This window comes from Coregonus clupeaformis, chromosome 17 (genome assembly GCF_020615455.1).
Source record: "Coregonus clupeaformis isolate EN_2021a chromosome 17, ASM2061545v1, whole genome shotgun sequence".
NCBI lineage: Eukaryota > Metazoa > Chordata > Actinopteri > Salmoniformes > Salmonidae > Coregonus > Coregonus clupeaformis.
In genome coordinates this window covers 45,841,639-45,902,581 of record NC_059208.1, presented here as the reverse complement: position 1 = coordinate 45,902,581, position 60,943 = coordinate 45,841,639, and the positions used below count along the sequence as shown (strand labels likewise).

General features: G+C 45.8%; 5 protein-coding genes across 10 annotated transcripts; 1 reads left to right on the top strand and 4 right to left on the bottom strand.

Moving 5' to 3' along the window:
* Positions 1-1,479: 1,479 nt before the first annotated feature.
* Positions 1,480-26,523, bottom strand: pum1 (pumilio RNA-binding family member 1). 4 transcript variants are annotated; one of them, XM_041903446.2, is made up of 24 exons: positions 26,411-26,523; positions 23,398-23,570; positions 23,098-23,220; positions 22,210-22,278; positions 20,390-20,495; positions 20,078-20,268; positions 19,612-19,781; positions 19,211-19,484; positions 18,525-18,618; positions 18,260-18,358; positions 17,901-18,043; positions 17,489-17,627; positions 12,361-12,498; positions 11,720-11,905; positions 11,260-11,364; positions 10,794-11,036; positions 10,389-10,656; positions 9,827-9,956; positions 7,455-7,589; positions 6,726-6,863; positions 6,126-6,251; positions 5,758-5,879; positions 4,246-4,438; positions 1,480-4,021 (listed from the first exon to the last, which is right to left on the bottom strand). In XM_041903446.2, exons 2-24 carry the CDS (start codon positions 23,557-23,559, stop codon positions 3,890-3,892), a joined length of 3,486 nt encoding a protein of 1,161 aa, XP_041759380.1. In that variant the 5' UTR covers positions 23,560-23,570; positions 26,411-26,523; the 3' UTR covers positions 1,480-3,889. The 4 variants fall into 4 exon arrangements, with proteins under 4 accessions (XP_041759380.1, XP_045082323.1, XP_045082321.1 ...); XM_045226388.1 differs by having other exon boundaries at positions 20,390-20,492; XM_045226386.1 differs by having other exon boundaries at positions 11,702-11,905; positions 26,411-26,522.
* A 2,727-nt stretch (positions 26,524-29,250) lies between these two features.
* Positions 29,251-33,961, bottom strand: nkain1 (sodium/potassium transporting ATPase interacting 1). 2 transcript variants are annotated; one of them, XM_041903453.2, is made up of 8 exons: positions 33,534-33,961; positions 32,885-33,271; positions 31,995-32,132; positions 30,881-30,961; positions 30,570-30,767; positions 30,433-30,493; positions 30,178-30,263; positions 29,251-30,034 (listed from the first exon to the last, which is right to left on the bottom strand). In XM_041903453.2, exons 2-7 carry the CDS (start codon positions 32,936-32,938, stop codon positions 30,178-30,180), a joined length of 618 nt encoding a protein of 205 aa, XP_041759387.1. In that variant the 5' UTR covers positions 32,939-33,271; positions 33,534-33,961; the 3' UTR covers positions 29,251-30,034. The 2 variants fall into 2 exon arrangements, with proteins under 2 accessions (XP_041759387.1, XP_041759386.1); XM_041903452.2 differs by having other exon boundaries at positions 30,182-30,263; positions 33,534-33,955.
* Positions 33,962-36,370: 2,409 nt separating this feature from the next.
* snrnp40 (small nuclear ribonucleoprotein 40 (U5)) lies at positions 36,371-45,895 on the bottom strand. Its single transcript, XM_041903449.2, has 10 exons — positions 45,682-45,895; positions 43,831-43,960; positions 38,552-38,645; positions 38,256-38,421; positions 37,843-37,965; positions 37,489-37,609; positions 37,286-37,368; positions 37,029-37,090; positions 36,827-36,930; positions 36,371-36,682 (listed from the first exon to the last, which is right to left on the bottom strand). The coding sequence occupies exons 1-10, from the start codon at positions 45,793-45,795 to the stop codon at positions 36,633-36,635; spliced, it is 1,047 nt and encodes a 348-aa protein (XP_041759383.1). The 5' UTR covers positions 45,796-45,895; the 3' UTR covers positions 36,371-36,632.
* Positions 45,896-45,959: 64 nt separating this feature from the next.
* zcchc17 (zinc finger, CCHC domain containing 17) lies at positions 45,960-51,898 on the top strand. 2 transcript variants are annotated; one of them, XM_041903450.2, is made up of 7 exons: positions 45,960-46,041; positions 47,075-47,247; positions 47,930-48,030; positions 48,131-48,222; positions 48,319-48,419; positions 49,638-49,828; positions 51,148-51,898. In XM_041903450.2, the coding sequence occupies exons 2-7, from the start codon at positions 47,109-47,111 to the stop codon at positions 51,316-51,318; spliced, it is 795 nt and encodes a 264-aa protein (XP_041759384.1). In that variant the 5' UTR covers positions 45,960-46,041; positions 47,075-47,108; the 3' UTR covers positions 51,319-51,898. The 2 variants fall into 2 exon arrangements, with proteins under 2 accessions (XP_041759384.1, XP_041759385.1); XM_041903451.2 differs by lacking the exon at positions 45,960-46,041 and adding an exon at positions 46,106-46,301.
* A 2,648-nt stretch (positions 51,899-54,546) lies between these two features.
* LOC121586618 (fatty acid-binding protein, heart) lies at positions 54,547-58,962 on the bottom strand. The gene is made up of 4 exons (XM_041903454.2): positions 58,796-58,962; positions 56,526-56,698; positions 54,982-55,083; positions 54,547-54,796 (listed from the first exon to the last, which is right to left on the bottom strand). Exons 1-4 carry the CDS (start codon positions 58,866-58,868, stop codon positions 54,743-54,745), a joined length of 402 nt encoding a protein of 133 aa, XP_041759388.1. The 5' UTR covers positions 58,869-58,962; the 3' UTR covers positions 54,547-54,742.
* Positions 58,963-60,943: the final 1,981 nt, after the last annotated feature.

The window sequence follows — 60,943 nt, the reverse complement described above, 5'->3', positions numbered from 1 at the left end:
AGGGCACGTTCCACACTGCAGGGCGCATGGGTGCAACTCCAGGTTACCGGGGGTGTGTCTGTGTTCACTGCTCAGTGGGTCTCCGGTGTTCTCGAAACCACTCCATTTTTATTTTATTTTACCTTTATTTAACTAGGCAAGTCAGTTAAGAACAAATTCTTATTTACAATGACGGCCTACACCGGTCAAACCCGGACGACGCTGGGCCAATTGTGCGCCGCCCTATGGCGGTCTGGTGAACAGCCTAGGCTACTGGCCCCGTTTTCCAACCGAATAATAACTTGAGCCTTATGCCGCGTTCAAAACAACTGGGAACTCTGAAAAAAACGAGCTCCGACTAGGAACAATTATTTTGAACGGTCATCCAACTCGGAATTCCAAGTCGGGAACTCCTGCCTCTTTCTAAAGCGCCGACCTGAAGATCACTGACTTCATGATTTTACCTCGTTTTTCCCCCCAGAGTTCCCAGTTCTCTTGAAAGCACCATTAGGCCAACCGGAGTCAGAGGGCTTTCACACCAACATGACCGCTGATTCTACAGTAAAAGTAAACTGGGTCGCGTAAACAGGCACGGGAAAAATGTTTTGAAACGTTTAACTGAACTTGAAGGTCAGTCAACAGTCAATTTCGATGTTCAAAATGTTTTTCTATGTTGTTGCTTAGGCTACTCTACTACTGAATATGACCCTGGGTTCTTTTCCCATTCCATCATACTGAGGTGAGATCCTATTATTGGGCATGTGAGGGCACGTTCCCATGAGAAGTATCACTCTCCCGCCATTTTCTCACCTGTCCTTTGTTTACAGGACAGTTCAGCAGCTGAAGGAAAGGAGAATGACACTTTCTATTAACTACAGGAGTGTCTTTTGATGTAATGGTTTGGTTTTTAAATATTTAACAAATAAAATGGTACAAATGGCAACAAGCTGAACTACACATAATTTACAATGAAATAATATTTGAAGGAGGTATTACAAAACACCATAATTATATAAATATGTATTTCCTGATCCATTACCCTAATAAAAACTTGATAAAAATTATCAGATTGTTGGTTTATTTGGTGGTTGTATAAACTATACCAGTCTATGAAAAGCTGTTCCCTTCTTGGAGAACAATACAACTATACTTATTTTATAGGGTTCAAGGTTCGTACTGTTTTATAAGTACATTGGCTAATCTAATCACTCTGCAGTGAGAAGGCTATAGATGTGCTCATAAATGATCAAACCAATCAAACATCCTAAATGTAGCTAGCTAGGTGACAACCACATATCAGCCATTGTTTAAAACTTTCCTCAAAGCAGTTATCAGTTCTCTCAGCTCAAGTAAGAAAAGACAAGTGATATACTTTGCATCTCCCTCACTCCATTCTTAGGTGTGGTGAGGGGGGATTATCAAATCCCATCTAACACTGCTCTGTGTGTTACCCAACACAAATGAGACACACAGACAAACAAAAACCACTCTAAATGACACTTCAAATTTTGAGTGTTTTTTTGTTCAGTTTTGTTTCAAAATAAAGACTCACACATCATTGTTTAGAGAGACAATCTACAACAGGAGTTACAAAAAATAGTTGCCCAGGCAATAAACATACACAGGTTTCTGTTATAACTATACACATTATGGTTACAGGTGGTGCTCCTATTCATATACACAAGGCTCGGTGCCCCAAATGTACACCACGTCGCTGCCGTCTGCCACAATGGTAATCATGGTTACAGAGGGCAAGACAGGCGACACCCGGTCTTTACCGGGGGACATGGAGATATATGATATGATACATCACTTTTACAGGACTATTATAGGTCAAAAAACAAAAACACACCACTCCTCTTTTCTGTACAACCCATGGTTTCACTCTACCCCCCCTGAGAGAGGAGGGGGGGAATGGGCGGATAGAGGGGTTTGAGGTAGACTCAGAGATGACAGTACACAGTGGAGCTACTTCCTTCTTCGAGACATAACAACACAATTAATATATCATGCCTCAAGAGAAGAGCCAATAGTGATAGTCTTGGCAGATTTGAAATAGGTCATTGTTGATGTCTGCAAGCAGGAAGTCACTCCATTGTGTACGATGTCATATCACAGCGTCAACCTTTAAACTCATACCCCCTCACCCCCCTCCCCTCAGCATTCCTATAAAATATCTAAAAAACAAATACAGCTTCATGTTAAAGCAGACATGACTACTACTAACAGTGTGTCCCCTGTGGTGGTAACAACCCCCAAACTACACTGCAAACGTCTTGCGTGTTCCGTAAGCGTAATGTTTTTTGACTGCTACACAAGAGGTGGAAACCACTTTATCAGTTGTTTACACTTCAGTCAGACGCCACGTCTCTCTCTGCGTTTTAAATAGACTTGAAGTATAAAAAGACTCGCTTCACAACTGACGTGTTGGTGTAGCACGTCTCGTTGATTTCACTGGATTTGTTTCATCTGTGGCTTAAGGATGTTTAGTAAACGGACACGCCACGTTTGCAGTGTAATTCGGTGGTTGGGGAGGTGGTGGTATAGTTCAGGGGTTGGGGAGGTGTAGTTCAGGGGTTGGGGAGGAGGTGGTGAATTCTATTGAAGCAGTGCGTAGAAGGTCAAACCAGAGCGTTGGGGGGCTTTATACAAGTACTACGCAGTATAGAAAGGGCTTTTCAAAACAAAAAATTGATATTACAATTTACAATATACAACAACTCATATGTCACAACCAATGAGGTGAGAATATACACTGAAATGCACAAGAGTTTTTCTAAGATGTGTTTTATGCGTGAGTTTTTTTTTTTTTTTATATAGTCTGATACCAAAAAGGGTGGTAAATCACTTTTACATTACAAGGGTTTACAAATGTACAATTATACAGTCAGAAATTGTGTTCACTACTAGGATACATTATAGATACAGATTCAACATCAAAAACCAGAAAAACTACAAAGTATATATATATATATATATATATATGCAAAGGTCTACACCAAGTATACACGCTATATATAGAAGCAAGACCGGAAACTAATCTCCCATGCTAAATGATCTGTGTGCTGGTAAGCTCATGGCGTGCGTGTGTGTGTGGTGAGTAGCATGTGTGTGTGGTGTGCGTGTCTGTTATTGTAAGGTGTGTGTGACTGATTTGGTGACGACGTCAGACAAATTAAATACGTTCGTTCCATCCCATAGTAGCGATAGGACATAGAAGTGTGTGGCCCGCAGCAGTAGCAAAAAAGTTAAATGATTCTAATTTATTTAAAAGACGAATAAAGGAAAACAAAAAAAGGGAGAAGGAATGGAGGGGTGGGACGCATCTCACCTCCCCCTCACCCCTCTGCCTCCCCCTAAACAGCTCCACTATAGCAGAGTAGGACTTGGGTTGGGGGAGGGGCTAAAGTAACCAAGGCTTCCTGTTTAGACAGGCCACTCCCAATGGGCTACCATGGGGATAAGAGTGAGCAGGAGGGGTTGGAGTAGGTAAAGAGGGTTCTACATGTCATCATTGGGGGGTAGGATAGTAGTTTACATTATCTCATTAGGAGGGGAATAAAGGGGAGGAGGGGGTATAGGGTTTAGGGTGTAAGGGTGTCAGGAATAATGGGGTAAATATGGATAGTAGTTTACATGATGCCATTAGGCGGGCCACTCCGTTCTTCATGTAGGGTATAGGCCAGGGGTTATGGTACAGAAGACAAGACATTCCAATAAAACTTCAGCTGTGCACAGAGGGTGGCCGTCCTTTATGTTGAATGGCCACCATTCCTCGACACCCAGCAGGTGATCTACTGCACACGGCTGACGTTCCTGTTGGTCCGTCTTGTCCTTAAGGGTTAGGGTGTAAGGGTGTAAGAGTTAGGGTGTAAGGGTGTAAGGAATAAGGGGGTGTAGGGGTAGTAGTTTACATGATGCCATTGGGAGGGCCACAGAGAGGACCCAGGTCTACTCCATTCTTCATGTAGTATTTCTCCAGCTTAGCCAGGATGTGTTTGCCATACGTATACTTCCTCAGGGTGGAGATGTGGGGCCGGATCTGATGGGGCGAGAAGGGGAGAAATACGTACACACACAAACAATTGCATACCATTTATACATATATTTTTAGAGCTTTGAGATAACACTAATGAAAAAGCGCTATACAAAATAAATGTATTATTTATTATATTCCCTCTCTTTACGTCGCTCACACACACACACAAACAAACTGCTTCTCTCTTTCTCTCAAACACACACTGTTTCACACAAACAGGTCCCAACCTTGTGCATGACGATCTTCCTCTGTGTTGGTTCGGCCACATCAATCATCTTCTGAACCACGTAGTTGGCGTACTGGTCCTTCATCATGGTGTACAAGGCACTGTGGGGCCCCTCCGTCAGGCTACACACCTCGTCTATCAACACGGCCCGCTCTGCACGCGACGCATGGCTCACACACTTCTCCACCACGTTACTGCAGAGAGTAAGAGAGGCTGGGTTAGCCACTGATTCTGCATGGCCTTTTGCGGTCTAGGCCAGGTTAACTGTAACTTTGTGACAACCGCGGCTATAAATAGGGTTTATTAACAATGTTCCCTATATGCTGCGCGTGGGCATGCAGCTCTCCCGGGACTGTCGCGCAGAATAAATATCAGCCCGCGCAGAGAAGCACGAGACTAGACTTCACTCAACTTTCTAGTTTTCCCCTTTAGTTAACACTATCAACGTTTCCCCTCTACTGTGGGAATTGTGATCGAATCAACTCAATATTAGCCACTTTCAATGCAACATACCGAAACAAAACGAACCGTGCAAGATATTTTATTTTAGGCAGAGCGCATTGGATGTAGGATTCTATTGCATTGACAAGCATGACTCAGGCCCATACTCTACACAGACTGGTGTGCCAAACCAATAAGAGCTGCAGTAGGCCTATATGCAAATAGACCATTGCCATATATGGATCTGTGCCGTTCACTATGAGCTGGACTGTTACAGCATGAGTGGCCGTGAGTAGATTAGCTTGTTTTAAGATCAAAGTGAGAGCTGCATGTAGCCACGTGTGCACATTTGTTCATATTCTTTGCTATTAAGTGAGTTATTAGCCCAGTTATAGCTAATTTCTAGTCAGCAATGGGGGAGTGGTTGCTTCCTACAAGAGCACAAAACGTATGCATTTCTAGCCATCTTTGAAAAGCAAGTCAAGTAAATTGCCCCTTTTAAGACAGAAAAAAAGCTATGTTGTATTTTGAGACAGGCTTGAGTAGCCAATAGGCAGAGGGTAGCATCATTGTCTGATTCTCTGTGATAATGGTATGGGAATAATAATACATTTTATTTTGTAAAGTGGTTTCTTGCATCAAACATGTTCAGTCACCTCCTTGTCTGAAGGACTAGTGGATAAACAGGTTAATGTCAAGCCCTGCATGTTGTTTTCAAAAGTCTCATGGAATGTAGGCCTACATTGAACACCACACATTGGCTGCTACTGTAGGCTGAATGATAGAACATCTATGTCCATGTTAAAATGTTATGGGATGCATTTTCTCCATAGTTTTTTAATGGTAGGCCACTCTGGTAGGCCTACATTATGATCAAATAGCCACAGTAGCCTACATGGCCAATGTTATAACTGTAACTTAAAGTGGGTACAGCCTCAGTGTTCACAGTAAACGCGTGCCAGAAGTTGCACATAATTTTCTAACATTCAAGCTTGTGCTCAGCAGACTTGAAATTTGCTCAATGCCGAAAAAATGATAAACCAATGTGATTGATTGATGTGCGAGTGTGTACCTGGCGAACTTGTGTTGGCTGAGCCCCAGAACGTTTCCTCTGATCTCAGCTACTATCTTACTCTTATCCTCCGCTCTGCCGTGTTCTAACACATGCTGGATCACATAGTTACCATATTGGTCCTGGACAGACAGACAGACAGAGAGACAGACAGAGAGAGAGAGAGAAACAGTTACACACTGAGTTTTGCATTTACGTTAGCTACATGACAAGGCTGAACATTTGTTTCAAGCAGTTTCAAATTCTAGAAGTTTCAGCCTTAAACACAATACAGAATGTCAGTGTAATGACAACGTCCTGATCTGGACATCAGCAGATGCAACAAAATGTCTGGTCAAACCGGTGGTGTGCGCATCTCTGTGTTTTACCTGCACCAGTTGTTCAGTGTGTTGGTGCAGCTCCTCCAGAATGGGCAGGGTCTGGTCTGGAAGGCAGTGTTCTAGAATACGCTGGATCACTCTACAGCCGTAGGGGTGGGTGGAGAGGGCAAACACCTGCAGACACACACACGTTATACACCGGCACACACACACCTTAACACACCTTAAATCTCTGATGACTCATTCACACACCCACCACCCACACACTCCAGTGAAAGACTGATACAAGCCAATTCCCGATGACCTACTTAACCATTTAGACAAACAATCACTAACATTTACACAACTAGCTGTCTGATGTGTGGGAATGAAAAACACAGGAATGTGGAAATTGATACAATTGAAAAATCCAAGAGCCCAATCCAATACAGACAATCTTTGTGTGTGCTGAAAAATTACTCACTCTCCCACAGTCAGCTAAGCACAGGCACAATAATCTCTTTACAAACACACTCTTTATGATCATTTTGACATGTAGCCAGTGGATGGAAGATGGCTGCCACTGGGCTGCTGTTGCCATTACCATGGTGACCCACCTGTCCCCTGCAGGCGATGATGATGGTGTGTGTGTGTGTTCGCGTCACCTACCTGTCCCTTGAAGGCGTCTATGATGAAGTGTAGTGCGTGGGGCTGAACACACTCAATACACTTCTGCACCACGTGGTTCCCGTTCTGATCCTTCACACACTTCAACACATGGCCGTCCAGCTCCCGCACCATCTCACTCTGCAACACACACACACACACACACACACACACAGGGTTAGAGATAGATAAACACACCAACGCACACAGTCTACAGTTGCTCTTTGCTTGGAGGTTCCTCATACATAGACATGGACGATGTGCACACACTCGGCAGACTCTTATCTCCCTCACTAACTTTAAGCATCAGTTGTCAGAGCACCTTACCGATCACTGCACCTGTACACAGCCCATCTGAAATTAGCCCACCCAACTACCTCATCCCCATATTGTTATTTATTTTGCTAATTTGCACCCCAGTATCTCTATTTTCACATCATCTCTTGCACATCTATCATTCCAGTGTTAATACTAATTGTAATTATTTTGTACTATAGCCTATTTATTGCCTTACCTCCATAACTTGCTACATTTGCACACACTGTATATATTTTTTCTGTTGTATTTTCGACTTTCTGTTTTGTTTTACCCCATATGTAACTCTGTGTTGTTGTTTTTATCGCACTGCTTTGCTTGATCTTGGCCAGGTCGCAGTTGTAAATGAGAACTTGTTCTCAACTGGCTTACCTGGTTAAATAAAGGTGAAATCAAAAAATAAAGTACAATACGTACTATAACTTGTTGGTCTGAGGGGATGAACTCCAGGGCCTTCTGTATGACTCTACAGCCGTACATTTGCAGGGCCAGAGACAAGACATGACCCCTGATCCTCTCTGCTAGAGCCAGCTTTTGGTCCAGACTGCCAAACTACACAAACAGAGAGAGAGGGGGAGAAGAGAGAGAACAGTTAACACACACACTTTTTGATGATGTACAGTGCCTTCAGAAAGTATTCACACCCCTTGACTTTTTCCCATATTGTTGTGTTACAGCCTGAATTCAAAATTGATTAAATTGAGATGTGTCACTGACCTACACACAATACCCCATTATGTCAAAGTGGAATTATGTTTTTAGAAATGTTTAGAAATTAATTACAAATGAAAAGCTGAAATGTCTTGAGTCAATAAGTATTCAACCCCTTTGTTATGGCAAGCCTAAATAAGTTCAGGAATCAAAATGTGTTTAACAAGTCACATAATAAGTTGCATGGACTCACTCTGTGTGCTTAATATTATTTTTTCAATGACTACCTAACCTCTGTACCCCACACATGCAATTATCTGTAAGGTCCCTAAGTCAAGCAGTGAATTTCAAACACAGATTCAACCACAGACCAGGGAGGTTTTCCAATGCCTCGCAAAGAAGAGCACCTATTGGTAGATGGGTAAAAATACAAAAAGCAGACATTGAATATCGCTTTGAGCATGATGAAGTTATTAATTACACTTTGGATGGTGTATCAATAGACCCAAAGATGCAGGCGTCCTTCCTAACTCAGTTGCCGGAGAGGAAGGAAACCACCCAGGGATTTTACCATGAGGCAATGGTGATTTTAAAACAGTTACAGAGGCCTCCCGTGTGGCGCAGCGGTCTAAGGCACTGCATCGCAGTGCTAGAGGCGTCACTACAGATCCGGGTTTGATCTCGGGCTGTGTTGCAGCCAGCCGCAACCGGGAGACCCATGAGGCGGCGCACAATTGGCCCAGCGTTATCCGGGTCAGGGGAGGGTTTGGCCGGCCGGGATGTCCTTTTCCCATCGCGCTCTAGCGACTCCTGTGGCGGGCCGGGCGAATGCACGCTGACACGGTCGCCAGTTGGACGGTGTTTCCTCCGACACATTGGTGCGGCTGGCTTCCGGGTTAAGCGAGCAGTGTGTCAAGAAGCAGTGCGGCTTGGCAGGGTCGTGTTTCGGAGGACGCATGACTCTCGACCGTCGCCTCTCCCGAGTCCGTATGGGAGTTACAGCGATGGGACAAGACTGTAACTACCAATTGGATATCACGAAATTGGGGGGAAAAAGGGGGGAAAAATGTATAAATAAATAAAACTGTTAAGAGTTTAATGTCTGATAGGAGAAAACTGAGGATGGATCAACAACATTGTAGTTACTCCACAATACTAACCTAAATGACAGAGTGAAAAGAAGAAAGACTGTAAAGAACAAAAATATACCAAAATATGCATCCTGTTTGCAATAACGCACTAAAATAATACTGCAAAAAAATTTGCCAAAGAAATTAACTTCATGTCCTGAATACCACTCTTCATATTTTCAAGCATGGTGGCGGCTGCATATGGGTATGCTTGTCATCGGCAAGGACTAAGAAATTTGTTAGGACAAAAATAAACAATAGAGCTAAGCACGGGCAAAATCCTAGAGGAAAAGCAGGTTCAGTCTGCTTTCCAACAGACACGGAGACCTTTCAGCAGGACAATAACCTAAAACACAAGGCCAAATATACACTGGAGTTGCTTACCAAGAAGACATTGAATGTTCCTGAGTGGCATAGTTACAGTTTTGACTTAAATCTGCTAGAAAATCTATGGCAAGACTTGAAAATGGCTGTCTAGCAATGATCAACAACCAACTTGACAGAGCTTGAAGAATTTAAAAAATAATAAAATGGGCAAATATTGTACAATCCAGGTGTGCAAAGTGCTTACAGAGACTTACCCAGAAAGACTCACAGCTGTAATCGCTGCTAACAGCGATTCTTACATGTATTGACTCAGGGGTGTGAATACTTATGTGAACGAGATATTTCTATATTTCATTTTCAATACATTTGAAAATTATTTCTAAAAACATGTTTTCACTTTGCCATTATGGGGTAGTGTGTAGAAAAAAAATCTATTAATTTTGAATTCAGGCTTTAACAACAAAATGGGGAATAAGTCAATGAATACTTTCTGAAGGCACTGTAGCGGTCAAAACCCACAATTTACACACAGAGACAGGCCTGTTAGAAATCAACCCCCCCCATACACACACACACACACAACTCAAAGAACTTCTGGATTAGGTACCTGGCAAAAAAACACACAAATTGCTCACACACACACACAGACGGGTCTGATACAATCATAATGTGTTCACAAACCTCAAAGAACTTCTGGATGACGTAGTTTCCGAAGACATCGACCATGAGTTGATAGGCAGCCTGGAGGATCTCACTAAAGACCAGCTGACGCTCTGCTGAGCTGGCCCTCTCCAACTTCAACTGGATAAACCTGGAGAGGGGAGAGATATTTTCATTATCATCTTTGATTCAACATGTTCCTATATATCTGCATTGGCAATGTAAGCTCCAAAACGTTCCATGTCAATAAAGTGTATTGAATTGCATTGAGGGGGGTGAGAAGAAAGAATGGGGTGAGAAATAAGGAGAGGGGGAGGAAAGAGAGAGACAGGAGATAGGGATGAGGAGAGAGATGAAAGACATGAAAGAGAGGGATTGACACCACGGTTTATAAATATAACATTCCAGTTCTAAAAGTCTGCCTCCCCTCACGTAGGTAGGCCCAGCATCCAAGCAGACAACATCTGGAGTCAATCAATGAGGATAAGACAGTAGGTCTATGTTTCGGTACTAGTGTTTGGTACTGGACAGGGGTGATGAGATTAGGGCTGAGAGATTATTTGTGCTGTCTACGTCTCTCTACCTGCTGCCATGCTGGTCCTGGCTGAACTCCATGATGTGCCCAGCAATCTCTCTCAGCTGCAGGTTGGGGTAGCGGTTATTCCGGAAGTCTTCCAGGAGCCGGCTCCGCCCTGACGGCATCACGTCCGACATTCCGTAGCGTAGCCGTGACGACGGGAAGAGCTGGCTGCTGGGAGAGAAGAGTGATGAGCCAGAACTGGCGCTGCGATACTTCGCCTCCGCACCCGGAGCAGCAGAGATGAAACGACCGCTGCCATTGGTCAGACCTCCTGGGGGAGGGGTCAGAGAGGAGTGATGTTAGTACTGATTGGATAACATAATAATAACAATGATAGAATGTTATAATAACACTAACTCCAAAAATACAATGCAAGTTTTATGTCAGCATGTAGACTTCGTCACTCACCCAGGTTGAGGTTGGATGAGGAGCTGTGATTGGACAGAGAGGGGGGTGGGGTTAGGGAATGGGAGGGGCCTTGGTTGGGCAGGGGCATTCCAACAGGCCCGGGGGAGGAGCTAAAGCCCAGGGTTCCGTTGTAGAACCCCCCATGGCCAATGGGAGTGAGACTCGACTGTGTGCGTTTGTACAGGTCACTACTGCCGGTCAGAGAGTCACGACGAGAACCACTGCCACCGCTGGAGTTAGCCACTGGAGGGAGACAGAGAGACCATTAAAACACACACACACACACACTGCTGTCACTATAGTTGGCAAGTAGAGGGAGTTATACACACAGACACAGAGGACAGCAGGCTACAGATAGTTAAACAGAGTGAGAAGCCTCTCCATCCAGTCTACTGAGTACCAGCCTTGGGTTGCACATGGAGAGAGGGAGAGAGATTTGAGACAATAAAACATCACACACACACACCTGCTGTCCCAAAGCCTCCTAGCGTAGCTCCCAACGTTGCTCCCAGTGAAGAGTTGCTCTGACCAAAGCCCAGAGAGGCGGAGACAGGGCCTGGCTGGGCGGAGCCTGTAGAGAAAAGAACATATCACCTTCGTTATCTTGGAATCTAAATGGTAAATTAAATAATATTTGCACACACATTTTGGCCACGTTCCAGGCTGACTACATTGCAGACGCCTGTTAGATCTCACGTCTGAATAGGTATTTGACATATCAACTAAACACATTATGATATAGGAATATCAAATCAAATCAAATTTTATTGGTCACATGCGCCGAATACAACAGTGAAATGCTTAGAGAGAGAGAGGACAATGAAACAGCATGCAACCATTGCAATGGCTGCAATGTAGTTAGTCTGGAACACAACATCTGTCAAGTCACCCGTTTTGTTTTCACTCACAGTACGTTGTTTGGCTACCTTGAGAGAAGAGGGAGGAGCTTTGGGAGGAGTTGCTGAGAGAGGAGGATCCATAAAAGGAGTTTCCTGACATAGCCCCTCCCCCCTGCTGCTGAGGCTGCTGGGATTGCATGCCTCGGAACTGACCATTGGCCCCACCTCCCATACCGCCATTAGCCCCACCACCTGCAGCTGCTGCAGCCGCCACTGGAGAGGGAGAGAGAGAGAGGCAGAGCGAGAGAGAGAGAGAGGGAGTGGGGGGGGGGAGAGAGAGAGAGGTAGAAGAGAGAGACAGAGAGAGAGGTAGAAGAGAGAGACGGAGAGAGAGAGGACAGAGAGAGAGAGAGGACAGAGAGAGAGAGAGGACAGAGAGAGAGAGAGGACAGAGGACAGAGAGAGAGAGAGGACAGAGAGAGAGAGAGGACAGAGAGAGAGAGAGGACAGAGAGAGAGAGAGGACAGAGAGAGAGAGGACAGAGAGAGAGAGGAGAGAGAGGACAGAGAGAGAGAGAGGACAGAGAGGACAGAGAGAGAGGAATAAAGCGTCATAAGGGAGTGAGAGTTTGATGGGCTGAAGAAGTGATGGAGAGATACTGTATTAGGGTGATTGAGTGATAGTAATGCGTGAGATGGAGTGATAGTGTAAATGGAGGAGTGTGTTACCTGCTTGTGCAGCGGATGGAGAGATAATAACAGAGCCTGCGGGGGCCATGAGGCGTACGGGTCCGCCCCTAGATCCTGTGTTGACCACTAGCGCCCCCGTCTGGTCATAGTAGGCAGCTGGAGCCAGCATGGGATAGCCTGCAGAGAGAAACACATGGGTTAGACCAGCGTTTCCCAAACTCGGTCCTCGGGACCCGAAAGGGTGCACGTTTTGTTTTTGCCCTAACACTACACAGCTTGATGAACCCTTGGGGTCCTGAGGACCGTGTTTGGGAAACAGTGGGTTAGACATGTGTGTGTGTCAGGGATTCCGTAAACCGGTAATTGCCGGCTTTTGGCCAATACAAAAATGAAAAGCGGTAAGTAAAATTGTTGTTGGCCAAATTGACCGGGAGAAGAAAAAAAACAATCCCATTGCTAAATAATGCTTCTTAATTAATTGATGGAAATACCAGTCAATGGAAATACATTTGACAGTCATGCTTATCGGTCTAAAGGTTGATTTGCATAATTTTGTGGAATGAAATTAGAGCGTGTGCATTTTCCTTAGTAGTCTATTTTATCACACACGCACAGCCTAGAGAGTCACAGCCTAGAGAGTCACAGCCTACAGAGAGCCACAGCCTACAGAGAGCCACAGCCTGCAGAGAGTCAGCCTACAGAGAGTCACAGCCTAGAGTCACAGCCTAGAGAGCCACAGCCTACAGAGAGCCACAGCCTACAGAGAGCCACAGCCTACAGAGTCACAGCCTACAGAGAGCCACAGCCTACAGAGAGCCACAGCCTACAGAGAGCCACAGCCTACAGAGAGCCACAGCCTACAGAGAGCCACAGCGAGCCACAGCCTACAGAGAGCCACAGCGAGCCACAGCCTACAGAGAGCCACAGCCTACAGAGAGCCACAGCGAGCCACAGCCTACAGAGAGCCACAGCCTACAGAGAGCCACAGCCTACAGAGAGCCACAGCCTACAGAGAGCCACAGCCTACAGAGAGCCACAGCCTACAGAGAGCTACAGCCTACAGAGAGCCACAGCGAGCCACAGCCTACAGAGAGCCACAGCCTACAGAGAGCCACAGCCTACAGAGAGCTACAGCCTACAGAGAGCCACAGCCTACAGAGAGCCACAGCCTACAGAGAGCCACAGCCTACAGAGAGCCACAGCCTACAGAGAGCCACAGCCTACAGAGAGCGACAGCCTACAGAGAGCCACAGCCTACAGAGAGAGACTATTTTGGGCGCAATATCACCTCAGCAATAGAGCTGCTGGAGTGAAATGTGCTTTTATAAGCCCAGTCATTGTGCAACAATTCTAAATGCAATAACATATTAAAAACTGGTTTGATCGCCACGATTAAAACAAGCTACTTTTTATTTCTCAACTAGTAATTGAAGCGCGCCTTCCATTCGCCATTCAAGTGCAATAGGCAACGATGTGCATGTTATCAGCGCGTCACCCACCACTTTGCAATGTGAGCTGGAGGCAGTACGCATTTTGAAAACGGAACATTTCACTTCATATTATGAGGCATGTCTAACCTTGCTTGAAAGTAGTCTAGGGAATTATTTTATAAAGACTTCCTTTCATATGCTACAAACCAGCATTTATCTTGTTTGGATTGGTTTTCCTAATCACCTTTCTTTGGTTGTCCAGAGAAGCCAAAGGCACAATCCTAGCCATATTAGCAAACCATCCTAGTTGTTGCATCTTTAGATTCTCCCTCTTTCTAAGTCTCTAGCAGAGATTTTCATCAGGTGCACTGTTTAGAATGGTGTTTTCCCGCTAATTGCATTTTGGCAAATGTTAGAAAATTGGCTGGTTCATTACAGCAGTTAAATATTCTGTTAAGATTCTAAATGTGATTTGTCATTCTGAGCACAGTCGGTGGACACCCTAATGGGTTGCACACCTAATGCATATGGTTCAGGTAAATTTCTGAAATGGCCGGTAAATGAAAATATTCCCGGTCACGTTGCACAGTGCAAAATTGTTCTAACAGAAACCGGGGTGTGTGAGTTTGTGCATATGCGCATGCAGGCACAAGTGTGTGAGTGTCTGTATGCGCGTGTGTGTGAGTGTCTGTATGCGCGTGTCTGTATGCGCGCGTGTGTGTGAGTGTGTCTGTGTGTGAGTGTGTGAGTGTGTCTGTGTGCGTGTGAGTGTGTGTGAGTGTGTCTGTGTGAGTGTGTCTGTGTGTGTGTGAGTGTGTCTGTGTGCGCGTGAGTGTGTGTGAGTGTGTCTGTGTGCGCGTGAGTGTGTGTGAGTGTGTCTGTGTGCGCGTGAGTGTGTGTGAGTGTGTCTGTGTGCGCGCGAGTGTGTGTGTGTCTGTGTGCGCGTGTGTGTGTGAGTGTGTCTGTGTGCGCGTGAGTGTGTGTGAGTGTGTCTGTATGCGCGTGTGAGTGTCTGTATGCGCGTGTGAGTGTCTGTATGCGCGTGTGAGAGTCTGTATGCGCGTGTGAGAGTCTGTATGCGCGTGTGAGAGTCTGTATGCGCGTGTGAGAGTCTGTATGCGCGTGTGAGTGTCTGTATGCGCGTGTGAGTGTCTGTATGCGCGTGTGAGTGTCTGTCTGTATGCATGTGTGTGTGAGTGTCTGTATGCATGTGTGTGTGAGTGTCTGTATGCGTGTGTGTGTGAGTGTCTGTATGCGTGTGTGTGTGAGTGTCTGTATGCGTGTGTGTGAGTGTCTGTATGCGTGTGTGTGTGTGAGTGAGTGTCTGTATGCGTGTGAGTGCGTGTCTGAATGCGCGTGTGTGAGTGCGTGTCTGTATGCGCGTGTGTCTGTATGTGTGTGTGTGTCTGTGTGTGAGTGTCTGTATGCGCGTGTGTGAGTGCGTGTCTGTATGCGCGTGTGTGTCTGTGTGCGTGTCTGTATGCGCGTGTGTGTGTGTGTGTGTGTGTGTGTGTTCTGTATGCGTGCGTGTGTGTCTGTGTGCGTGTGTCTGTATGCGTGTGTGTGAGTGTCTGTATGCGTGCGTGTGTGTGTGAGTGTCTGTATGCGTGCGTGTGTGTGAGTGTCTGTATGCGTGCGTGTGTGTGAGTGTCTGTATGCGTGTGTGAGTGTGAGTGTCTGTATGCGTGCGTGAGTGTGAGTGTCTGTATGCGTGCGTGTGTGTGAGTGTCTGTATACGTGTGTGTGTGTGTGTATGCGTGTGCGTGTGTGTATGCGTGTGCGTGCGTATGCGTGTGCGTGCGTGTGTATGTGTGTGCGTGTGTCTGTATGCGTCTGTGTGCGTGTGTCTGTATGCGTCTGTGTGCGTGTGTCTGTGTGCGTGTGTGAGTGTCTGTATGCGTGCGTGTGTGTGTCTGTGTGCGTGCGTGTGTCTGTATGCGTGTGCGTGTGTCTGTATGCGTGTGTGTCTGTATGCGTGTGTGTGTGTCTGTGTGCGTGTGTGTGTGTCTGTGTGCGTGCGTGTGTGTCTGTGTGCGTGCGTGTGTGTCTGTATGCGTGTGTGTGTGTGTGTCTGTATGCAGTATGTGTGCGTGTGTGTGTGTGCGTGTGCGTGTGTGTGCCAGTGTCTGTATGCGTGTGTGTGTGTCTGTATGCGTGTGTGCAGTATGTGTGCGTGTGCGTGTCTGTGTGCGAGTGTCTGTATGCGTGTGTGTCTGTATGCGTGTGTGTGAGTGTCTGTATGCGTGTGTCTGTATGCGTGTGCGTGTGTCTGTATGCGTGTGCGTGTGTCTGTATGCGTGTGTGTGTGTCTGTGTGCGTGTGTGTGTGTCTGTGTGCGTGTGTGTGTGTCTGTATGCGTGTGTGCAGTCTGTGCGTGTCTGTATGCGTGTGTGTGTGTCTGTATGCGTGTGTGTGTCTGTATGCGTGTGTGTGAGTGTCTGTATGCGTGTGTGTGTGCGAGTGTCTGTATGCGTGTGTGTGTGTCTGTATGCGTGTGTGTGTGTGAGTGTCTGTATGCATGTGTGAGTGTCTGTATGTGTGTGTGAGTGTCTGTATGTGTGTGTGAGTGTCTGTATGTGTGTGTGAGTGTCTGTATGCGTGTGTGTGTGTCTGTATGCGTGTGTGTGAGTATGCGTGTGTGTGTGTGAGTGTCTGTATGCGTGTGAGTGTCTGTATGCATGTGTGTGTGTGAGTGTCTGTATGCGTGTGTGTGTGAGTGTCTGTATGCGTGTGTGTGAGTGTCTGTATGCGTGTGTGAGTGTCTGTATGCGTGCGTGCGTGTGTGAGTGTCTGTATGCGTGTGTGTGTGTGTGAGTGTCTGGATGTGAGTGTGAGTGTCTGTATGCGTGTGAGTGTCAGTGTCTGTATGCGTGTGTGAGTGTCTGTATGCGTGTGTGTGAGTGTCTGTATGCGTGTGTGTGTGTGTGTGTCTGTATGCGTGTGTGTGTGTGAGTGTCTGTATGCGTGTGTGTGTGTGTGTCTGTATGCGTGTGTGTCTGTATGTGTGTGAGTGTCTGTATGCGTGTGTGTGTGCGAGTGTCTGTATGCGTGTGTGTGTGCGAGTGTCTGTATGCGTGTGTGTGTGTCTGTATGCGTGTGTGTGTGTGAGTGTCTGTATGCGTGTGTGAGTGTCTGTATGCGTGTGAGTGTCTGTATGCGTGCGTGTGAGTGTCTGCATGTGTGTGTGTGAGTGTCTGCATGCGTGTGTGTGAGTGTCTGTATGCGTGTGTGTGAGTGTCTGTATGCGTGTGTGTGAGTGTCTGTATGCGTGTGTGTGAGTGTCTGTATGCGTGTGTGTGAGTGTCTGTATGCGTGTGTGTGAGTGTCTGTATGCGTGTGTGTGTCTGTATGCGTGTGTGTGAGTGAGTGTCTGTATGCGTGTGTGTGTGTGAGTGTCCGTATGCGTGTGTGAGTGTCTGTATGCGTGTGTGTGTCTGTATGCGTGTGTGTGTGTGTGTGAGTGTCTGTATGCGAGTGTCTGTATGCGTGTGTGTGTGTATGTGTGTGTGAGTGTCTGTATGTGTGTGTGTGAGTGAGTGTCTGTATGCGTGTGTGTGTGTGTGAGTGTCTGTATGCGTGTGTGTGTGTGAGTGTCTGTATGCGCGTGTGTGTGAGTGTCTGTATGCGTGTGTGTGAGTGTCTGTATGCGTGTGTGTGTGTGTGTCTGTATGCGTGTGTGTGTGTGTGTGTGAGTGTCTGTATGCGTGTGTGTGAGTGTCTGTATGCGTGTGTCTCACCAGGCACGCCGGCTGCCAGCCCCTGTCCGAAGGCGAGCGCCGAGTTGACAGCTGCGGCGGAGATCAGCTGGTCGTTCTGCTGACCCTGTTGACCTTGGCTAGGGGTCAGGGGTCGCTGGTTACCGCCCCCACGCATCACCTAGGAAACACAGGATACACAAAGGATTGGCCAATAGGAGGGCAGAGAGTCTGAGACTGGTGTTATCCTTAGTAAAATGCCATGGACACAACATGACTGGGCGAAATAATGTGCATGAATGCATCAATACTTACTCTATTCATGCTGAAACAATCTACAACCACAAAGTGGTGAGCATTGAAAGACAGGCAAAAATGTCTGACAGTAGCTTTATCTAATGGGAGATAGATAGGAGAGGTTGAGGAGAGGTCTAGCCAATAGCGAGCAAATTACCTGTTGTTGGTTCTGCTGGTTCTGTCCTTGAGCCTGTTGATTGGCTGAGTTGCTGGCGGCTGCAGCCTGTTGCTGGAACAGATTGGCTGGATACACTCCCCATGGAGTTACCCCGTAGTACTGAGGAGGCATCACCGCTGGGCCTGAACACACACACGGTAAGTTGGTTGGCGCATGCAATGCCAGAATAGTGGGTTCGATTCCCGGGAGTATGCATATGTAAAAAGTATGCACGCATGACTGCAAGTCGCTAAATGGTGTATATATATATATATATAACCATAGTACTGGGGAGGCATCGCCGCTGGACATGGAATAGAAATGGTAGGTGAGTGTGTGTGTGTGTGTATGTGTCTTACCCAGTGTTGCAGCAGCTGCCAGTCCTGCAGCGTAGGGGTCAGTTCCAGGTGGACCCGCACTGATGATGTAAGGGTTGGGAACAAAAGCGGGAGCCAGACCTGAAAACACACACAAAGAGAGGTCAGTAAGAGAGGAACACACCCAGTCCAAGAACAACTTTTTGTCACTGAATTACTGCCCAGGAATGGGTCAGCAGAGTATCATGTTTAACATGTCTTTCCCCTAAAACATACAAAACACGCACGCACACACTCAGTCTCTTACCAATGTGAGATTGCTGTGCTGCTGCCAAGGCATACTGCTGCTGTTGAGCTGCTGTCAGCTGCTGCAGTGCTAGAGCATTGGGTCTCTGGAACAACTACACACACAAACTGGTTATTATATACAGTACCAGTCAAAAGTTTGGACACACCTTCTCATTCCTGTTTTTTTTTTTTTTTTTTTACAATTTTCTACATTGTAGTATAGTGAAGACATCAAAGCTATGAAATAACACATATGGAATCATGTAGTAACCAAAAAAGTGTTAAACAAATCAAAATATATTTTATATTTGAGATTCTTCAAACCGGTAATAATTTGTAGACTGCAAATTGACCACAAGAAGCCCAAACATATATAATATTTGACTAAAACATAATCATTTCAAACCTTGCTTACATTTGAATACGATCACGTGTCTCTCTATTATGGGATGGAATACATGGGAACAGATTTCCAAAATTAAAATCACTTGGAGCTGATTTCCTGGTGTTTTTACAGTCTTTTAAGTTCAACAATAAAAAATTAAACAAAAACAACATTTTTGCTCAGAAAACTTGGGAGGGCAAATAAAAACACCCGTGGGCCGCAAGTTGGGGTGCCATAGTATATACACATATACACATCTGCTGGTTGCCGTAGTCCAGCAGTCCATGGTGGTCGTCGTCATCTCTCACACACACACACACCTGTTGTTGGTTGCTGTAGTCAAACAGCCCCACGGTGGGCTGTGAGTCCATGGTCATCTGGGAGTTGTAGTCAAACTGCAGAGGCTCCATCACAGACTCCATGGTAGCCATAGTAACACCCTGTTCCACACCAGAGAAGTCCTCTTGGGGTTTGGGACCCCCGCCTCCTCCTCCTCCCATGGGGACCATACCCTCCCCTCCTACACCCACACACCCCCCTACACCCCCCATCATGTCAGTGTCTGGCCCCGCAGGTGGCATCTGGCCTTGACGACTGCAGAGAGCGGAAGAGAAGAGGGAACATGGTGAGATGTGTATGCCGGTGTGAATGTGTGTACACACACACACACACACACACACACAGAGTAAGAGAGTGTGTGTGTGTGTGTGTGGGTGTGTACCTGTACTCTTTGACGTCCACGTCCAGGCCGTTCTGCACAGGGAGCCCATTAGGGTTGATGACATCACTGATGACATCACCCTCACCCTCGACCATCTCCTTGAGTTTCTCTACTTCAAACACCTTTGGTTTCTCCCTATTCTCCTCCTCCACCTCTCCATCCCTCGGACCCTGTCAGAGAGAGAGAGACAGAGAGAGATGGATGGAGGGACAGATTGAGAACATTGTGATTGAGAGATTGATTAATGAAGTGACAGTGATACACAGTGATAAAAGTACGAGATCAAGAGATAAGTGTATGAAGGAATGAACCAGTGAGAGATCGAGGGAGTGCTAAACGAGACTACGTATGCAATATAACCTAGCGCAGGTAGGAGTCCAGGTTGTCAGTGATAAGAGTGAGTGAGTGTTGGTTATAGTGATAAAGGTATTGAATGATAGAATGTAAACGAGTTTAGGCTACTTACGTAGGGTCCCTTGCGGAGGCAGGAGTCCAGTTTCTCGGCGGGAGAGGAGGAGAGGACGTATTCTACCATACTGACCCCTAACCCCCCACTCTCTGACCGCGGTGACATCACTGACCCGCCCACCTCCCCGCCGCTATGGAACCCACCGCCCGGCCGACGGGACACCATGATTGGCTGAGACACCGAGTGGTCTGGAGGAGGAGAAAGAGCGTGCCCTACTGTCAGTCTCCAAACATGCACACATTTTGCTGGACACAGACTTTGGTGTGGTGACCCATTGGCGTTTCAATCCTGGGACACCCTCTGTCTTACCTGTGGCCCCCCACGCGCTGTCCCTCCACTGGTCCAGGAAGATCCCTTTTGGTCCGTCTTTCCCCGCTTCATCACTCTCCCAAAACTTCTTACCTGTCAGAAGCTGCTGTAGAGGAGAGGAGGGAGAGCGAGAGAGAAAGGGGAGGGGGGAGAGAGAGAGAGAAAGGGGAGGGAAGAGAGAAAAAGGGGAAGGAAGAGAGAAAATGGGAGGGAAGAGAGAAAAAGGGGAGGGAAGAGAGAAAAAGGGGAGGGAAGAGAGAGAAAAAGGGGAGGGTGAGAGAGGGGAGAGAGAAAGGGGAGAGAAAGAAAGAAAGGGGAGAGAGAAAGGGGAGGGGAGAAAGAAAGAAAGGGGAGGGGAAGAGAGAGAAAGGGGAGGGGAGAGAGAAAGGGGCGGGAAGAGAGAGAAAGGGGAGGGGAGAGAGAAAAGGGGGAGGGAAGAGAGAGAAAGGGGAGGGAAGAGAGAAAAAGGGGAGGGAAGAGAGAAAGAGGGGAGGGAAGAGAGAACGAGAGAGAAAGGGGAGGAGAGAAAGAAAGAAAGGGGAGAGAAAGGGAGGGGAGAGAGAGAGAAAGGGGAGGGGAGAGAGAGAAAGGGGAGGGAAGAGAGAAAAAGGGGAAAGAGAGAAAGGGGAAAGGGAGGGGGGGAGAGAGCGAGAAAGGGGAGAGAGAAAGAAAGGGGAGAGAGAGAGAAAGGGGAGAGAGAGAAAGAAAGGGGAGGGAAGAGAGAGAAAGGGGGGTGAGAGAGAAAGGGGGGGAAGGAGAGAAAGGGGAGGGAAGGAGAGAAAGGGGAGGGGGAGGAGAGAAAGGGGAGGGGAAGGAGAGAAAGGGGAGGGGGAGGAGAGAAAGGGGAGGGGGAGGGAAGAGAGAGAAAAAGGGAGGGGGGAGGAAGAGAGAGAAAAAGGGGAGGGGAGAAAAAGGGGAGGGAAGAGAGAGAAAGGGAAGGGGGGGAGAGAGAGAAAGGGGAGGGGGGAGATAGAAAGGGGAGGGGAGAGAGAGAAAGGGGAGGGGAGAGAGAGAAAGGGGAGGGGGAGAGAGAGAGGGAGGGGGAGAGAGGGAAAGGGGAGGGGGGAGAGAGAGAGGGAGGGGGGAGAGAGGGAGGGGGAGAGAGAGAAAGGGGAGGGAAGAGAGAGAAAGAAAGGGGAGGGAAGAGAGAGAGAAAGAGGGGAGAGAGAAAGGGGAGGAGAGAGAGAGAAAGGGGAGGGGAGAGAGAGAAAGGGGAGGGGAGAGAGAGAAAGGGGAGGGGAGAGAGAAAGGGGAGGGGAGAGAGAAAGGGGAGGGGAGAGAGAAAGGGGAGGGGGGAGAGAAAGGGGAGGGGGAGAGAAAGGGAGGGGGAGAGAAAGGGGAGGGGGAGAGAGAGAAAGGGAGGGGGAGAGAGAGAAAGGGGAGGGGGGAGAGAGAGAAAGGGGAGGGGGGAGAGAGAGAAAGGGGAGGGGGGAGAGAGAAAGAAAGGGGAGGGGAGAGAGAGAAGGGGGAGGGGAGAGAGAGAGAAAGGGGAGGGGAGGGGAGAGAGAGAGAAAGGGGAGGGGAGAGAGAGAAAGGGGAGGGGAGAGAGAGAAAGGGGAGGGGAGAGAGAGAAAGGGGAGGGGAGAGAGAGAAAGGGGAAGTGTAAGGATATTTTCCTCTGAATTCCTTTGCTAAATGACAACCAAGATAACTGCTAGCTAACATTACAATGCTGAAGCTTCCTATTGCAGCAGGATGTTGTATGTCGGAACACTATTCTGGGACACGGTCTTCCTAACACCACCACCATCACATGGCCTTTGGTAAGCTGAGTGTCTATGGTCCTCAAACTACTTGACCTGTAACACCTGACCCCTTACCTCTCCCATGGCACGCCCCTCTAGAGCCAGAGCCTGGAAGTCATGGTTCAGCTCATCCATCGACCTCACCTACAGATAGAGACAAGACAAAAATTGTCAAAGACTCCAGCCACCCAAGTCATAGACTGTTCTCTCTGCTACCGCACGGCAAGCGGTACCGGAGCGCCAAGTCTAGGTCCAAAAGGCTTCTTAACAGCTTCTACCCCCAAGCCATAAGACTCCTGAACAGCTAATCAAATGGCTACCCGGACTATTTGCATTGTACCCCCCACCCCCTCTTTTACGCTGCTGCTACTCTGTTTATTATCTATGCAGTCACTTTAACTCTACCCACATGTACATATTACCTCAATTACCTCAACTAACCGGTGCCCCCGCACATTGACTCTGTACCAGTACCCCTGTATATAGCCTCCCTACTGTTATTTTATTTTACTGCTGCTCTTTAATTATTCGTAATTTTTTACTTATCTATTTTTTTACTTAACACTTATTTTTCTTTAAACTGCATTGTTGGTTAAGGGCTTGTAAGTAAGCATTTCACTGTAAGGTCTACACCTGTTGTATTCGGCGTATGTGGTAAATAAAATTTGATTTGAAGTTTAGAGTAACACACACACCCCAACAGAAAGACAAGGTTGAGCAACAAACACACCTACAGACACAGACAATGTTAGAGTACCACACATAATCACCCCTACTGAGAGCCAAGGTTATTACACACACCTAGTGCACCTATATAGAGAGGGGCAAGGTTTCACACACACACACACACACACAGAGAGACGGTCGGTAAAGACTAGGGCTATACACTCACACACATTAACCCGGACCATTTTCTGATTTTACACACACACACACACACACACACACACACACACCTAGTACCTGGCTGTCGTGGATGTTATCCCCAGTGGGCCAGCGGTGTTTCCCAGGCTGCTCCCCATGCTGCCGCTGGAAGAAGTAATCCACCATGGCATCATCCTGAGACCGACCCGCACCCGCCACGCCCTGCGACACAGGCACACTTAGCTAACGCCTCCGCCCCCGCCACTTTTGCACCAGAAACTATTAAATTTGTCTGCACGCCTGTCAGTCTGTGTAACATGTAATGTATAAAGAGGAGACCACATTTGTGTCTACCTACTATATGCATTTGTGTGTTTTTGTATCCGTCTCCACCTTTACCTGTTGGCTAGGGGACGGGGCATGTGGGGTCAGTCCGGCCGGGGGGGCGTGTCCTCCGCTGCTCAGCACCACGGGCATGCTGGGAGTTGAAGTTCTGAGGTGGGGGCTGAACGAGTCCTGCCAGAGCACTGCTTTACCCTTCAACACACACACACTGCTCATTCCACCAAGGCCTGTTGAAAAGAGGGAGACACACACACACCGTTAGTGACACACACACCTCATTCCAAACACACACGAGCTACACTCCTTAAAACACAATCTGGAACACACTTGCAGGGACTGCAATGAATCAACATTTATGTCCTCCAGCCAGTGGACTCAACTTCCACAACATAAATGACGACATATTCTAAGTCAGGGCTCTCCAACCCTGTTCCTGGAGAGCTACCGTCATGTAGTTTTTCGCTCCAACACAAATCTAACGCACCCGATTCTAATAATTAGCTGGTTGATAAGGTGAATCAGGTTAATTACAACTGGGGTTGGAGAAAACCTACAGGAGGGATTGGGAAAAAACCTACAGGAGGGATTGGAAAAAAACAATTTTTGAGAGGGACAGTCACTAATTTCATACCCAGCATTGTGCAAATCACCCACAGTGTCATAAATAACACACACACACAAACAAACAAACAAAGCCCCAGCGCTAAGCTGGGGTCAAATTCCATCTCGACTTTACTTTGTCAATTCATGACTCTCGTCTGGGATTTCTATGTTCGATTCAACTGACAGACAAGAGTTTGAAATGGAACTGAAGCCTGACTCATTTACTTAGAAAAACCATGACATAACCACTAGCCCATTCCCTTTCAGTAGTTACAAATTATCTAAACCACGTGTCGAACTCATTCCACGGAGGGGCAAGTGTCTGCCGGTTTTCGCTCTTCCCTTGTACTTGATTGATTAATTAAGGTAATTGATAACTAAGGAACTCCCCTCACCTGGTTGTCTAGGTCTTAATTGAAAGGAAAAACCAAAAACCAGCAGACACTTGGCCCTCCCTGGAATGAGATTGACACCCCTGCTCTAAAGGTAGATAGGTAACGTAGGTGGGTAACATTAGAAGTCTGGTGTATTTCCTCTTATGTAGACCTCCATGACATGTTAGACAGAAACTCATTCTGATACAGTTTACTGTTCATGATTCTGCAGCAAATGCTTGCGTTGTGTCACATTTCAGGAGGCACGCCTGTTTCTTATACATGTTCTACTATGTGCTCAGCTGGCTTGGATACGTGAGCCTACTTATGTTCAACAACTGTTTTTAAAGGGCATCACTTGTCTTGATCAGTAGACCATAGGAACATTGACTACTGGGTTGTGCAACGTTCCTATACGATTATATTCTGTAGCAAACATGCTTTTCTAACTTGCAGAAAAAATATTCACGTCAGTTGTACTCATGACATCTGCAACATTCCACAACATTGTGTCCTGCTGAAAGTGGCCTGCCAGGGGTGTATTCATTAGTCGCAGACCGTTGCAAAACGGTTTGCAACAGACAACAGTTTACTGTTTACTCTAGGAACCAAATGGAAGCAAACAGAACCAAACAGGGAGGGACCTACCTCAATTTTCCCAATAGAAACGCTTGTTTTCGTTACAAAACGTTTTTCCGCTTGGAGAAAACAGTTTCCAACAGCCTACACCTCAGGTGATGTGGATTCCACCCACTCAGACGAGGAGTGTTCAGTGGTAAGGTATTTTCTATCTAGACAACCAGGTGGTCTGTTCAATGTTTCTGTTTCCATGTTTTATTTATAATTGAACCGCTTCAACCTCTGTCTGAATAATAAGGCCTGGTACTGCTACACAGATGGAGAAGAGGAGTATTAGGAAATACCACCTGAATCTGTCAAATCCCACAACACCTCTCTCTACCTCACATACACCTCCATCATGGCTCCGAGGTGTCCACACACCTATCAACCACAGACACACATGACAATGAGCAGAAGCCTCCCAGCATTGAACTATGCCTTAACAAACACGCCCCCCTCTGCAGGTATCGTTAGCTAGCAAGCAAGCTAGCTCCTGCCATCTAGACAACACCGCTTCAAGACAACCACTTGAAATAAAAAAATTAATACTCCCAGTCTGTTTCGCATGAAAATAGCATAAAAATACGTTATTCCATTAAAGTAGATAACAGCGGTGTATGCCATGATAGGAAAGTCACGTTAGCAACCTATTTGGAAACACCCGGAAATCAGTAACACAGTCTCATGTTCATCACGCTCGAGTCGTTATGTTCGCCACCCGGAAATAGGCATTGTTGGCTATAACTGGGTTAATCCTTATTTAATACCGGGATCGATTATCACCGCGATATACTGTTCTGTCCACCCGTACCAGAACAACAAAAGCAGAACGTAGCTTTGTGTGCCATCTAGCTAGCTGTCAGTCGCTGAGGCACAACATCCAACAAGCTAACTAAACAAAACAACGAGGCCATTTAGACATGAAAATGGACGTAAGCAAAGATGTGGGTTTGTCTGATTTTGACATATAGCTAGTTAGCTGTGTTCTCCATGTAAGGTGTTCTCTAGGCGGCTAACGTTAACTAGCTTAAGTCGCATGCCACCCACGGAACTGGTTCCAGTGGCTAGCTACCCAATTACCAACAATACACGGCCTCCCAAGGCAGAGAACAGTTTAGCCCAGTCCGACACTGGCCAAACCCGGCCCCGACACCTCCTCTATCTGAGATAGCACACACCGGTGACCCGTTACTAGCACCGGGAGGGGCACGAGGCGAGCGCTGTCTGCCGTGCACTCAGGCTCTACAGGTCTCCATGACGCGGATGTAAGCTAGCTAACAAAGGCCTGAGCTGTCTGGCTAGAGCGGAAGACAGCAACACAACCGGAGGAGGCAGGGGAGGGAGGCGGCAACACAGCCGTTAAAATAACAGCCCAAACTCTCGTTCCAGTCCGGTAAAGACAATACACCGGACGATGTGTGGTTTGATCCGGCTAGAGGGTCTCTGTGCCCACGGAGAGGGCTACTTACAGGCGGAGAGGGCGGATGGTCGCAGATTTCAACCCCGGTTCTCTTTCCAGACTTCCAAGCTTTCACTCCGACAACATGGCGGCTCAGAGACAGGCAGACGCGCTGCATCATGGGAACGGAAGAGGGCGAGAGCGTGTGGTTCATTGCGCCAACCGTCTCACCACTGCCAGTCCTTTGTTATGTGGCTCTGTTGAAATGATGTTGTATTCTAACTCACAATCGGCAAAAATACAATAATAACCTAAACATAAAGTAATAAATATACTAATAATTAGGTATCGTGGTCTCTCACAAACAGTGGTTAGGTAAGTGTGGACAGTTTATTCACAGTCCCAGATCCCTGGGGCTGATGTTCCTCTATAATAAACATACTGCTATTCCGGTTGGTACAGCATGTTCAGGGGACCGTGACCGTAATGGATGGAGTCCAGACACAGCCATGGCAACGTGCTGAGCCACACACAGGCCCAGAGGGTGTTCGCGAGGCTGGATCTGGATGCTCTGCTAGACTGGTGGAACGTAAACGAACCAACAGCCATAGTGAAAAGTAAGGCTTAGCCTGTTACAACCAAATAAATTACCATTCAACCGTGAAGCTAGTCTAGTGTGTCACTGTCACTAGAATAAACTAAACCAAGGATGGGCAACTTTGATTGCGTGGGGGACACAAAAACCCTGAACGGTAATCAGACCATGATTGCTACAAGGTTAGATAGCTGGCTAGACTAAATCTTTTTTTTTAAATATGCTGACATGGGCTCAGTGACTGACATAACAAGAAAAACACTGATGCACAACATTTCAAAATTGCACTATTGTTAGAATAGTAAAATGTATTCTACTATTCTAACTGAACAGTAGGTTGAGATCCCAAAATATTTTTTGTTCATTTTTGGGAGATGAATCCTCGGGAAACTAAATGCAGCAAAAAATGCATGGTCTATCATGGAAAATTATGCTACACTGAACAAAAATATAAATGCAACATGCAACAATTTTACAATTCATATAAGGAAATCAGTCAATTTTAATAAATTAATTAGGCCCTAATCTATGGATTTCACATGACTGGGAATACAGATATAGATATGTTACTCACAGATACCTTAAAAAAAAAAAGTAGGGGCATGGATCAGAAAACCAGTCAGTATCTGGTGTGACCACCATTTGCCTCATGCAGCGCGACACATCTCCTTTGCATAGAGTTGATCAGGCTGTTGATTGTGGCCTGTGGAATGTTGTCCCACTCTTCAATGGGTGTGCGAAGTTGCTGGATATTGGAGGGAACTGGAACACGCTGTCATACGTCGATCCAGAGCATCCCAAACATACTCAATGGGTGACATGTCTGGTGAGTATGCAGGCCATGGAAGTGGGACATTTTCAGCTTCCAGGAATTGCTTACAGATCCTTGCGACATGGGGCCGTGCATTATCATGCTGAAACATGAGGTGATGGCGGCGGATGAATGGCATGACAATGGGCCTCAGGATCTCGTCACGGTATCTCTGTGCATTCAAAATGCCATGGATAAAATGCAATTGTCTTCGTTGTTCGTAGCTTATGCCTGTGCCATACCATAACCCCACCGCGGGGCACTCTGTTCACAATGTTGACATCAGCAAACCGCTCGCCTACACGACGCCATACACACTGCCATCTGCCAGGTACAGTTGAAACCTGGATTCATCCGTGAAGAGCACACCTCTCCAGCGTGCCAGTGGCCATCGAAGGTGAGCATTTTCCCACTGAATTCTGTTAAGATTCCAAACTGCATTCATGTCAAGACCCTGGTGAGGACGATGAGCACGCAGATGATTTTCCCCCAAAACAGTTTCTGACAGTTTGTGCAGAAATTATTCAGTTGTGCAAACCAACAGTTTCATCAGCTGTCCGGGTGGCTAGTCTCAGACAATCCCGCAGGTGAAGAAGCCGGATGTGGAGGTCCTGGGCTGGCGTGGTTACACATGGTCTGCGGTTGTGAGGCTGGTTGGACGGCCTCACGACATTGGAGGCAGCTTAGAATGGAGAAATTAACATTCAATTCTCTGGCAACAGCTCTGGTGGACATTCCTGCAGTCAGCATGCCAAAACTTGAGACACGTGTTATTGTGTTGTGTAACAAAACTGCACATTTTAGAGTGGCCTTTTATTGTCCTCAGCACAAGGTGCACCTGTGTAATGATCATGCTGTTTAATCAGCTTCTTGATATGCCACACCTGTCAGGTGGATGGATTATCTTGACAAAGGAGAAATGCTCACTAACAAGGATGTAAAAAAATGTGTGCACACAAGTTGAGAGAAATAAGCTCTCTGTGAGTATGAAACATTTCTAGGATCTACAGGTGTGTGTTTGTGTATAGACAACACCGGACTGATTTAATTTAGAAAGTTTATTTCTCCAAACCCTCCACACCCACATTTTTCCAAAACCCCCACACACCCCAATGTCTCCTTACACACACACACACACACATCTGTCTTACCCAAGTAAACCACTTCAGAAATACAGCCCTCCTATCCTCTCTTCCTTCCTGGAAATGCTCCCTGACCAGACCTATTGTATGTTGGTGAAATATATTCCTTTCATCAGGTCAGTGATACTGTATCTTTAGGGATGGAGGGAAGGAAAGAGGGAGTGAATGAAGTGTAAGGAGAGAATAAAAGAAGGAAGGATAGTAGGGTGAGGGATGAAGCATTTCTAAAGTCATCAAGGAGGACTCTGGAGGATAATCTCAATTGCATACTCCTCACGTCCTCGCCTCCTTCTCAAAACCCATTGGATGAGAAAGCCAGAGGTCCCTCCCCTCGAACCTTCTCCTCCAATGGGTTTTGAGAAGGAGGCGTGGAGAGAGGATGCGAGGAGTATGCAATTGAGATTCTCCCTGGGTCGTCAAAAAGGAGAGAGGAGAAACGTAGAGGGGCGTGGCTACACGATCACCCCCAAACAAAAACAATAACCAATCATCAGCCAGATATGTACATGCACAGAATCCCCCACATCTTTACCCAGAGACACTAAAGCCCAATCCCTAACCCGTCCATAACAGATCACTTAACCAGGTGTACACGCCATCACACCAAAACCGCTTCTGCTTTTTTTCCGTGATTGTGTTTAAACAGGGTCACCCTGTCACAACAGAACTAGGGACAAGTTTGGAATTGGGCATTTGACTGTTCTATACAACATCATCACATTCTAAAACGACAACATGAAGAGCTGTGCCCTATGTGATGTCGAGGCCCCTTCCACAATAGTTCAGAGGTCATCCAGCTAGTCCTGTAGCGCCACACACACACACAGGGGGTCCCAGGAGTGCGGAGAGCCGGTAGGTGCAGTGTCCTCTCAATATCCTCATTGTCCATTAGGATGTGACCACGCCCAGTGTCTACCCCCCCCGTTTCCCCCTAGAACTGCTGGTTCCTCCCTCTGTACATTCACATCAGGGGTGTCAGTCAGTTTACGCTCAGTTAACACATACACACACGGTTTCACATACACACTCAGGTGAGTCTATCGTTCAGTAAAACTGTGACACAGAGTGAATGTTCTGTTCCCATGGTGACTCAGCTTTCCCGCTGAGGTGTTGACTGATAGGGGCGCCACCTTCACCTACCCAGCCCTGAAAGAGAGAGAATGATATACAGTTCCAAGGAAAACACAGGTCACACTAAAAAGTAGATATCTTTTGTTGAACCAATTCCCTCCCTAATGGTTAGGGATCACCGCGAGGTTAAGGTTGAAAGGTTAGAGGTCTGGGGTTACCTACGTGTAGAGGGGCTGCAGTTGAAGGTGGGAGGTCTTCTGAGGAGGCTGGTAACCATAAGAGTCAAAGCCACCAATGAAATCAACTGAGAGAGGGAGAGAGATCAGAAGCAGACAGAGCACTCAGATGCAGTCGAAACACTGAGGCTGACGGAACACTCAGACAGACCAAAGACTGATGGAACACTAAGACAGACGGAACACCCAGACAGGCGGAACACTGAGACAGACAGAATAAAGGTGAGCAACACTCACAGCTATCCTCGTCATCCTGGAAGACTTTGCTCACGTAGCAGGCATACACAATGCCAAAGAGCTGAGGGACAGATAGACAGGATAAGGTTAGTATCATGGTGTGTGGGTGTGTGTTTGTGTGTGTGTGAGATACTCACAGCCAGTAAGACCTGTAGTGCGGAGCTCAACACCTCAATGTACTGGTAGTCAAGGAGACAGCCGGAGACGGTGATGACATGGTGGTCATCAGGGGCGATGCGGGAGTCCAACACCGGCGTTACGAGGCAACCAGGGCCATGCTCCATCCACCAGGACCGATGCAGCGACGTGTTGAAAGTCATCAGGAAGTCCCTGTCCTACACACATATATACATTTTAAAACACATTATAAAAACAAATGTTATAAACACATTTTAAATACATAAACACATATTAATCAACATGTTATAAACAAACACACATCTCTTACCTGTGACAAGTGTCCCACCTCCAGGTAGAAACAGATGATGAAGGAGTTCCATCCCACCCACAGCACCAACCACACTGCATACTGACAGACACAGAGACAAAAAAGGGGTTAGTGTGTGTGTTATATATACACACTACATGACCAAAAGTATGTGGACACCTGCTCGTCAAACATCTCATTCCAAAATCATGGGCATTAATATGGAGTTGGTCCCCCCCTTTGCTGCTATAACAGCTTCATCCCAAAGGTGTTCAATGGTGTTGAGGTCAGGGTTCTGTGCAGGCCAGTCAAGTTCTTCCGATCTCGACAAACCATTTCTGTATGGACCTCGCTTTGTGCACGGGGAGCATTGTCATACTGAAACAGAAAAGGGCCTTCCCCAAACTGTTGCCACAAAGTTGGAAGCACAGAATCGTCTAGAATGTCAGTGTATGCTGTAGAGTTAACATTTCCCTTCACTGGAACTAAGGGGCCTAGCCCGAATCATGAAAAACAGCCCTAGACCATTATTCCTCCTACACCAAACTTTACAGTTGGCACTACGCATTTCGGGCAGGTAGCGTTCTCCTGGCATCCGCCAAACCCAGATTTTTCAGTCGGACTGCCAGATGAAGCGTGATTCATCACTCCAGAGAACACGTTTCCACTGTTCCAGAGTCCAATGGCGGCAAGCTTTACACCACTCCAGCCGATGCTTAGCATGTGCATGGTGATCTTAGGCTTGTGTGCGGCTGCTCGGTCATGGAAACCCATTTCATGAAGCTCCCGACTAACAGTTATTGTGCTGACGTTGCTTCCAGAGGCAGTTTGGAACTCGGTAGTGAGTGCTGCAACCGATTCTTACGCGCTACGCGCTTCAGCACTTGGCGGTCACGTTCTGTGAGCTTGTGTGGTCTACCACTTTGTGGCTGAGCCATTGTTGCTCCTAGACGTTTCCACTTCACACTGAGCTCTTCAGTAAGGCCATTCTACTGCCAATGTTTGTCTATGAAGATTGCATAGCTGTGTGCTCGATTTTTTAACCTGTCAGCAACGGGTGTGGCTGAAATAGCGAAATCCCTCATTTTAAGGGGTGTCCACATACTTTTGTATATATAGTGTATGTATGTCTCACCAGTATGAGGTAGCGGGATCTGAACTGCACGGTTCCAAAGATCCCCAGTATGACGGCCATGATGTGGAGGAAGTTGGCCAGGATAGGAGCCCACTGGTAGCCCAGGAAGTCAAACACCTGTCTCTGTAGTGCTGCCATCTACACACACACACACACACACACACACACACACACATATTTTTTTCTAAATGAGTCCACTGGTACTTCTAGAGGATTGGCATGGTATTACATTGTTACAGTTTCACACGCAAACACACAGATAAGGAAACAACTGTCTTTCTCTCTCACACACACACCACACAGTCTGCCAGTTGTTTCCATGGAAACTGCCAGGAGCACCAGCTGAGGGACTACATCACACACACACACTAATAAACTCCCTAAACTACTGAAAATAAGCTGCATTCCCAAGAGCCCACTGTCACAATATATCACCAAAAAATGAACACACACATACAGCAACAATAGCACACCCCCACACACACATTATTCCTGTCAGAAAATAAAAAATGAAAATGTAAGTTGAGACAGAGGGATATAGAGCAGGAGGAAAGGAGAGAGGGATAGCAGATGTGGAGAGGAAAATAAGAGCTCCCTTGTTTTCCTGCTGTTACTTTCAAAAGCTGAAGGGTTCCTTTTCACGTGGTCTCCCAGAATACAGTGATCACCACACACACACACCGTGTGGTTGCCAATAATATGACACACACAGTTAGTAGTTTGAAATGCTTTTCAGTCAGTCAGACCATCTCTCTCAGACACACACACAGGTTCATTGAGTGAAAGAGAAAGGAACAGGGATAGAGAGTGAAAATATAGAGTGAAAATATGATCAACAACACCTTTTCTCATTCTCCCAATCACATTTCACCTCACCCCAACACACTCACCAGCTGCAGTGAACATATCGCCACCAGCGTGCATCTCCCGTCACAATTCCCCATCTTGGAGTGCTCTGGACGCGGCTTGGGGCCACACAGGCTCCGGGGAAAGGACGGGTGGTCACCGGTCAGATCCAGACTGGCTGCCCGACTCAGATCACACCATGCCCGCCAGACCTCGCCTGGATCCCGGCCTCCTGGTTCTTCTAGGTACGGAAGACTCCTTGAGACACGTTAATCACACCGACACCAACCCATCCCGACCCGCCGTGATCATTCTGTCGGTGTGGGTAGGTAAAGGTGGCTTTGGTTACCGGGGTGTCCTCTTCTTCACGCGCCAAGGTCTGCGGTCCGACCACTAGGTAACGATTACGAATCGCCTCGAGCCGGCCACACCTTCGGGTTGGTCGCAAAAGGAGGGGGGAGAGAACCACACAGACAGACACAAAGAAAAAAAAGACAGAAAGCTGTCATAACGGAGCAGGTCTCGCGGGTTAACGGGTATACATTAGCATAATATGACAATGGTCACACCAGGAGGGAGGGAGATAGAGGGAGAGAGGTATGAAATGAGCCGACGGAGGTGGCCAACTGCCTGGGCTGGCTAAATGAAATCTGCCATGCACCGACACACATAAATCGGTTAATTGTGACTCACGGTTGGTTTTCAAGACGTTCGCGCTGCTTCCCCGTTCTCCGTCAACGGACGGTTAATCGGTAGTCCTCCGATGGCGTAATGCTAAAAAACAAGGCTCTCTTCTCCGTCTCGCGGTGTCTTTGTCAACAATCGGTGGTGCCTGCCGGGGGTGGGCGCGAGAAGGGGGGTCGAGGAGGGGGCAGCGCAAGCCCCCCTCATTTCAAATGAGGAACTGGGCCGTGTTACTTGATGGCGATCACTGATTTGACATGATGGGATTGGCAAAAGGAAAGAAGTGACCCACTAGATTGATTTTACCTTTCAAACTTTTTCAAATAAATGATAAGCTAAAAGGAGGAGAGGAAGGATGGAATTTTTAAGTAGTCTAACAGGGCCCCTGTATTCTGCGGACTGCTTGCGCGCGACCGCATGGGGAATCACCTCCAGCCTGCTTATTAGGCAGGATTTTAGGCGGCCGACTAAACATAACGCCTCACGTAATTCTGCCTCAAAACAATGACAATTTCTCTCAACCAGTGGCATATGGGATTTTTATGTGAGCGCTGATGCCGCCATGAGATAAACAGTTCCCATTCTGTCAAAGGAAGGGGCGCAGAATATTTGGCTTGTCCATTCCCAGCGAGCCTCTCCAGGGTGCTGTTGGAGAGACGCATCGCTGCGGCGCTCCACCAACGTTCGGTCCAAAAAAAACAACATCTATAGGATATGGTAGAACGAGTATGTGGCCTTTTCTGTAGCCTACAGGGTGGAAATAAAATGTATGACAATGTAATGAGACGGCCACATTTTACATCATGCAGGTTTCTCCGATCAAATAGCCTAACCTAAATGGCGCCCAATCAAGTAAAAAAAATGCGCTGTCATGTTAACAAACATATCCTAAAAACAGGACAGGTCAAAGTAAAATGGAAATTATATGGAATGGACAATCACAACTGTTGTCCAGGAGTTTCACCCCATTGTTATGATCAGTGGTTTCAAGTTTGTATCCATACATTTTTGACAACCTGGTCATAGCGAAAAAGAAAATATTTCTGCATTTCCCGCTCTGTAAACACATTGCAAATAAGCTCACGATAACTCCTGATAAAGTTGGGTAACTGATATTCAGAGCTCAAATAGACAACTTGTTAGTTACAGGAATCAGGACTAATAAAGCCAATGCAAAGGCCTATTTTACAAATAGTGGGCCTACCACATGGATGGGCATTCATAAAATTCCGTTGCGGCGGACATTGTGGCTACACCCTAGTACGCTAGAGCCGACGTCTTTTGGACGTCTTTTTTGTGTGTTTTACAAACGTTAGGCTTACCACATAAATGGGCATTCCAAAAATTCAATTTCAGGCAAAACCTCAGTAAGCACGTATTTTTTTGGTGCAGTCCGGACCGACCTTGACTTCCATATCCACGGACATTGATTTTTGTTCCGGTCCGTATTTCCAACGTCTTTAACGTAATTTTGCTTACTGCCACTATTGTAGTTTTATTTTGAGGGGGCAGAACGGACAGGACCGGCCCTGTGGTGAATTGAACAGTGGACCGCGAGGCGTTCAGCAGAGACAAAAGAAACAGGACTAGCAGCGAAAAATAAATAAATACGGAATTTTTTTTATTTTTTTATTTTTTTTATTTCACCTTTATTTAACCAGGTAAACCAGTTGAGAACAAGTTCTCATTTACAACTGCGACCTGGCCAAGATAAAGCATAGCAGTGCGATAAAAACAACAACACAGAGTTACATATGGGGTAAAACAAAACAAAAATCAAAAAAATACAACAGAAATACAATTAATATACAGTGTGCAAATTTAGCAAGTTATGGAGGTAAGGCAATAAAATAGGCCATAGTGCAAAATAATTACAATTTAGCATTAACACCGGAACGATGTGCAAGAGATGATGTGCAAATAGAGATACTGGGGTACAGATGAGCAAAATAAATAACAATATAGGGATGAGGTAGTTGGGCGGGCTAATTTCAGATGGGCTGTGTACAGGTGCAGTGATCGGTAAGGTGCTCTGACAACTGATGCCTAAAGTTAGTGAGGGAGATAAGTGTCTCCAGCTTCAGAGATTTTTGCAGTTTGTTCCAGTCATTGGCAGCAGAGAACTGGAAGGAATTGCGGCCAAAGGAGGTGTTGGCTTTGGGGATGACCAGTGAGATATACCCGCTGGAGCGCAGACTACGGGTGGGTGTTGCTATGGTGACCAATGAGCTAAGATAAGGCGGGGATTTGCCTAGCAGTGATTTATAGATGGCCTGGAGCCAGTGGGTTTGGCGACGAATATGTAGTGAGGACCAGCCAACAAGAGCGTACAGGTCACAGTGGTGGGTATTATATGGGGCTTTGGAGACAAAACGGATGGCACTGTGATAGACAACATCCAATTTGCTGAGTAGAGTGTTGGAGGCTATTTTGTAAATGACATCGCCGAAGTCAAGGATCGGTAGGATAGTCAGTTTTACAAGGGCATGTTTGGCAGCATGAGTGAAGGAGGCTTTGTTGCGAAATAGGAAACCGATTCTAGATTAACAGAGAAATAAGAGTGAGAATAATACAATATCTAGGTCCATGCTCTATACTGGTAGGCAGCTACTGGTAAAATAATTTCAATACATATGTATTACTTAGATTGAGCAATCTAATTTTGATTTAACATTCTAAAACTCTCCTCAATTAAACTTTATGGCTATTTAAAACCCTATTTGGTTGTATTGCTGTGTTTATTAAGAGTGTCACTGTTTAAAAGGCCAGGCTTACATACTAATACTTTCAGAGTAAAGACATACACACAGCTTCAACAAGAACAGAAGAAACGGCAGAACAACATTTTTCCAGACGTAGTTTATTAAGAGAAATAAAAAAAATACAGGTGTTGGTTGTTGTGACTGGAAATTATAAACTCAAAATACTGTCTCTTGAGTTTGTTACTAAAGAAACAAAAGCATGTAAAGTACAGAGTACTGATCATTCACACAGGGGGGCTGCATCCATACACACAACAGAGCAGAACACACATGCTCACACACTACACGCTCAGATGAACATACAATTGCCTTCTCTCTCACACGCGCTCTCACACACACGACAGTCCTACTGAATCTCTCCCATGTAGAGTCTCTTGTCACTGGCGCCAGAGAGGACTGTGGGAAAGTTTTAAAAAATAACACTATTAGAGAAAGGAGAAAATAAAGAACTAGAGAGAGAAAGACTAAGCACTCAATGGAAAAAAGCAATAGAAAGAGAGTGTGATTAGCCAGCCAAAAATAAACATAGAGTCCTCTCACCAATAGGTTCCTCAGGGTGGAAGGCAACCTCGTTGACTGACCCAGCGTGGCCTGGCAGCTTGTACAGGATCCTACGAGAGGTGGTGTCCCACACATACACAAACCTGGACACACACACACAGCTTATAAAGGATCATAAAAGAGGTGATTGGTGCATTTATGTTGAGGTTTTGTATTGCGGAGAGTGTGTGTGTGTGTTCACCTGTCAGCTGAGCCTGCTGCAATCTTGCTGCCGTCAGCGGACCAGGAACACCTCAGAAGGTTCTGCAGACACAGCAATGTATTATAAACAAAACCTATGCAGAGTGTATTAACATGATATAACCATGCTATAGCAGGCCACTAGGCTTATCAAACATGATATGAGCACAAATACTGACACTCACACTGAAAGTCTTTGTCCAGTTCTAAAATCAAAACACTTGAATCTCATACTCTGATCAAAAGTATTTTATTTACCTTCTCAAAGTTGTGAATGTTCCCCTGGAATATCTTCACACACCTCTCCTTGGGAGCGAACGGACGGACGTCCCAAATACGCACTACAGGACAACACACACAATTGTACACATAATCAAGTACTGTAAACACACAGAGAGAGGTTCAATCACACACAATCTCTCACACACAAACCTCTAAATCTGACACACCCACACACTGACCTGTGTTGTCCATGGAGTTGGAGAGGAGGTAGGATCCCTCTGAGCTCAGGCTGAGTCCAGTCAGAGAATCACCATGACCATGCATACTGTAGATTAGCTTATTCTGCCTCAGGTCCCACACCTACACAAGGAGTTAATCACTGTATGACACAGTAGCCTTGCCTCCTGGTAGGATCCAGGCCCGTAGCCACAAAGCATCTCAGAGTTGGAGTGCTGATTTAGGATCTGTTCATATAATCTTTTTCATTATGATCTAAAAGGCAAAACTAATCCTAGATCAGCACTCCTACTCTGAGATACTTTGTGGACACGGGCCCAGGTCTTTCTTTCACACATTCATACACACACATATACCTTGATGTCATTGTCGATGCCTCCAGACAGGATCTGGTCGCTGGTGTCGTTGAATGTGACGGCCAACACCTGGTAGGTGTTCTGGAACGTATGGACCGCCCCCTTCTTACGGATGTCCCACAGCTACAACACACACACACTGTTAACAAACAACACCACAATATCCTAATTACGGTTGTCCTCCACTTACCACATTCAACCAACACTCAAAAAGTGCAGGGTAGGCTTTAGTTCCAGCCCAGTGTTAACACGCCTGATGCAATAAATACACTGCTCATAAGAGAACTTGATCAGGTAATCAGGCATGTTAGTAGTGCTGGAATGGACCTAAAGCATGCACACACAGTAGTTGTCTAGAACCAGGTTTGAAGAACACTGGCTTAATTAATGCAGTCTGTGGTAGGCATAGTTACCCTGACAGTTCCGTCGTCACTGCCGGTACAGACGAGCTGGGGTCCGCGGCGAGCAGGGTAGCAGGAGTTAACGAAGGAGGTGTGGCCTTTCAGACGCTTGATTCTCTCGCCCGTCTCACTGTCCCACACTCCCACTGTCTTATCTGTACTGGCACTGAACAGCAGGCTGCACACACACAGGTGGGGATAGGGTCGTTAAACACACGTGATATTGACCCAACGTTTAATCAACAACAGCAATCACACAACATGACGTTTTTGCCGGACCTGAGCGAGTGTGTGAATGTATATCCTACCTGCCGTCTGTGTTGTAGTGAATCTCCATCACAGCGCCACTGTGTCCCTTCAGGGTGGCAAAGTTATCACAGTCCCCATACACATTCCACATCACTGTAGAGAGAGAGGGAGATGGATAAGTTATCACAGTCCCCATACACATTCCACATCACTGTAGAGAGAGAGGGAGATGGATGAGTGTTGTTGCCAGTTAGGTCAAGTCAGCGAGAGTAGTGTGTGTGTGTGTGTGTACATAGTGCCTTCGGAAAGTATTTAGACCCCTTGACTTTGTCCACATTTTCTTACGTTACAGCCTTATTCTAAACAGGATACAATTGTTTTCCCCCCCTCAATCTACAAAAAATACCCAATAATGACAAAGCAAAAACAGGTTTAGATTTTTTTGCAAATGTATTAAAAATAAAAAAAACTGAAATATGACATTTACATAAGTATTCAGACCCTTTACTCAGTCATTTGTTGAAGCACCTTTGGCAGCGATTACAGCCTCGAGTCTTCTTGGGTATTTTTATTTCACCTTTATTTAACCAGGTAAGCCAGTTGAGAACAAGTTCTCATTTATAACTGCCACCTGGCCAAGATAAAGCAAAGCAGTGCGATAAAAACAACACAGAGTTACATATGGAATAAACAAAACGTACAGTCAATAACACAATAGAAGATCTATATACAGTGTGTGCAAATGTAGTAAGTTATGGAGGTAAGGCAATAAATAGGCTATAGTGCAAAATAATTACAATTTAGTATTAACACTGGAGTGATAGATGTGCAGAAGATGATGTGCAAATAGAGATACTGGGGTGCAAATGAGCAAAATAAATAACAATGTAAATAACAATATGGGGATGAGGTAGTTGGGTGGGCTAATTACAAATGGGCTGTGTACAGGTGCAGTGATCGGTAAGCTGCTCTGACAACTGATGCTTAAAGTTAGTGAGGGAGATAAGTGTCTTCAGCTGCAGAGATTTTTGCAGTTCGTTCCAGTCATTTGCAGCAGAGAACTGGAAGGAATGGCGCCAAAGGAGGTGTTGGCTTTGGGGATGACCAGTGAGATATACCTGCTGGAACGCATACTACGGGTGGGTGTTGCTATGGTGACCAATGATCTAAGATAAGGCGGGGATTTGCCTAGAAGTGATTTATAGATAACCTGGAGCCAGTGAGTTTGGCGACGAATATGTAGTGAGGGCCAGCCAATGATAGCGTACAGGTCACAATGGTGGGGAGTATATGGGGCTTTGGTGACAAAACGAATGGCACTGTGAAAGACTACATCCAATTTGCTGAGTAGAGTGTTGGAGGCTATTTTGTAAATGACATCGCCGAAGTCAAGGATCGGTAGGATAGTCCGTTTTACGAGGGCATGTTTGGCAGCATGAGTGAAGGAGGCTTTGTTGCGAAATAGGAAGCCAATTCTAGATTTAACTTTGGATTGGAGATGCTTAATGTGAGTCTGGAAGGAGAGTTCACGGTCTAACCAGACACCTAGGTATTTGTAGTTGTCCACATATTCTAAGTCAGACCCGCCAAAAGTAGTGATTCTAGTTGGGCAGGCGGGTGATTGAAGAGCATGCATTTAGTTTTACTAGCGTTTAAGAGCAGTTGGAGGCTACGGAAGGAGTGTTGTATGGCATTGAAGCTCGTTTGGAGTTTTGTTAACACAGTGTCCAATGAAGGGCCAGAAGTATACAAAATGGTGTCGTCTGCGTAGAGGTGGATCTGAGAGTCACCAGCAGCAAGAGCGACATCATTGAGAATAGAATCGGCCCGAGAATTGAACCCTGTGGCACCCCCATAGAGACTGCCAGAGGTCCAGACAACAGGCCCTCTGATTTGACACATTGAACTCCATCTGAGAAGTAGTTGGTGAACCAGGCGAGGCAGTCATTTGAGAAACCAAGGCTATTTAGTCTGCTAATAAGAATGCGGAAATTGACAGTCGAAAGCCTTGGCCAGGTCGATGAAGACGGCTGCACAGTACTGTCTATTATCGATCGCGGTTATAATATCATTTAGGACCTTTAGCGTGGCTGAGGTGCACCCATGACCAGCTCGGAAACCAGATTGCATAGCGGAGAAGGTACGGTGGGATTCGAAATGGACGGTGATCTGTTTGTTAACTTGGCTTTCAAATACTTTCGAAAGGCAGGGCAGGATGGATATAGGTCTGTAACAGTTTGGATCTAGAGCGTCACCCCCTTTGAAGAGGGGGATGACCGCGGCAGCTTTCCAATCTCTGAGGATCTCAGATGATACGAAAGAGAGGTTGAACAAGCTAGTAATAGGGGTTGCTACAATTTCGGCTGCTAATTTTAGAAGGAAAGGGTCCAGATTGTCTAGCCCAGCTGATTTGTAGGGGTCCAGATTTTGCAGCTCTTTCAGAACATCAGCTATTGGAATTTGGGTGAAGGAGAAGCGGGCGGGCGGTGGAAGAACTGGTGGCCGGGGCAGGAGTAGCCAGGTGGAAAGCATGGTCAGCCGTAGCAAAATGCTTATTGAAATTCTCGATTATCGTAGATTTATCGGTGGTGACAGTGTTTCCTAGCCTCAGTGCAGTGGGCAGCTGGGAGGTGGTGCTCTTATTCTCCATGGACTTTAGTGTCCAGAGGACATTTCTCCAAAAAAGTACAATCTTTGTCCCCATGTGCAGTTGCAAACCGTAGTCTGGCTTTTCTATAGCGGTTTTGGAGCAGTGGCTTCTTCCTTGCTGAGCGGCATTTCAGGTTATGTCGATATTGGACTCGTTTTACTGTGGATATAGATACTTTTGTACCCGTTTCCTCCAGCATCTTCACAAGGTCCTTTGCTGTTGTTCTGGGATTGAGTTGCACTTTTCACACCAAAGTATGTTAATCTCTAGGAGACAGAACACGTCTCTTCCTGAGCGGTATAATAATAATGATGGCTGCGTGGTCCCATGGTGTTTATACTTGCGTACTATTGTTTGTACAGATGAACGTGGTACCTTCAGGCGTTTGGAAATTGCCCCCAAGGATGAACCAGACTTGTGGAGGTCTTCAATTTTTTTTCTGAGGTCTTGGCTGGTTTCTTTTCATTTTTCCATGATGCCAAGTAAAAAGGCACCGAGTTTGAAGGTAGGCCTTGAAATACATCCACAGGTACACCTCCAATTGACTCAAATTATGTCAATTAGCCTATCAGAAGCTTCTAAAGCCATGACTTCTGACCCACTGGAATTGTGATACAGTGAATTATAAGTGAAATAATCTGTCTGTAAACAATTGTTGGAAAAATTACTTGTGTCATGCAAAGTATATGTCCTAACCGACTTGCCAAAACTATAGTTTGTTAACAAGAAGTCTGTGGAGTGGTTGAAAAAATAGTTTTAATGACTCCAACCTAAGTGTATGTAAAATTCCGACTTCAACTGTATATATATATATATATATATATATATATATATATATATATATATATACATACATATACATATACATATATATATATATATATATATATATATACATACATACATACATACATACACACACAGTGGTGTGAAAAAGTGTTTGCCCCCTTCCTGATTTGTATGTTTGTCACACTTCAATGTTTCAGATCAAACACATTTAAATATTAGTCAAAGATAACACAAGTAAACACAAAATGCAGTTTAGAAATGAAGGTTGTTATTATTAAGGGAAAACAAAATCCAAACCCACATGGCCCTGTGTGAAAAAGTGATTACATTTACATGTACGTCATTTAGCAGACGCTCTTATCCAGAGCGACTTACAAATAGGTGCATTCACCTTATAGCCAGTGGGATAACCACTTTACAATTATTTATTTTTTTATTTTTTATTATTACAAACTAATAACTGGTTGGGCCACCCTTAGCAGCAACAACTGCAATCAAGCTTTTGCGATAATTTGCAATGAGTCTTTTACAGCGCTGTGGAGGAATTTTGGCCCGCTCATCGTCGCAGAATTGCTGTAATTCAGCCACATTGGAGGGTTTTCGAGCATGAACTGCCTTTTTAAAGGTCATGCCACAGCATCTCAATAGGATTCAGGTCAGGACTTTGACTAGGCCACTCCAAAGTCTTCATTTTGTTTTTCTTCAGCCATTCAGAGGTGGACTTGCTGGTGTGTTTTGGATCATTGTCCTGCTGCAGAACCCAAGTTCGCTTCAGCTTGAGGTCAAACAGATGGCCGGACATTCGCCTTCAGGATTTTTTTGGTAGACAGCAGAATTCATGGTTCCATTTATCACAGAAAGTCTTCCAGGTCCTGAAGCAGCAAAACAGGCCCAGACCATCACACTACCACCACCATATTTAACTGTTGGTTCTTTTTCTGAAATGCGGTGCTACTTTTACGCCAGATGTAATGGGACACACACCTTGCAAAAAGTTCAACTTTTGTCTCGTCAGTCCACAGAGTATTTTCCCAAAGGTCTTGGGGATCATCAAGATGTTTTCTGGCAAAAATGAGACGAGCCTTAATGTTATTTTTGCTCAGCAGTGGTTTTCGTCTTGGAACTCTGCCATGCAGGTCATTTTTGCCCAGTGTCTTTCTTATGGTGGAGTCATGAACACTGACCTTAACTGAGGCAAGTGAGGCCTGCAGCTCTTTGGATGTTGTTGTGGGGTCTTTTGTGACCTCTTGGATGAGTCGTCGCTGCGCTCTTGGGGTAATTTTGGTCGGCCGGCCACTCCTGGGAAGGTTCACCACTGTTCCATGTTTTCGCCATTTGTGGATAATGGCTCTCACTGTGGTTCGCTGGAGTCCCAAAGCCTTAGAAGTGGCTTTAAAACTTTTTCCAGACTGATGGATCTCAATTACTTTCTCTCATTTGTTCCTGAATTTCTTTGGATCTCGGCATGATGTCTAGCTTTTGAGGATCTTTTGGTCTACTTCACTTTGTCAGGCAGGTCCTATTTAAGTGATTCCTTGATTGAGAACAGGTGTGGCAGTAATCAGGCCTGGGTGTGGCTAGAGGAATTGAACTCAGGTGTGATAAACCACAGTTGAGTTATGTTATAACGGGGGGCAAACACTTTTTCACACAGGGCCATGTAGGTTTGGATTTTGTTTTCCCTTAATAATAACAACCTTCATTTCAAAACTGGATTTTGTGTTTACTTGTGTTATCTTTGACTAATATTTAAATTAGTTTGATGATCTGAAACATTTAAGTGTGACAAACATGCAAACAAATCAGGAAGGGGGCAAATACTTTTTCACACCACTGTGTGTGTGTGTGTATATATATATATATATATACACTCAATACATAAAAAAAAATGTAACTCACAGATGAGCCTGTCATAGCCAGAGGAGGCCAATGTGGCCCCGTTGGGGTGGAACTTGCAGCAGTAGACCTCGCCCTCATGGCCACACATCAGCATGATGGGAGCTTGCAGGCTGGAGTTGCGGGGAGGGCCCTGGAGAGGGGACATGTTAGATTAGATCATCATAGCACACTGTCACAGGTACGTGCACACACAGGACTATTCTCAGAGCGTTACTGTATGTGCATGGATCACTTACAATCCTGGTATCGATTAAACTACAGTCGTGGTCAAAAGTTGAGAATGACACAAGTATTGTCTTCACAAAGTTCGCTGCTTCAGTGTTATGAGATATTGTCCACCCGCCTCTTGAGGATCGACCACAAGTTCTCAATGGGATTAAGGTCTGGGGAGTTTCCTGGCCATGGACCCAACATTTCTATTTTTTGTTCCCCGAGCCACTTAGTTATCACTTTTGCCTTATGGCAAGGTGCTCCATCATGCTGGAAAAGGCATTGGTCGTCACCAAACTGTTCTTGGATGGTTGGGAGAAGTTGCTCTCGGAGGATGTGTTGGTACCATTCTTTATTCATGACCGTGTTCTTAGGCAAAATTGTGAGTGAGCCCACTCCCTTGGCTGAGAAGCAACCCCACACATGAATGGTCTCAGGATGCTTTACTGTTGGCATGACACAGGACTGATGGTAGCGCTCACCTTGTCTTCTCCGGACAAGGTGTTTTCCGGATGCCCCAAACAATCGGAAAGGGGATTCATCAGAGAACATGACTTTACCCCAGTCCTCAGCAGTCCAATCCCCGTACCTTCTGCAGAATATCAGTATGTCCCTGATGTTTTTCCTGGAGAGAAGTGGCTTCTTTGCTGCCCTTCTTGACACCAGGCCATCCTCCAAAAGTCTTCGCCTCACTGTGCGTGCAGATGCACTCACACCTGCCTGCTGCCATTCCTGAGCAAGCTCTGCACTGGTGGTGCCCCGATCCCGCAGCTGAATCAACTTTAGGAGACGGTCCTGGCGCTTGCTGGACTTTCTTGGGCGCCCTGATGCCTTTTTCACAACAATTGAACCTCTCTCCTTGAAGTTCTTGATGATCCGACAAATGGTTGATTTAGGTGCAATCTTACTAGCAGCAATATCCTTGGCTGTGAAGCCCTTTTTGTGCAAAGCAATGATGACGGCACGTGTTTCCTTACAGTTAACCATGGTTAACAGAGGAAGAACAATGATTTCAAGCACCACCCTCCTTTTAAAGCTTCCAGTCTGTTACTCTAACTCATCCAGTCTGTTATTCTAACTCAATCAACATGACAGAGTGATCTCCAGCCTTGTCCTCGTCAACACTCTCACCTGTGTTAACAAGAGAATCACTGACATGATGGCAGCTGGTCCTTTTGTGGCAGGGCTGAAATGCAGTGGAAATGTTTTTGGGGGATTAAGTTCATTTTCATGGCAAAGAGGGACTTTGCAATTAATTGCAATTCATCTAGTCACTCTTCATGACATTCTGGAGTATAGCCAATTGCCATCATCAAAACTGAGGCAGCAGACTTTGTGAAAATTAGTATTTGTGTCATTCCCAAAACGTTTGACCACGACTGTAGCTGATAAAGTAAAGTGAGCCGAGCTGGGCTAATTCTACTTGCTAACTAGCTATCAAAATGAGTTTTCTGCTAGCAGTATTTGCATTGGATAGCCTTAGGTAGCAAACAAGTCAATATCTCAGTCACAGCTTATCAAAGCGGCAATTGAGGTGATTTGCCGGTTACTAGTTGAAAGACTGAAAACATTGATAGTTAACAACTCTCTGAAGCTAACTAGCGAAATTGTTGTATTTTGATGTCCCCCCTCATTTCTTACCATGGCCACGATCTGTTGCGACTGTGCCGCGGCGATCAGCTCCGTCCTGGGCCTCTTGACTCCGCCGGCAGGAACCAAAGCCATGTCCCCCGGTCTCTTCTTTGGCTCAATCATGGTTTAACAACTCAATGAACACGATTTAGTATAATATGAATCGACTTAAATTAATGAACTTCTTTCGACAAACGGCTTTCGAAACAAGTACGAAGTGAAGAGCGGCGTGAAGTACTTCCGGTTTTCAGGGCGATTGATTGGTTCTCCGCTCCTCTGTTAACGATGATTGGTTATCGCGGTTGTTGACCATGGCCCTTGAACCGGAAGAAAACAACAGACTACAAAAATAAATACTCGGCACACAAGGTAGCTATAACTTATAATAATGTTTATATAAACGTGTGTAGATGCGGGTTAAGATTTGATGGCTACATATATCTCTATAAGAAGTGTATATAAGTATATTTTTAGTGGAATTTGCCCCTTGTCTAAAGTAGGGAAAGCTAACAACGCCAAGGCTACTAGCCATAGGCTATATAAGCTCGCTAGCCTAGCTAACTAGCTAGCCAATCTACTGCTTCAAAACTGTAGCCGAAGACTAGGCAGAAAACCATAAACAACAAAAGGTAAAACGCTAGTTTTATCTGCTACATTTTGAATCAGTTTGCCACCCTCAGCAACATACTGCTTGTTTGCAAAGTTACATAGGCTGTTTATAGTAGCTAGTCGACCCCAGAGCCAGCCATGTATTCTATACTGTATGCATAGCTATTAAACATATTGCTTAGTCAGACTCTGTTCCAGCTGGCTGATAAACAATGTGTACGCCACCATCTTTTTTCTTTTTCAAATATTGTCTCATTGATTGAGACAGGTGGGTGTCCACCCCAAAGTGCTGTACGTCATGATGACACTCGCCTGTCTCGATCAATGAGAGGAACATTTGAAATAGACAAGATGGCGGTGTAAACATTGTTGGAATACTTCATGTAGCAATAAATGGATTGCATTTAATAACAGAGCATTTTCTAAATTCAAACAAACCCTCTGCAACTAGACATGGACGTTTAAAAGTGTCTTCCAAGTCAGGAATTGAGAAAGTATTGGCAAGTTAAGGTTGGTAGAAAATTCTGTGCTACGCCAAACAGTACCTAACCTGTAACAGCTAATGGAGCATCACATAAGCCTGTTACCATCTGCTAGCAAATCAGATCAGTGATTACTCCAAACAAGGCATTAAGAAGGAGGAAGGGTACACAGTTTCAAAGCAGAGTGACAAAATACATAACCAGGCTTATTCAGTGGGGTGCAACATTACAGAATATTTAGATTTTGCACCCAGTCTTTGCATGATGATCATCTCCTAACCTAATCCAGTGGTCCTCCTGTGTGTCTGCAGGGAGAGAGTTATCCTGTGAGGCGCCATCATCATCATGGCAGACTTTGACCATGACCAGCAGGAGCCTGCAGGACTAGATGGCTTGCCAGCCATGTACAGTATCGTGAAGGGAGAGGTGGCTTCTGTACAGACCTACGGAGCCTTCATCAAGATTCCTGGCTACAGGAAGCAGGGTAGGCTTAAGGCATCAGCATGCTTCAGTTCGGCTGGCGCCTTGAACGAGTGTGCTTGCATACTCCCTTAAAAGACCTTAGCTTGGAAAACGAGAAAAAAGCAGCAATAGTACTGTTTGTCCATTTTGAGACGCTGTAGCCAGTATACTTCCTCAAAATAGTCAGAATTAATCTAATATAACTCAAGAAATCTTTAATTAATTTGGAGATCTTAGTCTCGCAATTTTACATCTAATTAAGATGTTTGGTGCATTATTTCTCAAAGAAAAAATGTGCATGAAAACGAGTTGTCTCTTGTTGAATGACAACAAAGACTTTATTGAAGAATCCCTACTGTTGCCCAATCACTGACGAAGTGGCGTAGACTTTGGCTCCCGAACTTCGGCTGGCCTCGAGAGAGAAAATGTGTGTGCCAAACAGCATGATATATGCACGAACTCTTCCGAAATGTTTCGGCTGGGTAGCATGCGGACACCTTTGGGCATCTTTCACTTTACAATGTCTTTGACTTTGTGATCTCTTTGTGTTGCTTTGTGATGTCTTTCTGTTTTATAATATCTTTGTCTGTTTTGATTATTACGGTTTCTGCTGAGGCACTACTCTTACTCTTTCTCCTCATTTTTTTCTACCTCTTCCCCTTCTCTCTATCTCTCCCACTTTCTCTCTTCTCGCTGTCTCTCAGGGTTGGTCCATATCAGTGAGTTGTCAGCCTGTAGGGTTGAGAATGTTGCAGAAGTCGTCGATGTGGGAGAGCAGGTGTGGATCAAGGTCATCGGGAGAGAGGTAACACGCTGACACATACACACAAACAAACTCCATCTCTCCCTAATGAACAAATTATTTTGAACATGTCCTTACCTCTCCCTCCCTCCATCTTTCTAAGATGCGTGATGACAAGGTTAAGCTCTCCTTCTCAATGAAAGCTGTCAATCAAGGAACAGGGAAAGACCTGGACCCCAACAATGTCATAGCAGAGTATGTATTTGTCTGGGTGCACTGATACGATGATTGGCTATTGCTGTTGTTTTCAATTTTGTGTGTGTGTGTGTGTGCGCGCGCATGTGTGTGCAGGCAGGATGAGCGGAGGCGTAGACAGTTCAAAGATGGTACAGGACGGAGGATCACATTGGAGGCTGTACTCAACACCACCTGTAAGAAGTGTGGCTGCAAAGGTACGACATTACTGCAACATAAACACCAGGGATGGGGGGGTTAGAAATATTTTCGCTATTCGAATAGTATCATGAATTTCTCGGATATTGAAAACTTGAGCGCTCTATTGCTGCAGCTGTGAGCAGACGGAGGAATAGGGAGAGACTCAAAGGCAACTCGGCTACAGCCATGACTAGCTAACATGTAGCAGCCACAATGTTATTTATCATCCCATATAACAGTGCCTGTCTTGACTGGAGTAGCCTAGAGAAGCTAGCTAGCTACGCTAATTGAGGCCACATGCTGCGCTTTCTCCCCAACCCCATTCAGATAAAACAGCCTACCTGTTGGTTGCTCGTTGTAGCCTACTCCTTCTCATTTCGCTAACTTTTATTAATTCCGTAATTTTATTCCATCTTGCATTGCATTAGTGAATTCTCACTCCACTTGCTACACATTGAGCCGCTTTGATTGGCCAACATAAACAACAAGCTACACAGGTGAAGGCTGCCGGTCTGTTTATGGGGCGTACAGTGCACATCATAAAAACAACATTGAAAAGTTTGTTTTATTAAATTAATAATTTGAAATGTCCTTGTATGTAACAATGTCACACGGGTATTTTCATTTAGAAAAATGCATTTTCAGTGTTATAATAGGCCTATAAAAAAATGTTATCACAAAAATGAATAGTATTCGAGTAGTAATGTCTGTTTGGATATTCAAATAACCGTTCATATTCCTAATGAACACATTCTTTCAAGACAAACGAATTCAACTAATCCTGAAGACCTTCAATCAATCCTTGAATTATGTGTGTTTGGAACTGGACTGGAATAAAAGCCTCTACACACTGGCCGCTGTTGCTTACCTCCACCCTAATGTAGCGTATTATGTTTCTCTCTAGCTCTCTCATCTCGCTCTCACTCTCTCTCAGGTCTCTGCTAAGGACTGTTTATCGCTCTCAGGTCTCTGCTAAGGACTGTTTATCGCTCTCAGGTCTATTTGCTAAGGACTGTTTATCGCTCTCAGGTCTCTTTGCTAAGGACTGTTTATCGCTCTCAGGTCTATTTGCTAAGGACTGTTTATCGCTCTCAGGTCTCTTTGCTAAGGACTGTTTATCGCTCTCAGGTCTCTTTGCTAAGGACTGTTTATCGCTCTCAGGTCTATTTGCTAAGGACTGTTTCTAGCTCTCTCTCAGGTCACTTTGCTAAAGACTGTTTCTCTCTCTCTCTCAGGGCACTTTGCTAAGGACTGTTTCTCGGCCCCAGGGCTGCAGTATGATCTGATACCTGAGGAGGGCGATGATGAGCCACAGCAGCTACAGAAAGAGCCTATCAACCCCAACCTCATCCCACTAGCAGTCCGCAAAACCCAACCTCCACAGGACTCACACAAGAAGAAGAAGAAGGAGAAAAAAGAGAAGAAGGTAAGGACCACAGAGTGAAATAGAACACAAGGTTTTATATTCTCCATGGTAAGGATTGATTGACGCCAGTGGTACGTGTCAATAGTCTACAGGGTGTCTCTCTCTCAATTCAAAGGGCTTTATTGGCATGGGAAACATATGTTTACATTGCCAAAGCAAGTGAAATAGATAATAAACACAAGTGAAATAAACAATCAAATATGAACAGTAAACATTACACTCACAAGTTTCAAAGGAAAATATACATTTCAAATGTCATATTATGGCTATATACAGCGTTACATGCAAATAGTAATATTACATTTTAGTCATTTAGCAGACGCTCTTATCCAGAGCGACTTACAGTTAGTGAATACATTTATTATTTAATTTTTTCATACTGGTCCCCCGTGGGAATCGAACCCACAACCCTGGCGTTGCAAACGCCATGCTCTATCAACTGAGCTACATCCCTGCCGGCCATTCCCTCCCCTACCCTGGACAACGCTAGGCCAATTGTGCGCTGCCCATGAGTCTCCCGGTCGCGGCCGGCTGGATCTCTAGTGGCACAGCTAGCACTGCGATGCAGTGCCTTAGACCACTGCGCCACTCAGGAACCCATAATTATGGGTTGTATTTACAATGGTGTTTGTTCTTCACTGGTTGCCCTTTTCTTGTGGCAACAGGTCACAAATCTTGCTGCTGTGATTGCACAGCAATATTTCACACATTAGATATGGGAGTTTATTGGATTTGTTTTGGTTTTCTTTGTGGGTCTGTGTAATCTAAGGGAAATATGTCTCTCTAGTATGGTCATACATACATACATACGTACAGGAAGTGCAGCTCAGTTGCCACCTCAGGTAGCTTAGTGGTTAAGAGCGTTGTGCCAGTAACCGAAAGGTCGCTGGTTCTAATCCCCGAGCCGACTAGGTGAAAAATCTGTCGATGTGCCCTTGAGCAAGGCACTTAACCCTAATTGCTCATGTAAGTTGCTCTGGATAAGAGCATCTGCTAAATGACTAAAATGTAAATGTAAATTTTGTGGGCAGTGTGCACATATCCTGTTTTCTCTTGAGAGCCAGGTCTGCCTACGGCGGTCTGTCTCTCGTGTGAGGTATTTATCACTCCTGTAAAATGTAACACTTGGGGTAACACCCCTTGGTGACCATGATTGTCTCTCTGTCCTGAGAGAAGTTACATCAGTGACACATTGCAGAATAACCAACATATCTTCCAACATTTTAAATAGATGATTAATGTAGTGATACTGATATAAAATTCTAGCAGTGTGATTCTTTCTTGTCTTTCATTGTTTCTCTCTCCTCCCCTTTCCTCAGGAGAAGAAGGGGGAGAAGAAGAAGAAAAAGAAGAGGAAGAGAGAGAGGAAGGAGTCAGATAGTGACAGCAGCAGCAGTGGACCCAATCAGGCCAAGAGAGGGCGCCATGACGACAGAGAGGACAGAAAGAAGAAGAAACACAAGAAACACAAGTCCCACAAACACATCTGAGACTGATCTGACGGACTGACACACATACATTGCACTAAACACACACAACTTACACTGTAAACATACATACACACAGTTATACTGTGAATACACGCAAATTACACTGTACGCACACACACACAGCGTAGACTTGGATGGACACACACACAAGTTGACACAACAGTCAGTTCTCTTGCCCCTACCGTCTGACGCATGCAGATCCATAGAAACCTGATGGGTATTAGCAATATGGCTGCTTCCCTGAGCCCATCGGAACGCTAAGTATACATTACACCTATCCATTCCCTCAGCTCTACCATTAACACTGAAGAGGTTAGTGTTGTTTTCAGACCAGGCCTACAGTAAAGGTGTCTCAGATCTCACAACACCTGGATAAGTTTTTAATATCTCAGGAGCCGCATCAATATGATATGAAGACATGGTAATCTGTGCAGGCCTGTGCTGTGTTAGTAATACGTGTATCTGGAACCAGTCCACCTGTCCTCACTGGCCAGGTTAGACGCATGACATACACTACATGACCAAAAGTATGTGGACACCTGCTCGTCGAACATCTCATTCCAAAATCATGGGCATTAATATGGAGATGGTTCCCCCCCTTTGCTGCTATAACAGCCTCTACTTTTCTGGGAAGACTTTCCACTAGATGTTGGAACATTGCTGCGGGGACTTGCTTCCATTCAGCCACAAGAGCATAGGTGAGGTCGGGCACTGATGTTGGGCAGTTAGGCCTGGCTCACAGTCTGCGTTCCAATTCATCGCAAAGGTGTTCGATGGGGTTGAGGTCAGGGCTCTGTGCAGGCCAGTCAAGTTCTTCCACACCGATCTCGACAAACCACGGGGGCATTGTCATGCTGAAACAGGAATGGGCCTTCCCCAAACTGTTGCCACAAATTTGGAAGCACAGAATCGTCTAGAATGTCATTGTATGCTGTAGCGTTAAGACTTCCCTTCACTGGAACTAAGGGGCCTAGCCCGAACGATGAAAAACAGCCCCAGACCATAATAATAATAATATGCCATTTAGCAGACGCTTTTATCCAAAGCGACTTACAGTCATGCTTGCATACATTTTTTTGTGTATGGGTGGTCCCGGGGATCGAACCCACTACCTTGGCGTTACAAGCGCCGTGCTCTACCAGCTGAGCTACAGAGGACCATTATTCCTCCTCCACCAAACTTTACAGTTGGCACTATGCATTTGGGCAGGTAGCGTTCTCCTGGCATCTGCCAAACCCAGATTTGTCCGTCGGACTGCCAGATGGTGAAGCGTGATTCATCACTCCAGAGAACGCGTTTCCACTGCTCCAGAGTCCAATGGTGGCGAGCTTTACACCACTCCAACCGACGCTTGGCATTGCACATGGTGATCTTAGGCTTGTGAGCGGCTGCTTGGACATGGGAACCCATTTCATGAAGCTCCCGACAAACAGTTATTGTGTTGACGTTGCTTACAGAGGCAGTTTGGAACTTTGTAGTGAGGACAGATGATGTTTACGTGCTACACGTTTCAGCGCTCGGTAGTCCCATTCTGTGAGCTTGTGTGGCCTACCACTTCGCAGCTGAGCCGTTATTGCTCCTAGTCATTTCTACTTGACAATAACAGCACTTACAGTTTACCGGGGCAGCTCTAGCAGGGCAGAAATTTTACGAACTGACTTGTTGGAACGGTGGCATCCTATTACGGTGCCACGTTGAAAGTCACTGTGCTCTTCAGTAAGGCCATTTTACTGCCAATCTTTGTCTGTGGAGATTGCATGGCTGTGTGCTCGATTGTATACACCTGTCAGCAACGGGTGTGGCTGAAATAGCCGAATCCACTAATTTGAAGGGGTGTTCACATACTTTTTTATATATATATATATATATATATATATATATATATATATTGTACATATATCAAAGCAACACACACAGGAAGTGGTAAAGCCATAAAGAGGAAGTGTATGTATTACAGGAGATTCCCTAAAAACACGCCACTTCGATACAGCTATGACCGGAAGTGACTTTTTTGTAGCAGGTTAGGAGAATAAGGTTTGGAAAAGGGTTAGGTTTAGAGAAAATGCTCTACTAACCTACTACGAAAAGTCACCTCCGGTCATAGCTGTATGGAAGTGGTGTGTTTTTAGGGAGTCCCGATCAAACTTACAGGAACCTCATGCTTGAGATATCCTGTTGGTACACGCCCCTTATTGTGTGTGTGTGTGTGTACACGCGTGCTCTGCAACCATGTCACCCAGTTCCTGAAGGTGTGTGTAACATGGTCCATATTCCTGTATGCAAACTATGTTGGTCTTTATTAAAGATTTGAACAGTCAAGTGTTTCATGGTCCGTGCGGTCACAAAGCGTTCATGAAGCAGAGCTTTGCTCCAGTCTGGCTTGGTAGTTTATGGTCATGTTGATTTTGAGTTGTTCATTTGAATGGTTTTGTTAGAGTTTCTGATTATGTTGTAGGGTGTGGTCTTAGCAAGCACCAGTCTGTCTGTTCCATGTTGCGGTCATAGTGTGTGTGCGTAGGGGTCAGTGTGAGGTGTCCTGTACTGCATGTCCTCTGTCCCTGGTTGGCATCCTGTCTGCAACACATGATACCAGTCTACACAAGCCAAGAATGCGCCCAAATTAGAACACACACTCATAACCCAGGACACACACACCTACGCAGCCAGGCACCAATCACAATTTATGTTCACCTAGGAGGCCCTGGTGGCACACACATACTGAGGTTGGTCTATAATTATTTCCCCGTGATGCTCTGTGTAAACCTAGTTAAGATGGAAACTTGTCGCTGGTTTGGAACTGCTATAATTGTCCCACAAGTCAACTCCCTGAGCCACACGCACAGCCATAACTACTCAGAAATGGGTCAAAGTGGAAAGGTTTTTACATGGTGTTGTGGCAACACACACACACACTGCCTTGATCTGTCGGAGGAGCCATGTGCGGTTTCCCCACAGAAGCATCCGATCGCAGCTTGGCACAAAATGGCTGCTGTGCCCCAGCCAGATGGCTGCTACTACTGTAACACGTGATGAGCCATTTGGCACAAAATGGTTGCCACACAACGTTGATAGATGAGTTGACTTTCCTCCAGGCCAATGGCAAGATTCCTGGTGTTTAGGTGCGGTACCCAGTGTTGTAACCAATGATTTATATATACACAATGGTTTATATACAATATTGGTTGTCATGGTTATTGTGAGGTGATTGACAGAGAAGAACTTGGGACATTTTAGAGAAAAAAAACATAAGTGGAATTTATTCAGTGTTTCATACAGAATAGAAGCACTACAAAGAGAAGGACTGGACAACAGGAGTCGGCAGGGGTTCGGTCAGACTGGTTAGAGGTCGTTGGGGGTCAGGGGTAGGGTTGTTTTTTGGGGGGCAGGTGTGGCAAAGGGTAGTGGAGTTTTTGGGGGGATGTTGTCACTCGGCCTTGACGTAGGAGCGTGTGGAGATGACGTCACCCAGAGTCAGAGTCTTCGGAGAAGAGCGAAGAGTATAGTTAGATATACAGTATACACATTGATTTATATATAGATTTTTTTATACATACACACATGTATGTATGTATGTATGTATGTATGTATATATATATATATATATATGTATGTATGTATGTATGTATGTATGTATATGTACACAAAAACACACTCGGTACTAACCAGTTCGAGGGCGTTGCCGCTGACTTCGCGGACCAGAGTGGTCTCCTTGCCGTCCCACTTTTGCACGTGAACCATCTTACCACCGTCTACCGTTATTAGGGACTAGAGAGAGAGAGATATGTTACAAACACATACTGGGAAAAACTGGAGGCGATAAGAAGATACAATCTACTACTAAAGGTGAGTTTGAGACTGTGGTGAATGTGTGTGTAATAGCAGATAAAGAACGGATTTGACTGCACTTTAAACAGAGTTAGCCTACAGTATGTAACGTGTGGCCACCTATCAAGAGTTGACTTGAGGCTACTAGACACGCGTACACACACACGTCACAGATTCTGCAGAGGTTGCCCCTCCTCCTTGCTCGGGCAGGCTTCGGCGTTCGTCGTCACCGGAATACTAGCTGCTGCCGATCTATGTTCTATGTTGCACCTGTTGTCTATTGTTACACACCTGTTGCCCATTATGTGATTACTCCTTCCCTATTTAACCCAGTGGCTCCCAATGTGTTTTGTGAGTGTTTGTTTTTCGTTGCGTGTGTCGTTGGTGAGCGGGTTACTTCCTCCCTGTGTGGAGGTGTTCTTTATTGTTGTCTTTACTTCTACAGTAAAGTACGTTTCATAGAGTTCTGTGTCCTGCGCCTGACTTCGATCCACCGCATTACATTGACACTCGTGACAGAAACACGCACCATATATGGAGTCAAAAGGTGTGTAACAATAGACAACAGGTGAAACATAGAACATAGATCTGCAGCAGCTAGTATTCCGGTGACGAAGAACGCCGAAGCCTGCCCGAGCAAGTAGGAGGGGCAGCCTCGGCAGAATCCGTGACAACACATCACGAGTAACTATTCCTCAACAATAAGACATTGTGTGTGTCTCTCTGTTCTCTTTTTCACTCAGATCCTGCTTAGTAGCCTTTTTTCTCTCTCTGATTCATGTAGCAGCTGTCTCCGCTCACACAGCTACAACTCATCATCCTTGACCTCTTACCTTTGACCCCTCAACCCACTAAACATTTCAAGGCCTCTGTCACTGTTTGTCTGTTTGACTCAGTTAGTTTTTAAATAATTTGCTCTCTTACGCAACCCTGGATGTCATGGCAGATACAACCATTACCTATAATCCATCATACTTAAACTCTAGCCTCTGACCTCTCACCCCATTATAAGTATACACACTCATGACAACTCTTACAATGTATTATAACTACATAATAATGCAATATAGCTGTAAAGTGTAACGTGTTAGCCATAAAAATGAGTGTAAAGTGTTATCAATAAAAACATAGTTATGACACCCACCATATAGTATGACTATAATCATCAGCTAGCCATCTAGGACTTAAGGCAGTTCGTTTTTAAGCACTCCTGACTACCTGGACCTGTATTCACTAAGTGTCTCAGCATCCTGATCTAGGATCAGGTCCTCCCTGTCCATATAGTCTTATTAATGATGATCTAAAAGGCAAAGCTGATCCTATATCAGCACTCTGACTCTGAGACGCTTTGTGAATACAGGCCCTTAACCCTGACATCTTACCTTGACCTTCCTGTCGTCGGCGGTGGTCTCGTCGAACTCCTGTCCTAGTTTGAAGGTGATCTCGGTGTTCTTGAAGGTGCTCTGTGTCTTTAGAGTGACTGTGTCTCCAGCTACCTCGATGATGGTGGTGGGCTTGGTCATACCGCCAACCTGGCGTGTCGCAAAGCCCACACCTGTCAATCAAAAACACATCACAAGTTAACACTTCAGATTCCATCTGGATAAGAATATTATAGCCTACTATCTCATATTATAGCCTGACTATCACATCTTGATTAGAAATACTACTGCTGCTGCCAATACAGCCCCACCCTTACTGTTGACATTCATTTCTAAAGAAAAATGCAATGCACGCACCCATGCACGAAAACACTTTTGGGGTTAATGATGTGTGACTGACTGTTTTCAAGCCCATAAAAACTCCTTGTGACTATTTAAAAAAAAAAAAAAATTTAGTCATTTAGCAGACGCTCTTATCCAGAGCGACTTACAGTTAGTGAGTGCATAAATTTTTTGTGTGAAAAAAATCATACTGGCCCCCCATGGGAATTGAACCCACAACCCTGGCGTTGCAAGCGCCATGCTCTACCAACTGAGCTACAGCTATGGTGTGACCTATAGGTAAATAAATAAAAAGGTACACATGAAGTGAACAGTCTTTAGACCAGACAGTGCACTGCAGCACTTATTGATCTGTTCTGTTTGTGTAAACTGACTGCTGATCGGGCTGATATAACTGCATCTAATTACCACTAGTATCTCTATTTTATGTGTTCTTTAAACATTCAGCAAACGTCATCAGACCCAGCTGTGTGTGATCAGTTCTAGAGTACTTTCCTTCTCCCCTGAACTAAAGTAATGTTTCTGTAGCAGCTGAGTTTATCTCCCAAGGCTAATAGTGACACAGTCACACAATCCATACAGCTAGTTTGTGTCACCTGCCTGAGTGATCAGGAGAGTTGGTTGTGGGTCATTACTATGGTGACGAGCAGAGAGGTCGAAGCTAATAACCCCAGGGGTCACGCACACTGTTAATATTAAAATCCTCCTCACAACGCTAGCCTCAAAAAAGGAACGCTCTTTCAGAGAATTTCACCCCCTATGTGTGTGTGCAGCTCAGACCACAAAGAGTTTCTCGCAGTAGGGGCATTGTCCCCCCCACCCCCCCCCAATTCAAACAGAGAGAGCGAGAGAGACAGCAGCAAGATTTGTGACCTGTTGCCTCAAGAAAAGGGCAACCAGTGAAGAACAAACACCGTTGTAAATACAACCCATATGTTTATTTATTTCCCCCTTTGTAGTTAGCTATTTTCATAGCGTTACAACACTGTATATAGACATAATATAACATTTGAAATGTGTCTATTCCTTTGGAAGTTTTTTTAGTGCAATGTTTACTATTTTTTATTTCACATTTGTTTTATCTATTTCACTTGCTTTGGCAATGTACCACTTTTTCCCATGTCAATAAAGCCCTTTGAATTGAATTGAGTCCCCCCCCCCTCCCGCTAACTCCATGTGGTCACCAACTCTCTCCCCCCCTACCACTAACTCCATGTGGTCACCAACTGTTCCCCCCCTCCCCCCCACCACTAACTCCATGTGATCAACCACTCTCTCCCTGGCTTTCTTTATCTACCTCCCTCTCTGGCTCTGTTCCTACTTCTCCATCTTTCATCCAACCTCCCTCTCTTTCTCTCCCTCTCTCCTTCTGTCCATTTCCCTCTCTTCCTTCTCTCTCTATTTGCATGTGTCCAACACACACCCTGTTTTTTATGAAGCTTAGCATTAACCATTTAAACATGCATGCTCTGCTACTTACACGCACACACATGTGAGCACCCACACACCAGTGGAGGCTGCTGAGGGGAGGACGGCTCATAATAATGGCTGGAATGGAATGGTATCAAACACATGAAACCCATGTGTTTGATGCCATTCCATTCACTCCATTCCGTCCATTATTATGAGCCGTCCTCCCCTCAGCAGCCTCCACTGCCACACACACATATGAGAGCGTGCACAAATACACACGCCTGCATGTGTGTGTATTTTTGGGCATATATGTGTATTTGTGAGCTCGTGTGTTTCACACACTCGTGTTCACAAGCACACATCAGCACAAAAACACACGTGGGTGCACACAAACACACACCTTTAAGTATTCATGAACACTCACACCCTTCTCACAAGTGCACACATGCACCCACAGGGAGGCACACCCCATCCTTTACCACTACCGTTACACCACAAACACACACGCTGCTCACCCAGAGCCTTCATGTATTCGTCAAAGTTCTTGCTGTCCTTCAGGTTCCATGTGCCTGCGAATGCCTCAGCCATGTTGTTAGCAGTGGTGTGAAGGAATGAGAGAGAGGGAGTAAGAGAGCAGAAACAGAATGAGAGAGAGAGGGACAGAGAGACTGCTATGCTGCAATCCTACTGGTCGGTTTTATACCGGCTGTTCGTGATGTCATCACTCTGAGCGGGGAGAGGAGGGAAGGGGGAGGGGGAGGAGGAGGAGGGAAGGGAGAGGAGGTGAGAGAATACAAAGACCGAGAGACAGGAGGGGCAGGGGGATATTAAGGAGTCCAGCATGAAGAATAAAAGAGAGTAAAAAAAGAGGAGTGGGGGAGGGGAGAGTAGAAGAACATGTTGCTCCAGTCAGAAAGAGAGAGAGAACGAGGGGGGAAAGAGGGAGGAAGCGAGAGAGGGAGGGGTGATGATTGATTTGGGGTGAAGGTCGGGGGGAACGACATGGACATTTTCTCTCTTTCTATTTCTCTCTTGTTCTCTCCATCGTTCTCTCTCTCATTCTCTCCCCCTCTCTCTCCCTCTCTCTCCCCCATCTGACCTCCCTCTGGTCAACAACCTCACTCTAATTATTCACTCAACAGAAAAAGAGACAAAGATAGAGAAAGAGTGTGTGTGTATGTGGTTACCAGCAACAGAGTGAGACACTGACCAGGAGTCAGAACTTACCTGCCTGTAATGATATACAGTGGATTATACACTGCTCAAAAAAATAAAGGGAACACTAAAATAACACATCCTAGATCTGAATGAATGAAATAATCTTATTAAATACTTTTTTCTTTACATAGTTGAATGTGCTGACAACAAAATCACACAAAAATTATCAATGGAAATCAAATTTATCAACCCATGGAGGTCTGGATTTGGAGTCACCCTCAAAATTAAAGTGGAAAACCACACTACAGGCTGATCCAACGTTGATGTAATGTCCTTAAAACAATTCAAAATGAGGCTCAGTAGTGTGTGTGGCCTCCACGTGCCTGTATGACCTCCCTACAACGCCTGGGCATGCTCCTGATGAGGTGGCGGATGGTCTCCTGAGGGATCTCCTCCCAGACCTGGACTAAAGCATCCGCCAACTCCTGGACAGTCTGTGGTGCAACGTGGCGTTGGTGGATGGAGCGAGACATGATGTCCCAGATGTGCTCAATTGGATTCAGGTCTGGGGAACGGGCGGGCCAGTCCATAGCATCAATGCCTTCCTCTTGCAGGAACTGCTGACACACTCCAGCCACATGAGGTCTAGCATTGTCTTGCATTAGGAGGAACCCAGGGCCAACCGCACCAGCATATGGTCTCACAAGGTGTCTGAGGATCTCATCTCGGTACCTAATGGCAGTCAGGCTACCTCTGGCGAGCACATGGAGGGCTGTGCGGCCCCCCAAAGAAATGGCACCCCACACCATGACTGACCCACCGCCAAACCGATCATGCTGGAGGATGTTGCAGGCAGCAGAACGTTCTCCACGGCGTCTCCAGACTCTGTCACGTCTGTCACATGTGCTCAGTGTGAACCTGCTTTCATCTGTGAAGAGCACAGGGGGCCAGTGGCGAATTTGCCAATCTTGGTGTTCTCTGGCAAATGCCAAACGTCCTGCACGGTGTTGGGCTGTAAGCACAACCCCCACCTGTGTACGTCGGGCCCTCATACCACCCTCATGGAGTCTGTTTCTGACCGTTTGAGCAGACACATGCACATTTGTGGCCTGCTGGAGGTCATTTTGCAGGGCTCTGGCAGTGCTCCTCCTGCTCCTCCTTGCACAAAGGCGGAGGTAGCAGTCCTGCTGCTGGGTTGTTGCCTTCCTATGGCCTCCTCCACGTCTCCTGATGTACTGGCCTGTCTCCTGGTAGCGCCTCCATGCTCTGGACACTACGCTGACAGACACAGCAAACCTTCTTGCCACAGCTCACATTGATGTGCCATCCTGGATGAGCTGCACTACCTGAGCCACTTGTGTGGGTTGTAGACTCCGTCTCATGCTACCACTAGAGTGAAAGCACCGCCAGCATTCAAAAGTGACCAAAACATCAGCCAGGAAGCATAGGAACTGAGAAGTGGTCTGTGGTCACCACCTGCAAAACCAGTCCTTTATTGGGGGTGT

Coding starts and splice junctions, on each gene's coding strand:
- pum1 (XM_045226386.1), bottom strand. CDS start 23,559: ATGAGCAGTGTGTGTGTGTTGAAGGGTAAAGCAGTGCTCTGGCAGGAC. Junction 11,037..11,259: donor AGGAGGCTTTGGGACAGCAG/GTGTGTGTGTGT, acceptor GTCTCCCTCCAG/TGGCTAACTCCAGCGGTGGC. Junction 6,252..6,725: donor TAGACGCCTTCAAGGGACAG/GTAGGTGACGCG, acceptor GTGTGTCTGCAG/GTGTTTGCCCTCTCCACCCA.
- nkain1 (XM_041903452.2), bottom strand. CDS start 32,938: ATGGGGAATTGTGACGGGAGATGCACGCTGGTGGCGATATGTTCACTG. Junction 30,962..31,994: donor GATCCCGCTACCTCATACTG/GTGAGACATACA, acceptor TGTGTCTGTCAG/TATGCAGTGTGGTTGGTGCT. Junction 30,768..30,880: donor AGGTGGGACACTTGTCACAG/GTAAGAGATGTG, acceptor ATATGTGTGTAG/GACAGGGACTTCCTGATGAC.
- snrnp40 (XM_041903449.2), bottom strand. CDS start 45,795: ATGATTGAGCCAAAGAAGAGACCGGGGGACATGGCTTTGGTTCCTGCC. Junction 38,646..43,830: donor TGGCTATGACAGGCTCATCT/GTGAGTTACATT, acceptor CTCTCTCTACAG/TGATGTGGAATGTGTATGGG. Junction 36,683..36,826: donor CCACCCTGAGGAACCTATTG/GTGAGAGGACTC, acceptor ACTTTCCCACAG/TCCTCTCTGGCGCCAGTGAC.
- zcchc17 (XM_041903450.2), top strand. CDS start 47,109: ATGGCAGACTTTGACCATGACCAGCAGGAGCCTGCAGGACTAGATGGC. Junction 48,031..48,130: donor TCAAGGTCATCGGGAGAGAG/GTAACACGCTGA, acceptor CATCTTTCTAAG/ATGCGTGATGACAAGGTTAA. Junction 48,420..49,637: donor TAAGAAGTGTGGCTGCAAAG/GTACGACATTAC, acceptor TCTCTCTCTCAG/GGCACTTTGCTAAGGACTGT.
- LOC121586618 (XM_041903454.2), bottom strand. CDS start 58,868: ATGGCTGAGGCATTCGCAGGCACATGGAACCTGAAGGACAGCAAGAAC. Junction 56,699..58,795: donor CGAATACATGAAGGCTCTGG/GTGAGCAGCGTG, acceptor TTTGATTGACAG/GTGTGGGCTTTGCGACACGC. Junction 55,084..56,525: donor CCGACGACAGGAAGGTCAAG/GTAAGATGTCAG, acceptor CTCTCTCTCTAG/TCCCTAATAACGGTAGACGG.